At 39.5% G+C, this 60,948-nt stretch overlaps 3 protein-coding genes across 3 annotated transcripts; 1 reads left to right on the forward strand and 2 right to left on the reverse strand.

Annotated features, from left to right (window-relative positions):
• The first annotated feature begins 18,922 nt into the window (after nucleotides 1–18,922).
• On the forward strand, nucleotides 18,923–37,992 carry Ppn (proteoglycan-like sulfated glycoprotein papilin). The gene is made up of 34 exons (XM_076377436.1): nucleotides 18,923–19,042; nucleotides 19,179–19,302; nucleotides 19,649–19,902; nucleotides 20,028–20,163; nucleotides 21,005–21,348; nucleotides 22,023–22,202; nucleotides 22,404–22,577; nucleotides 23,164–23,346; nucleotides 23,604–23,745; nucleotides 24,034–24,149; nucleotides 24,448–24,808; nucleotides 25,104–25,304; nucleotides 25,496–26,089; nucleotides 26,176–26,521; nucleotides 26,630–26,754; nucleotides 26,958–27,167; nucleotides 27,380–27,778; nucleotides 28,314–28,670; nucleotides 28,833–29,009; nucleotides 29,090–29,269; nucleotides 29,967–30,146; nucleotides 31,574–31,744; nucleotides 32,270–32,485; nucleotides 32,562–32,732; nucleotides 32,946–33,362; nucleotides 33,666–33,878; nucleotides 34,031–34,195; nucleotides 34,629–34,877; nucleotides 34,962–35,284; nucleotides 35,438–35,588; nucleotides 36,057–36,572; nucleotides 36,983–37,138; nucleotides 37,211–37,324; nucleotides 37,463–37,992. Exons 1-34 carry the CDS (start codon nucleotides 18,938–18,940, stop codon nucleotides 37,663–37,665), a joined length of 7,953 nt encoding a protein of 2,650 aa, XP_076233551.1. The 5' UTR covers nucleotides 18,923–18,937; the 3' UTR covers nucleotides 37,666–37,992.
• A 4,029-nt stretch (nucleotides 37,993–42,021) lies between these two features.
• LOC143179643 (potassium/sodium hyperpolarization-activated cyclic nucleotide-gated channel 1) lies at nucleotides 42,022–47,214 on the reverse strand. The gene is made up of 9 exons (XM_076378957.1): nucleotides 46,972–47,214; nucleotides 44,431–44,681; nucleotides 44,138–44,359; nucleotides 43,816–44,002; nucleotides 43,592–43,726; nucleotides 43,328–43,520; nucleotides 42,735–42,926; nucleotides 42,395–42,618; nucleotides 42,022–42,336 (listed from the first exon to the last, which is right to left on the reverse strand). The coding sequence occupies exons 1-9, from the start codon at nucleotides 47,212–47,214 to the stop codon at nucleotides 42,022–42,024; spliced, it is 1,962 nt and encodes a 653-aa protein (XP_076235072.1).
• On the reverse strand, nucleotides 47,085–50,138 carry Task7 (TWIK-related acid-sensitive K[+] channel 7). Its single transcript, XM_076378028.1, has 5 exons — nucleotides 49,823–50,138; nucleotides 49,354–49,509; nucleotides 48,449–48,792; nucleotides 48,220–48,338; nucleotides 47,085–47,478 (listed from the first exon to the last, which is right to left on the reverse strand). The coding sequence occupies exons 1-5, from the start codon at nucleotides 49,947–49,949 to the stop codon at nucleotides 47,214–47,216; spliced, it is 1,011 nt and encodes a 336-aa protein (XP_076234143.1). The 5' UTR covers nucleotides 49,950–50,138; the 3' UTR covers nucleotides 47,085–47,213.
• Nucleotides 50,139–60,948: the final 10,810 nt, after the last annotated feature.

Genomic DNA, 60,948 nt, shown 5'->3' on the forward strand with positions numbered 1-60,948 from the left:
GCCTTAGTTTCATACTCTAGATCAATTATATAAGCTAGCATTAATTAACATTGAACATTGGATGCCTCATACTTATTCAATTAGAAACATAGTATGATAAATTGAGGCATCAAAGAGAAGTACCGCTTAATACAAACAGATACTTAATAACAGCCAATCGTGGATTTGCAAGAAGCTCAGGCCCTCAGTTTTCAATATTCCTGTCACTTAACTTACCTAAGGCTTCAAATATGCTCATTTTATCATTTGATAAACGTTACCACTACTTCTAGTCTAACTATATCTACTCTTCCAAAATTTCTGAAATTTCATAAAACCCCTTCAAGCTACTTGAATCTCACTAAACTGCGAAATCCAGTGCTACCGTGTCAATTCTCTGGCTTCCAGGTTCATATGCCTTGATTTTACTTTCAAATTTTTTGGAAAACAGACTTCGAATCACGCCAGTGAGCGACAAGAATGACTGGCGGGTACTTTCTCTGGCGACCATAATATTGTGCGTCGTAACAACGTGTCGAACCGCAAAGTTGCGGACGTTGCACTTCCCCGTAACCACCTCATATTAGCATAAATTAGCCAGCGGCCCGTGAGGCGTCGTAAACCTTCACAATTGTAAGGACTTCGCTTTGGTGTCAGGAACAGCTGAACGATCGCCCCGTTTAATGGAGCCAGCGCGCATACTGTGGAACGTTGCCGAGGTTAAACGCATTCTTTGACATAATTCGCGTAATTGTGGCACGGAATTCGGCCGCGGTTAAATGGTCACTCTGAATGGGCATGGTTAGAAAATGAACCATAAAACCATTCTCTCTTTGCGAACATTGCCAAAATTCTTCTGCTCCCTGACTTTCGATGCTGGGACTGCTGAAACAGTTTTCATGTACTCTTTTTTTGCTATACTCTATTCAGCATCGGTAGTTCTATAACTCCTTGAAGTGTTTAGTCTGGTACAACTCGTTCAAAATTAGAGTATACGTCATCTATGATGGTCATGAGGACTGTTCGTTTGACATAATGTTAATTAGGGTCATTGGGGGAGACAGAATGTTGCTAATGTAAAGTTAAGAGTCTGTTGAGAAATGGAGCAGTATTGTGATGAATGGTTTAGGTCTGAGTTTGAATGGAAAATGGTAAGAATTGAGACTAGTGTTTGATTGTGTTTGATTGTGTTGTACATCAAAACTTAAAAGCGACGAGAGGTGTATCTCAAGTAGATATCTAACGTTTTTATCTGTGACGAGATTTTAGTAGTTTGAAGAACTCAGTACTCATAAAATAGAATACGAAAATTCCTACTTTTGAAGATACATGAGTAATATAATTAATGAAATAAGTATTAACAAAACTTGCCCTGTACATTTCACTTTTCTAAAAAAATTGAGTATTTAAAGATTCACAAAAATTTGAGTGCTTAAAACTTAGAAAATTTGAATATTTGATTATTTACTTCTCAACATCTCCTAAACCATTGTCCAGTTCCCTCCAAAACGAAGTGTCTCTAACTACCCCACTCAAAAGTTCACACATTTCACGATGTCACTTGAGGCTCATCGACAGTTCTCTAAATAAAGTACACACACCGAACAGGGTCTGTTATTAATAAGACGCGCGAGAACTGGGTTAAAGCAGGTCTGCTCTCCAGCAATTAACTGAAAAAGGCGGCGAGGGAGTCTGGTAACCGGTGCAATTACACCAGCCAAGTGATCCCCTCGCGGAAACAGCGACGCCTTGCAATTAGCCGAGGCCGCGTCTGCCAGTCTGGCGCAGAGATGTCGATCGTTTCACGCGCGCGTGTCGTCCGATGATGTAAACCGTGTTGCACAGCTGCCTTGGTTTACGCTGAACGCCGACTTGCACACGCGACGGTTAGTCACCGCTTAAGAAGCCGGTTTAATTAGCTGATTTATCGCGGGCTGGTCGCGATCGTGGCTCTATTGCTGTGAGAATCGCTGGAGACCCAATTTTTCCCTCGGATGATCCCCTTATAGCTGCAAAGTGAAGCAGAGGAAAGCGTGCTCCGTTCGCGTGACTCATGGTATTCCCCATCCGATCTTCGTGTCACCATATGGGGTCGACTTCGTGAAATCTCCACTGTTAAAGAATTCTCTTCCTAGTAGAAGACTCCAGAGCATTGCTCCTTGGAATTGTCTACTGCATACGGTTTATGCAACGTTTTTCTGCGGATGAGTCACGTGTGGGGATGGGGATTGAGGAGTTAAGAAATTCTTTTAGGATTCAAGGATTTTATGGACAGTGTGATAATAGCGACATGTGAGCACGAAGGAATCAGATGAAGGAATTAATAGAATTTCAAATGTTTGATTTCAAGAATTCTTATGATGTGTCTGAACTTGCAAGGATTATCACTTTAGTATCATCTTTCGATTTTAATGAAACTTTGTGTACAAGTAGAGCATCAAAAAGTGTTGCATATGTATTTTGTTAGTTGCTGATATTCATGTTTAGGGGTGAAAAATACATTCTGGTAAATATCTTGAAAACTGATGTAGGTAGAAGAAGATAATAACTATACAAAATTCGTTATTTCTTATAAGCGATAAAAAGACGCGAACCTAACTTTGGGGATGGTTTTCACCACCTAAACATGAATATTATCAGCTAAAAAAAATACGTATCTAATATTTTTCGATGCTCTATTCGTATACCAAGTTTCTTCAAAATAGAAAGGTGACACTAAACTGCTGTCCCTTGTGAGAATAGGACTTGGAGCTCTTTCTCACATATCAATTTAGATCACAGAACTACTGTCCCAACCTCCTCTGAATTAGACCAAGTCAAAGCCAGCCTTTGAACCCCACAGGTTTTCCAGATCAACGACCTCCAACCATCCCTCTAATCTAGAAAAACAGGGAAACAAGATTCTCCCACCGTCTGGTCGCATAAATTACAATGGCCAGGAGTTGACAGCAGGTCCAAGAAGCTTCGCTAGGAACGTTTTAATCTGGCGTTAGACAGACCTCATAGAGAGGTGTTTTGCAACGACGTATCGCGTCCAGAGGTTTTATAGTCACCCACGTCGCAGACGTCTCGTTATTATCGTCGTATATTCTCACGTTACGGTCCACGCGACACGTCGTGCCCGTGCAGATGCTCGGGGGGAGCAGAAAAGCCTCGCCGTTCTGTGGAGGAAGCGTGCTGCTTCGCACGGAAACGCTCGCTCGCGCCTAGCGAGCTCCCCACATGCGTGAGCGCGCCTCTCCCACGCTCGAGAAAAATCCATGGTACAGCTGGTAACGAGCGGAGCCGAAACTTATTTACAGCCTCCGAGCTCCGTTTATTTTTTAGCCGACTCTCTCCTCGAAGGAGATGTCGGGGAGAAAAAAAATGCAAGGAGGAACCCTCTCCTCGCTTTGAAGCCCGATTCTGTGGCGGAACAGAAGAGTCCGCGAGTTGCGTTTCTATGCCATTGCGTCTGTGATGGAGGATACCGATGCAAGATGCGACAGACTGCGGTTACGCGAAATTAAATTTCTTTTTCTGGGGAGCAGATTTGAGATTTCGTTTTTAGGAATAGCGGGAGTGTTTTTATGCACACTGGAGCGGTTGTCGAGTGATGTAGCAATTATATGGGATTCCAGGAGCTTTTAGAGTAGACGTCTGATTTAGAAGGCTGAAGATTTTAATATCTGAAACTTTGAATATTTGAAATTTTCCACAACGTAAGGAGTTCTGCAACTAAAGATAAAAATTCTAGTCTTTATTTATCATATTAAATCCTCTCTCATCTCACATCGAAACACTTCCTTCCGTCAGTCATTTGAGATATCGAGGAACGATTGCTGAGAATGAGTCTCAATCCAGGCTCCATAAAATGCATTACTCGCGACGCGAGGCTGAACAAGAAATTTAATAAAGCTGATGAAAAATGAGGAAAATCAAGAAGTTCATTTATCACGGCTATTTTTTGACCAGGAAGATACACTTCGATGAAGGAAACTCTCCAAATTGTCCTGCGAGACTGGTCTAGACTACAGGACAAGTTTCAAACCAAACTACCAACAGTTTCAACTAGCTTCAAAGACCAATAATCTGAAGCAAGTGGATACAAGACAGTTGTAAGTTTCGCAACAATGTTGAGGCTCCTTTTCCTTTAATCAGAATGTTTTCCAAAACATTTTCGGTCTTTGAGTCTGGAAGCAATTGACTCTGAATTCTCGAACTTGCTAAAATTGAAAAGAAAGAAAGAGCAATCGATAAGTTTATTTGAAAAGCGTCCATGCACTTTACAACCAGATGGACGAAAACTGCTTTGGAGCAGAGCCAGAAGGAGCAGCCCATTGAAATGTTATATGGATTCTCCTTTAAGGGTGAGAAGAGAGACGAGCAGGAAAAGACAGGGTGACAAAACCTTCTAGGATCCCTAGATCGTCGCTCCATTTGCTTGGATATTAATCTCGACCTTTTTCTTCCTGGGTCAAAGGGGTGTTGCTCCCTTAGATATTTCTCTGAGAAAGTTTTTTGGCAAAGTGACCAACGAAAATAGTAAAAATGGAACCGAGTCTGTACTAGTTAGACCAGTTACGAATATCTCACTATAGGAGTGAGTGAGACTGGGGATATAGTTACTATTTGCATCCTGGATATTTTGTCTCTTTCTGTAGTTAAACTATAGAGTGACTTTCAAATGTTTAAATATTCAAACACTAGATTTCTCTAATCTTCAAGTCTCAAAATTTTCAAATATTTCATTACAGAGACATTGAAAAACTGTCCCGAATTTTACACTGCAATTTCCAAATTCCAATTCTCAAAGACAGGTTCACCCACATCATCGCGAACAGTTTCACCTATGACCACAAAGCACGTAACAGCATCTAGCCATCTCTCTGTACCAAAAACTATATTCCAAGCGTACTTATCAAGTCACCACCAAAAACTCTCGCAACCACAGAAAAAAAATATTAAGCAGAAGTTGTTGAAGTCTTTTAGAGAACTCGCAGAAGTACTCTAAGGGACCTGAGTTTAACAGAATCAGAATCGACTGTGTACATTTATCAAAGTTGCTATTACTGCAGTCGAGCTACTTTTGTTAACTTTGCAAAGGTCCATAACATGTCCTACAAATTCCTAATCTCCTTAAATCTACTTAAAAGTCTTGTGCCAGATCTCTATGACAAGTTTTTTCCATGCACGTGAGAATCCCAGCGCGCAGGTATTCCCAGAAATGCCTCCTGGAAAAGCACGCTTCCGCGAGCGAAGTACACGCGGCGCGTTCACCCCGCGATAGTCCCATAAACCCATCGAAAATATATCCGCGGCTGAGCGATAACGTAATTCACGTTTTCGCCCCTGTCGCGGCGCGCCATTCATCACCGCTAAAAGCCTATACCTTATCGAGGCGAGCCGATAAGGGGATCACGCCTACGCCGCTTCTCTACGAAGGTCACCCATGCTCTCATTGCATCGAGGTCTGCAGGTAGGCTGCAGGTGAATAAGGGACCACTTACCATGAAACGTTCCTCCGCCATTCCCACGGCGGAGGGCATCTTTTCCGCGGCTCCAGCCACGACCCCCGAGATACCACTGACTCGACTCTAACCGCGAGAGTGCTGTTGTAAATTCACGTTTCTGGTCCTGTTGCAGCATCATATAAAATTGAGGCACGAGAGACACCGTCGACAACATGGGGAGAGCTATTTGCCTAGCAGCTTCGTGCTCGACACGGATGAGCCGGAACGAGGGACCTGGGGGCCATGGTCGACGCCCAGCTCCTGCTCCAGATCCTGCGGAGGTGGAGTCGCGCATCAGCTTAGACAGTGTCTTGATATAGAGTAAGTTGCATTACTTCTTGGAGGATTTTTCTTGATAGTAAAGAAAATTTGTATATTCTTTCTAATGTTCGTACATGTTTGTTATGATATGGTGGAAATGTTGGTAAAGAAAATTTGTTTCTTTTGGACATCTTGAATACGTCTATTTTGTGACTGAACATGTAGACGTAATTTGGACGTTCTTAAGATGCCCTATGAATGTGTTTTAAGACGTCCTAAAGACAGATTGATGCTAATTTGTAACATCGGACGTCTGAGAGATGTCTTCTGGATACTTTTAAAACTTTACTGAGTGTCTTTAAGACGTTCGTAAGACGTCTCTGTGCTATGAGGGATGATACATAGAAATTTTGAGAGTTTGTGAATTTTGATTTGGTGGTTTAGGTATCTTCCACATGGTGAGACTTACTTCGCGACATGTCTCGAGGCAAGTGATGGGTTTGAGAGCACTTGGAATTATTTCAAATCTCTGCTTCTTCGAAGATCAAATAAGAGTCAAAATAATTCGAAGTGGTCTGGTTCTAGCAGTAGTCAGGAGACATGCCTCGAGGCAGGTGTCATCGTGTAGGGGATATTTTAGGAAGTGTTGTAGTTTATTGTTAATACTATGTGTGGATAATTTCCTGAAATTTAACTGTACAAGTAGGAATGCTTAGAGGATTGCTTCTGCGGGCTATTTGTGTGTTTCAGACATATCAGAGTTTACATTCTCGTTGTCTACAGATCTTATTAGCTTCTGTAAGAGGAACGTCGGATGCAGGATATGTGATTCGATCTTAGGATGTTACTCTGTTCTAGGAATTTGAACTCGAGGATCTATACTACGAATTTCACATGCTTGTACCTATCTCGTGACAGAATTAGTTGGTTGTAGTTATATTTTCTTAATGTGTTCGTGAGAATACTATCATTCCCCGGTAGTCTTCAGAGCATTTGAAAATTTAAATATTACAGTATTTAAAAATTTGAAAATTAGAATATCACAGTATTTGAAAATTTTTACTTTCCTGTTCAGAAAGAAACAAAAAAGTAGTAATGATGATACTCAAAATGCAAATTGCACCCATAATCACGAACTGTGCCCCAGGGGTTAATTAAATACTGAAATATTACAACCTCTAAAAAAGTCCAGAGAAAAAATATTCAGCAGCCGCTGCATCCTCAACGTTATTGCAAAAATAATAATCTCATAACTATAAATACTCATCAACATTTTCTCCTAGAATCACAGATTTATGAAATAAACACGAAGAGAGCAAAACCGAGGGTTTTGAAAACCCAACGAAGCGCAAAACGCTCCCAGACCGAGCTCCTAATGGAAAATTAATTTTTTATCCCGTCATTTCGCGCGAAGATGAGTTTTCTTAAATTCAATCCAGTCTCCGACGAGGTTTCCACGCTTCGAGGACTTCCTCGCGGTGTTTTTTGACAAGGACCGACGTAACTTTCCATGCAATCGTGGTAAATCCTTATCTGGATGCTGGGCCAGGATTAATCGCGACTACTTGCGCACTTTTCGTCGCTGGAACGCTATCTCTCCGCCTCGGTTAAAAGGTCGCCTTTCACGAGGTCGTTACGTAAAAACACGCGAAAGAGGGAAAACCGCGGATCTAGCGTGAAAATCGAGAGTGAACTCTGGTAATATCATGTTACACGGATTGAGAAAGCTAGCTAATCGTATCGTGAAAGCATTTAATGCTAGGGAATAATTTTGATTACAGGCTGTATGCACGATAAACTCAAACGATTCTGACTGCATCGACATTTTCTATCTCTCTCTGTCTTCCTTATTTCATGGCTCTCGTGCGAGGAAGAAATAGGGAGTATCGACGCAGCCAGATTCGTCTGAGCTGGCTGTGCATGGCTGCACAGATACTTCTCTCAATGTTTATGTAGACGTAATGTTTCCTCTTATGATATTAATCTTCTCAAACTCTGTAGCGATATCATAATTAGCCAATTGGTAGCTATTTCCATCGATACTGAAAGAAATTTAATTTTCACTTCATCGAGCAGAAAATATTAGGTCCTTGAAGCTTCTCAGCTTCTGAATTTTTGTATTATTCCTAGTAATCACGTTTCACAAGAAATGTAATTTACTTTTTACTAGAAAGTCATTTTCTTCTCCATTCTTGATTTTTTACTGTTCCTTTCTTTCGAAGTTAGTAGGTTAGTCAAACTCAACATAAAATAAAGAATTTATTCACCCATATTTTCATGAATGTTGCAAGATCATGTTGCCTTCTCTTCGATGGGGGTCCTCATGAAAATTTGATAAAAATGTTGCATGGGACGAGCTTTCTCCAAAAGCTGTGCGAATTATTGAGGAACCGACCAAGCGGATCGCATTTTCTCCCAGGTCCTCGTGCTGTTGGGGGATGCTGGTAGTTTACGGGGCGAAAAAATTCGTCGTTCCGCTTCTCTATCGTGCTTTCTCGAAAGAAGCTCGTTAACCGGGAAGCACGACCGATGCGCGATTTAACGGAGTGTGAATTCCCGATTAGAGATACGAGCCTGGTCGCGTTTTCAGCGCGATGCGGGATCTCTGGCTTGGATCAACCGTACAATCGAGATCAGCATCCATCGGGGAATAATGCATTCTGACGAAAGATAGAAGGAATATGCTTCGATTGTTCGGTTTAAATTTTGGATTCACTTGCTAGGAAACAGCAAATAGATATTAAATAATTGTGACAATTAAGAGATAATATTAATCAGAGTTATTGAAAAGTAATGTTAACCCGCAGCTGGTATAATAATCACAGTATTTATAGTAATTCAACTTTGATATGAAAGGTATTCACGAATAACTTGCGGAATTTAATTAATTCAAAAATTCTACATTTTTTGTGTAAGTATTATTATAAATTACGTCACAAGGGAATCTTAATGACTTCATCGTACTATGCTGTAACGTTGATGTTACATCAGTTGAGGGTTAATTTAAAAAGGTGATTAATTCGCCATTTAGAAAATAAATCAGGATAAATTCTTCTGTTTCTATTAGAGTACCAAATTATTGCATTAGTATTGCAATAAACTGTTTGCATTGTTGTACCGTTATCCTTGACAATTTACCCTGCAAAGGTCCAGGTCCTCGTGTTTTCCCTTCTTTGACCTTACAACTCTTCCACGAGACCCAGCTCAATTGCTGTAAAAACGTTTCATTGTTACAGCGACAATGGCTACAGCAGGTGCACTGGTGCATCGAAGCGATTCTTCTCCTGCAACATCCAGGTGAGTACTGTTTTTCGAACATGACACAGGCAAAGTACAATAGCAATTATGTAACGACAATCAGTTACGATAATTAAATACTATTTATTCCATAAAAAGTTACTCTACCGATTGTACACGCGTGTAGCAGATGCAGCAGATGCATTGTTCAATTAATGGAGTTTAATTACGAGGTACATCTACATCCCTTCTATCATTTTCACGTAGAAATTTGCCGAAAATTCTACCCTGAGAATGACTGGGCGGATCGAATGCATATTAGAACTTGATTAATTGTCGTGTAGCGGTGGATGATTTATGCGATTTGCTTTAATAGATCGAACAGCTTGACAGTCTATCAAGAGGCGCCGAGGCTTCGACGCGTGACAGGGGCTCCAATTATTCGCGTCTACACCCATGAATCAATGAATCGAATCTGGTAGTCGTATTGCCTGGAACAATCAAGCAGTTTCGTTTTTATAGTGTCTTGTCAATATCTGTCTCATCGCTGTACAATAATTGTTTCTTTATCCAAACATTTATTATTGGAAACCCTTTCGTTTTTACTTACTTTATTTCTCAGTAGTGAACATATTTACTAGTAATAGTGTCACACTATGTCATAGATCGAAAGCATGAAATTCTTGAGAAGAGTGAACAGAAAATTTCTGTGAAGAAAATTAGCTAATTATAGTATTGAGAAACACAGTTTGTGAAACAAAATTTGCTTAAAAATTTATTTCTTAAAATAGAAAATGATACTGTATACGTGTTTCTATTATGAGATAATTCATGAAATTAAATAGAAATTGCATATTTTTAAATTCTGAGTCTTCTCTTCGAATACGATATGTCTTCTCAACAATAATAGAAAATTACTTATAATTCAGGAAGAAGGATCAAGTTTGAGTGATCAAACTACAACCATATATTATATAAAAATTCTTGACTCCACGTACTCGTCCCTAACCTTTGAATAAATCGGTCAATTTCTCGCAGACCGTCGATCTGGTTCGATGGTCTTTAATAAAATGATTTATATCATTATTTAATTCAGTTCGTTAAATGTCAGCAGCACGCTCGGTGAACTACGAACCCGCGAGACTTTCGAACGATGCCTATCGTTTACGTGTGGCCCACTCTGAAAGAGCATTTGCTCCTTTATCGAGCATCCTCTTCCCTTCTTTTCTTTGGTTCCAATCGATTCGACATTATTCTCGACCCGTACCTAGCACGCGTGCTGAGCCCCGTCAAAGTTTCATTTGAAACTACTTAATCAACATGATGCCAGTAAATCTCGCTTTTTACTCGCGAGGCTCAGGTGAATCTGACAAATTGATCGGGTGATCGATTGATCTGGTAATCCTTGAAATTGCGATATAAGGTTATCGATAGGAATGCTCATTGGGCTTTCTTTTCAGAGAAAGGTGAGATGTTGAGGAAAAGAAGAAATTAATAGACAATTTTTGTATAATGATAAATTCTAGAATTTTGCTTTTCAATATTTATGATATTCATACGTAGTACCTAATGATAGTTTAAAATAGTGATATTACATGAGGCTGGGGATTTTTATGCAAATTTATATTTTTCTGAATAGAGACTTTAAAGAAAAATTTGATTTACCCTTCACATGCTATAATTTGTTCATTAGTTTTCATGTTTTATTTAAAATTAACTTACTTTTTGCATAAAAATATGCACAAACTTCTAGACTACAATTCTTAAATTCGTATAAATGAAGCAAATCTGAGCTTCCAAATACGGTCAAATTCAAACTGAACCTTTCACTAACATAAAGTCAACTAAAGCTTCACTCTCCACCAATAAAGAATAAGTATGCCACCAGTCTTCTATAAAATACTAGAATAAACCCAGTTTCATTTCTCAGAAACAGTAGAATAAATCCAAGCTCATCTAAAATGCCAGCCACCTGACAGTGCATCGCCACACAGACTCTATTCTTCCTCCATCAAGCCTCGTCAAATTAATACCAAAATTTCCCTTGCAAGAGAACAAATCGAACGCAACACGCTCAGAACAAAGGCCGAACGAGCAGAAACCCATACAGTATGCATCCACCATCTCGATACACTGACGCTGTACGAATGAAATAGAATTGTCAATTAATAATAGCGCGAGACAAAGGGTTAAACGGCCGCTGACAAGCAACCGGTTCCTGGAACCGTGCCCGCCGCTGTGTTCGAGGGAATGAAGTTTACGAGGTCACCGGGACCTCGTAAAATCGCGTCTAGGTGGATATAGGCGGTCACGATGATATTCGTGAGCCCTTAGCCGATCGACGCGATGACCCTGTTTGAAATACAACGCGGGGGATTAAAAGTTTACAGCCGCAGTAAAGATCGTCTCCCAGGGGCCTCCCTTGAATCCTCCTCGCGAGAACGATCGGGGACAGGGCTCTCGAGAAGGTCGTCGAAGTTAAAACCGCAGGATCTCCAGGCAGTTGTGAACACACGCGTCTCATCTACGCGTTCGTTGCCGAGGTTGAGAGGTCTTTAACTTCAGGAATTCGGGGACCTCGCATTTTTATACTTCCGATTTCCTTGCACTCCAATTTCTGCTTCCAAGAGGATTTTTCTTTGAAATGAGTCGTTTTTAATCCTTCAACAGTTTCATAAAATTGCAAATTTTGGAAAAAAAGAATCTGTTTTTTTTTCTTATTCTTTAAAACACTTCTGTAAATACTTAAAAAACAAATATGTTTTTACATTTTTTCACTTGTATTTTCTTCACACTCCAATTTTTGCTTTCAAGAGGATTTTTCTTTGAAAAGAATTGTTTGTAATCCTTCAACAGTTTCATAAAATTGCAAATTGTGGTAAAAAAAGAATCTGTTTTTTTCCTATTCTTTAAAATACTTCTGTAAATACTTAAAAAACAAATATGTTTTTACATTTTTTCACTTGTATTTTCTTCACTCTCCAATTTTTGCTTTCAAGAGGATTTTTCTATGAAAAGAATCGTTTTCAATCCTTCAACAGTTTCATAAAATTGCAAATTTTGGTAAAAAAGGAAATCTGTTTTTATTCTTTAAAATACTTTTACGCATCGTAACAAATATACAAATAAACATGTTCTACTTTTTATTTTATTTTTATCGATGTTTTGTCATGCCTGGAATAAACAGATCGGTACTTGACGCTATGCTCGTGTCTCAATCGAGATAAACTGTTAAAGGCCTAAAATTGATGAGAGTGTGTACTTGGCTACTGTCCTATTGAAACCTATGTTCAGTTTTTTTTATAAAATATCGAATATTTTCGAAAATCCAATCAATTGTACCTGCACGATTTTTCTGCAGCCTTGTAAGTGAAACCACATCGCATCAATTTTCACGAACACCAGACCCCATCAATCGAGCCTCCGCTCCCTAGGCTTTAATTTCATTTTCCCAAGTCACGAACGGCCGATCTAGTAGAGACGGTTTCCAGGGTAGGACTGCTTCCTTCCCCTCTATTTCTTCTTAGAAATGAGTATCACATTGAAATGTATTCCTGGAAGTCACGTAGCCATCGTAAACTTAATTCCCCTAACATTATGAAATTTGTGACGATTTTAGTCGCTCCGCTAATGAATTGCTCTCGCAGGATCGAATAAATCCTCCCTCAATTGTTTTTCTTCGATCGCGAGGACGAAGAATCCGTACAAAGGGAACTCGTTTGTCGTAGTGAATGTAATATAAAATTTTTAGAGAGTCATTCGCGAGCAGGTGGATAGCATAGTGATACAAAGGCTCGTTATGATGCAGAAAGGCGGACGAAAATCCTCCATGGCTTAGGGGTGCTTTAATGGTCCTCGAACGCAACAATATGGACTGAACGCGCGATACTGCAGCGGTGCACTGTCGGAGATGCTAAAATTTATGAACGGCCGGCCATTATGCGGCATCGACTGGCAAAGTATTAACTCGGTTAAAGCGACGTGCTAAATGAAACGAGCCGCAGGCCGCGTCGCTGTTAGCCTTCGAGCCGTGGACCCACACGATATCGATTGCTATCATGTGGTCGCTAAAGATAGTTTACTTTAACAAAAATATATCGATTTTTTAAAATTGAGTTCGATAAAGGTCCCTTCAAATTTAATAGAAAATTAAGCGGGTTACTAGTTGCTATGTTTATCGCAGTACTTTCTAGGTATAGATTTATGGTACATTAGCGAGTTTATAGTGAGTCAAGTCAACTTAGATATGCACATAGTATCTGTATACTCTTGGTTTTATCAAAGATGCAAATGACAATGCTTAAAAATGTAGCTCACTTGTTAAAAGTCATTTTCAGCCGCAGAGAATGTTGTAACGAGCCTGTAATGGTGCAGCTACATTATTATTTGTCTGCTCACGAGTATAGACGAGTAGTTCAAGAAGATTGAGAGGATCATGTTTATTTATTTGGCGATACGAAAAATGATACTATGTCTCAAAAATCTACCCTGCAGTACCTATTGCTTTTAGAGATGACACAACAATCCAGCTTCAATCAATTAAATTCTTTCCAGAATTAGATACAGCTGTAAAATAGTATCTCTTCATATTAAGAACTTAATGTGTTCATACATGCAAACTTTTTAAGCTGGGTCTGCAACAGCGAACAATTCGCGAACAATTCGCGAACAATGTATCGAAACAGTTCGCAATCTTTTTATCACCCTTCTTCAATTTTTCCACGAGCACTAAAAACAGTATGCAAACAGATACGAAGCCAGACGATTTTTAAGAAAATTGATACTAGAACTACCGAGACTAACGCTACATCTATTTAGTTTTATTAAAGTGTCAAAATAGCAGGTCTCTGACAAAGTACATAATTTCCAGGAACATACTCGTTATGCTTATCAGTTAAATACTTCTTTGGTTTTAGTCAATATTGAAAGAGAAAAAGTATAATATTTTTATACAATAAAACGTTTATAAAAAATAATACAGATCATTTTGACCGCTGTGTTAATTTCCATACTGTTTGCGAGCTCCAGTGTATTCGCACTTTTACGCGAATACACTGCCCATAGTCTATTATTATAATCAAATTGCAAAGGTTGAACGACATTGCGTCGAGCCACGTAAAGCTCAAACAGACCTAAACGATTTCCCTGGAAAAATCCCCTCGCCGCGGCTTATTGTTCTCGCCTCCTTTGTTCAGAAGATCTTGTAATTAGTAACAATGCCCGTTGGCTAAACAAAGATTATCGAAGGAAAAGAGTCTCTGCGGGGGTGGGCCTCGGTTTAACGACGGATGAAACTGCCGACGAGTAGCCAGAAGCCGAATGCCTTTGCAGAAATAAATGGGGGGCTGAGCGCAAGACGGATTTCTTTAACGAGGCCAACCGTTAATTACGACCGTCGCCGTAATTGCGGGAAAGCTCGGCGTGCGTATTTATGAGGCTGCTCGTTGATTCCCACTTTTCAGTAACTTTTTCGCCCCCTATCGCTGGCGCGCTCGCCACGAGCCTCGGGGGTGGATGCTCTGTCAAACGCGGTTTCGCTGGAGGTGCTGCTGGCCATTGACTTCGTGAGAAAATTTCTTCCATTTAATCGAAGAAATGTGAGCGTATGTATTTGGATGGCGTGACAAGTGAAATGAATTTTTTTTATTCGTTGCTTCTGATAAGAAATAGAAATCAATTTTCTACTAGTTTTCATGTTTCTACTACACCACATATGTTTCTACTACACCTACACCTCGACTCTCGTTGTCGAAATCTGAGTTGACTCAAGGTATTTTTCGAGGAGCTACTAGTTACTTGAAAATTATTTTTATTATAGAAACTAGTGCAAAGAGCGATTTAAATACTTTCGGAAATAGTTATGGGAAATAGGAGTTACTGTAGCGGTAATTCAATATAAATTTTTTATGTTATGGGTATACTGTGAGGAGAACAGATTGAATTTTTTTATATGTCAGATTTTATACCTTTTTTATGAGAGCCTGTAATATTTGTGGATGAATGTCACGTGCTAAATGTCACAATGGATGTAAGAAGCATTCAAAGGGATGAAATACATATATCTTACCTTACTATATACTAGTGCCCTTTTGAGTTAAAATATTACAGATCTTTTGGAAATCATGTTCTTGGTATGTCAGGAGAACGATGAGGCTAAAATACGTGATCCATTGTTTCTGCGTCTATTAATCATATAAAAGCGACAGTGGGGGATCAAGTACCTACCCTTGAGGGGTGAAAATGCTTGGCCTATATGTTTATCTTAACCTTCTTTCCATTTCTCTACCATTATACTAGTAGTAAATAAATGTAAATAAAAAATTCAGAGAACTCAGAACTCAGAAAACAAAAAAAAAATGAAAGTCATTTCAGTGGTTTGATAAAAGTAGGTCATAAACTTCAACAATTTTCTTCATATATAAACAGAGCTCAGATGTGGTTTCCCCTAAACTCCTTTCCCCCATAATATCCACCTCTACTACCAATATACATCACCCATTAATAATTCCAACAATCTTGTAATTTCCACCCTCTCACTTTACGTCCCCTTGTATCATCCCAACTTCCCTCATTCAACCCCTTGTCCACGTTTAAATCACCCACGCCAAGCGAGAATTCACATCACGAACAATACCTGCCTGAAAGTTCGCCAAGCCAAACTTCCTTCGACCCCGAAAACCACAGACCGTGAGCCATCGATTTGAATAACCGTCAAGGTCAATCGCGAGCAGAAAAGCGATCCCTCATAAATCATTATCTCACGAAGCAGCATCTTTTATACCCTGCATCCACCGAGATCGCGGGCTTTCGCTCGATTTTTTCTCTCGTTTTGCGGTCACCAAACAGCCCCCTTTTCGGCTCCAAACCCACCCAAACCCTCCTTCGTTGTGTCTCCAGCAAGAAATCTTCCGTCATAAATCCCGACCATGTATCCCAGCGCTCGCGTGCGGAGCGCCAGTCTCGTTGGGGATATCCCTTCTTCTTCCTTTTGCCTTCCCTCGATTTATCGACATTACCTGCACACCCTGAACCCTCCCCTTGATCTGGCCGCGATGTGGGCCATCTAATTTCTGCGGTCGGTCCACTGGTTACGGAACAACGTGGAGACTCTAGCAATTGTTGGATGAGTTCTTTTTTTACTTCTGTTAGCCCTGTTTTCACTTTTTATATCAAAGTATAAATTCGTCAGGCTTGTTTAGAGTTATGTAAGGACTTTGGTCATTCTCTTCCCACCACACTCAGTAGTCTATATAGAAGGGTATCTTTAGGCATTTTTAAACATACTAGACTGTATTACACTTTATTCTAACTCTCAGATCAAACTCAGACTTGTCTATACTCTGTACTTTATACTCTGTACTTTATACTCTATACTTTATACTCTGTACTCAGACTCGTATAATTTGCACTTACTACGTGTCGTCACATCGATTAGCTTAATATTTAGTTGTAATCAGTGTTGTAAACAGAAACTTTACCGAATTATATTATATTAAAAAGTTTAATCGGTCTATGACGTTTCTCACAGGAGAATCCAACACGATATTTGTGACAACATTGCATATTGTTGTGTAGTGGAACATATATCGAGGAAGGATTTTACGAGATTTCCTATTATTAACAGACTTGGAGGAAAAAGCGATTTGCTAATTTGTAGAAATCATTACTCTGAAAATACTATGTGTGTCTCTCATGCCTACTCGCCAGAAACTAATTGCTGTCGAATTTTGGAGTCCCTTTTGTAATTATTGCTATCTTAAATGACTACTAAGAGTTAATGCACTAAGGGTGCGAATACACCATTATCGCGTCATGTGAACTTATGTTACATACTATAGATAATCCATAGTATAAGTTGAGGTTTTTCCCTTGTTTTATACCTAAGAGATTTCTTACTATTAGTGGACTTAGAAGAAAAAGAATACCGATTTGCTAATTTGTAGCAGCTCTCGAATTTTAGTGTCCCTTTTCTAATTTTTGCTATATTGAATGACTAATACAAGTTCGGTTGCGAGCATTATTACCACATCACGCGAACTCACGTTACATACTATAGATAATCCAATAATCCATAGTGTGAGCTGAAGTTTTTCTCTTGTTCTAGAGCTAGTTTGCTATAATACGAAACAAATTTGCTATACTATACAATGTGACTTCACGTGACGTGATAATAGTGTGTTCGCACCCTTAGTCACTTAGGGTTGATCTTTCAGGTGGTCAAAACCTTTGAGTTGCTTTTCAGTTTAATGGACGATTCCTTCGAGTGAATCAGTTTCTAATCTCTACGTAACAACGTTCAGTTTGGTCACCAGCGTTTGGCTCTCACGATATCATTGGAGCTATTGAGAATGGTGTTTGCTTGTTTGACTCGTGGATCGATGAGAGGTAGATTGTGTTCCGGTCCGCGTGTTCTGTGCAGGACAATGGCGGGGATGGGTTTGATTAATTGGGCTTGGAGGATCCTTTTATTATTCGGCCCTTGTCACCTGCGGGTTTGTTAACCCTTTTTCACCAGCTGATGAGAGTTCCCTGACTCCTTGGGGTGAAGTCGTTTACTGGTAGCGTGAAATGCTTCTTGCATCCCGAGAAGTTCGCCAATTTAGGATCCTTAGATCATTCGACGAGTCTCGCTGGCTCGTTTAAGGCTAGTAAAGTGAATTGGCTGAATGAAGGGGTCTGAGAAGTCTGCGGAGATGATTCGTTGAATTTCTTGCTTCTTGAGATTGAATTGTCTTCTGCTCCGCGTTTCGTGTCATGGTGAGAGGCATCTTCTAATTCGAGCACGATTTCCTTCTTTTTGCGTATATTTCTTCGCGAAGAAAGGGATCGTCCCATGCTTGCGTTTATTCTCAGCACGCTCGAAGGAACAGGCAGGGCGGAATGCACTCGTGCAGATAAGAGGGGTTGAAGAAAGAAAAACATGGGAATGTACGACATAGGGCCACTCGTAACCCGCAACCGCTAGCTTTTCGAGAGCTTTCACATCGTGGCTTTTTTCTGGGCTCATTCTGAAGTTCCCTCGCGACCCAGTAATTATCGTCAACCTCCCATGTTCCAGATCCTGCTTCGTTCCCCTTGCTTGGAGTTAGCGAATTTTGTGTGTCGATAACACTATTCCTTAATAGTTATATGTATCTCTCATACATACTTATGTATAAGTACGTATAACTTTACATATTCCTTATTAATAATTGTATATATTAAGAGATCTTAATGTAAGGGATTGACTGATTTTATTTTCTTACTAAGGTTTTCATGTGGCACAGGAAGGACTTGAAATTGTCACAATTTGTCACTGCATATTTACTAGATTTTATTACGTAAAAATTCTCTGTTCAGGAATGTCCAGAGGGTGCAAAGGATTTTCGAGCAGAGCAGTGCGCTGAGTTCAATAGGATTCCGTTTGAGGGTGTCTCCTACGAGTGAGTATCGAATACTATACAAAATATCATTTCAAAATCTTGCTGAAAATAGACAGAAAATTTGTCGCCGATGTTGAATTTATTTTGGAACGTTCAACCTCATGTCTCGTCTTTGGATTGGTTCTAATGGCCTTCTGGAGCTGAAACCTGCGATCATTTGAATCCTCTCCTCTGACAGCTTGCAACTTACGACGACAGATTCTCAAATGTAATACATGTCTTTTAACGAGTCTTTGACAGTTTACAGAACTCGTCACCTTAAATATTTTAATATTCACTTTCCAATATTCTTGGAAGCGTGATCAATAATGAACTAGCTTTAAGTGCGTCATCATTACCAAATATTCAAGGATTGAAACATTTGAAAATTTGAAAAAAATTCGAAAGCTCGAAAGTTTAAAGATTCGACAAACCTTTAAAATTAATAATTTTTCTAAAGTGAAACCTTGCTTACGAGTGAAACCTTCTAATTCCACAAAATGGTTCTCTCTTCCTTCCAGCTGGATCCCTTACACAGGCGGGCCGAACAAGTGCGAATTAAATTGCATGCCTCGTGGCGAGCGTTTCTTCTATCGACACAAGCTCGCGGTAACCGATGGGACCTTGTGTGAACCAGAGAAGAACGACGTTTGCGTCGAAGGGAAATGCATGGTGAGTCAACGATCCATGATTCGCGCGTTGTTATTGTCTGCAGGCGCGATAATTATGGAGACAGCCGACGTAAGACGGCGTAATACAAATTGCGATATCGATCGGCGAGTAAGCGGTAATTTGTTTTGATTGCCAGCATGTTGGATGCGACATGATGCTGGGAAGCGACTTGAAGGAGGACGCTTGTAGGGAATGCGGCGGCGACGGTTCTGACTGCAACACTGTTTCCGGTTTGTTCGACAATGATGACCTGCAAGTCGGTAGGTTGCTTTTTTAGTTAATTAATCAACGCTTTAAAGTAGGAAATTGGGGTTTAGAAAGCTGGGAGAATCGTTGAGGCAAGAATAAATATTCTGCGAGCATTTGAACTCAATTTGAAATTAATTCCTTTAGAGATGGAGCTTTTTTATCTGCAAATGCACTATGGAGGCGGAAATCAAAATTATGTCATTAGAAAGCCTCTCTTCTTTAAGCTAGATGGCATACACACGTTTCACAATTATTGAGAAATTAGAAAATTCTTCTAAAAGAAATTAAAGCTTCGTGTCCCTGTGAAGGGTTAACTGAAGTTGGACTCTTGATTTTCTTTAACGAAATTTTACTCAGGGTACATCGACATCCTGCTGATTCCTAAGGGAGCCACAAACATTGTCGTGAAGGAGATTCAACCATCGAATAATTACTTGGCTGTTAGAAATACTACTGGGCATTATTATCTGAATGGAAACTGGAGGATAGACTTCCCACGAAGCTTGAGATTTGCTGGGACTATATTTCACTATTCGAGAGATCCACAAGGTTTTTCGGCGCCTGATATGATCACTGCTTTGGGACCTACGGCTGAACAAATTTACGTGGTGGTAACTATCTGAACCATTTTCATGACTTTTCATCTTACTAAAGTTTTCTTTCATCGAAAGGTAGACACATGTCCATCAATTTATCTTCTATGTTTTATCACTTTTATTGATTTCTATCTTTATAGTTACTCTACCAAGACCACAATGTTGGGGTGCACTATGAATACAGCATACCGAAGAGATTCTCTCAGCAAACCGACGCAGACAGCTACACCTGGATCACCGATGAATTTTCAAGCTGCAGCGTGACCTGTGGCGGAGGTATCACTTTCAACATCAATCTCGTTATCTAAACGTGTAATGATTGCAATTCATGGTCGAGTAATCCATGCTCTGTATACGAAACTATCAGTTCCAAATTTGATCGCATAATTTGCATGAGGTCGATACTTCGCGAGCGTTTATTAATTAATGCGCTTTCGACGTACCATTCGTATTACAGACAGGTATGCACGTATAGTATGATCAATTGTCTGTTCGATAATTCGAGTACTAAACTTGATTATGTTCAAAAGCAAATTTCTGAGAGAGCTCAGACGTCACTGTTCTAGTTAAAAATAATCCATCCCATATACTAAATTATTCATAAAAATTACAGTAAATTGTTTAACTGTTCTTAACCCTAGTACAATTAGTTTGAAATCAGAAATTGAAAATATAGAAATGCACAATAGAACCTTGATTTATTGGGTATCAATTATTTACGATTACGTCAATTCGTTATAATGGTACTACAAATATAGCAGAAAATTAGCTGAGGCTGAGGTATTATGATTAAATAATAGTGTACTAAAAGATACTAGCCATCAGAAAAGATACTTTAGCTTCGATGCTCCAGGGCCTCAATGGCAAATCTGAAGCATCCTCTTGATGATTGATTTTATAATATCCAGTAGCTTATTACTAAATCACAATTTACTTCATTCTCAATCAATGTTCCACTGTAACTTAATTGTCTTTATCCCTTCTAACATTAATCCTGAATAAAGGATACCTAGACCTAACACCGATCCAAGTAATTAAGACCCAATTAATCAAGGCTCTCTTGAACATTTTCCAATCATGTTGGTCCAGTTCCTGACGCGACTCTTTCCTCCAAAAGGTTATCAGTCTAGGAGAGTGGCCTGCGTACGAAGAAGGGACAGCCAACCAGTGGATGAGAGCCTCTGCGATCCACAGATGGAACCAGCTGACACAGAGGCGTGTAACGTGGAGGCCTGTCCACCTGTGTGGGTGGAGGGCGAATGGGGTCCTTGTAGCAAGCACTGCGGGGAAGGGGGCGAACAGAGCAGAGAGATCAAATGCGAGCAGGTCATCTCCGGCGGAATACCGACGGTGGTGGACGATAGCCAGTGTCTGGAGAAGGTGGGACCGAAAGGGCCAACTAGCCAGGAGTGTAACAAAGACGTACAGTGCCCCCAGTTCCATATTGGACCTTGGAAACCGGTATGACTCATCCCACTCGACTCTGTTTTCTTTAATATCGTGCGTGGCCACTTGGACCTGGTAACAGGTGATGCTTTCACTAGACAGTGAATGAGGGATTGGGGGAGTTGGCTGGTGCATTGATTAGATAAGAGGTAGAGTTTGATAGGGAGAACATAGAGATTCTGGGATCTAGGAAAGATGTACTCCTAGTTTTATGTGTCTTGTGATACTGGATCGCTTTTATCTTAAGTAGCTGGTATTTCAACTCTCAGCTGATATGGTCTTAAAATTAAAGCACAGTGATGCAGTTACTGTGATTTTAGTATCAAAAATGGTTTATAGTAGTTCTCAGGAAATCTGTAATTTTTTAGTCAATTAATTCCTCCAAATTTCCAATAAATACCTTCTATATTAAATATCATATTAAATACCTTTTATATTAGTTTAGTCTAGAGACTAGTCTAGACATCTTTAAGGAGACTAACTAGGGGTAAGATCATGTGCCTTACAAGTAGTTTCGAACTCTGACTAACTGTATTGAAAAATCAATATAAAGAAAGTAAAAACTAGAGCCTAACTTTGATCACATAATATCATATAAGGATCAAAGTCTCCTTTAATTTGAATTACAAGTGTCTTGAACTAAACCTCTAAGATGACTTAATGAAAACACTTACCACCTCCATTGACAGTGTGATCATCTATGCGGTTCCGGCAAGCAAACGAGGAAGGTGACTTGTTACAAGAAAGTTGATGGCAAGATCCAAGTGTTAGAAGACGCAGCTTGCGAGGGCGAGGTTCCAGAGCGTGAAAAACCTTGCGAATTGAGACCCTGCGCTGGGCTCGACTGGGTCACCTCGGATTGGAGTGGAGTAAGTCCACAATTTCTTACGCAACGTCAACCAAATACTTCCCCCACTTTTCTAAAATATAAAGTAGAACGTCTTACAGCACCTCTTCATTTAGTAGACACGCTTTTTCGCAAAGGGATATTAAAAATATAACCTGTCTCAATAAAAAGTGACCTATTTACGTTTCTCGTAATCGAGGCTGGAATTTTGGACTCCTTTTAGTGCGATGATAAGTGTGGACTAACTCAAGAGACAAGGACGGCCCACTGCGCGACACAAGACGGTACTGTTTATCCTGATGACAAGTGTGACCCCGAGAAGAAACCGGAACTGACGCGAGATTGCGAGGGCAAAACGGATTGCGAGTTCCTGTGGTTCGGCTCTCAATGGAGCAAGGTAGCTGAATAAAAAATCAAAACATTTAAAACCAAAATTTCTATTTTATTACTGCAAATGAACTTTCAAAAAATGGTTGATCACATATTCCTCAAAGAAGTAATTGAAGTAATTCTTATACTGCTCTTCTCTTCTAGAAAAAATCTAGGTCTATCAGATCTATATAATTAATAACGAGATTCTCTGCCTAATTTCTCAATTTTACTAATCCCTGTAACCAAACTTCACCATCAGCGTATCAAGCTGCGAATACGCAAGAGTTCGCGAACTGTTCGTGAACAGTAAGGACATTCAGCTTTCTAAAAATTATCTGTTCGCGTATCTGTTATACTGTTCTTAGTGTTTGTGAAAAAATCGAGTAAAAATAATAAAAAGTTTGTGAACTATTTGCAGACATTGTTTGCGAACAGTGTTCGCGAACTGCTCGCTGGTGTATACTCAGCTTGACTATTCAGAAAACCTCATCCATCTAAAATCGAAAAGGCACACAATGAACCATCCTTAAAGGCTCGCTTAAAGAGCAAAAATGCACGCTGGTTGGTATGCAAATGACAGTCAACACGCGATCGCTTTTACTCCCACACAGTGCTCGGCGAAATGTGGGTCCGGCGTGCAGACGCGCAAGGTGTTCTGCGGCACGTTCGACGAGGAGACGGTGAAGAAGGTGCCCGACGAAAAATGCGACGCGAGCCAGAGATTCAACGACACGAAGAACTGCACCGCGGAGGAGGAGTGCAAAGGTGAATGGTTCGCTGGCCCGTGGAGCAAGGTAACGTAAACTCGGCGATCAGCGCTCGAAAGCTGCTGCTGGCAGCTCCCGCTGGAAAACGGGGCTTTCACGCGTTTACCAGACATCAATTTTCCCAGCGAATCACGATCCCACAGGGAGACACATTTGCATCCGCGAGAAACGCGTGGTTCCCTCGACCGTTCAAGAAATTTAATATCATCGACGGCTTTCGCGCCGAGCCTAGCATGAACCGTCCGCCTCAAATTTCTTCCATTAATCACCTTACCTCGTTCCAGTGTTCGAAACCATGCGGCGGCGGCAGCATGAACCGCAAAGTGATTTGCATGAAGGACAATGTGACGGCGCCGAGCAGCGAGTGCGACCCCAGCGCGATCATGTTCTCGTCGGAGGATTGCAACAAGCAGCCCTGCGAGGAAGGTGTGTATGATCGTACCTTTGTGCCAGTTGGCGCATTCGATGGTAATTTGTTTGTGACTGACGGATTTTGGGGCTAAGTGGAATCGATATAAGTTCAGTGGTACTTTTATGAGTTTTTGGGGTCTTCGTGGTCTTCGTCTTTGAGAAGGCAAATTTGATTGTTTTAATTGAATTGCTGGTTCCTGAAGAGTGTGAAGGAATCTTGGAAATATGTGTACAGTCATTACTAGAAGAGAGGAAGAAAGTTTAGGTGTATGACCGTTTCTCGAGTAATGACTGGATTTTCAGATGAAATGATCCCAGTTCAAGCAGAGAAGGTCAAAGATCTGGCTGAAGAGGATGAGGAGTGCGAGGTCTACGAAGACGAAGACTTCGTAACTGTTGCTTCCAGTCTGGCGCCTGAAGTAAGTGGAACCTGAACGTAGCTAACCAGACATCTAATTAAGAAAGCTATGTACATACTATTCGTGTCTCGTGAGAAGTCCTCTAGGAAACATTGCTGCTAATGCTTTCCCAGAGACTTCTGGAACACATATAGTATTTATTTCTCAGTTTCTAACACTATCATTTTACTTCACGAACTTTTCCTGTAAATCAGATCCTTTTACCTAAGAATAATTAACTCATAAATTAAGCTCTCGATAAAATTGGTGGTCTCGAAGTTACTCAATGAATTTTATACTAATTTCTGTCCAGGAAGAGGAATCCAGCAAAATGCTCGACCTTACCGAGGCCACGCCTCTCAGTTCGCCAGACGGTTCATCCACTGCAAAGGACATGCACGATGTTATGCTCGGCGATGCTGGTTACACTAGGGGCGACATATCGTCTTGGGAAACAGGGAGTGGGGAAGGAAGTGGCACAGATTATACTGATCTCTTCACTGATCCCTTCACTCGAGAATTTGATACGACGGTGGAGGGCAGTGGAACGACAGAGACGGAAGAAGAATTTTCGACAGTGTCTGGAGTCACTGAGATCAGCGAATCCACGGATGAAACTGTTGAAGGATCTGCCGATGGAACGACTGTTGAAATGACAGATGAAACCACTGTGTCTGGTGGTAAATTATTGAAGCATTTTGCATATGTAATCTAATTGGGACTTTTCAAAAGACTCCACAATTTTTAAGCTTAATTAGCAAAATTTTGAATAGAAGTGTTTTTATTAAACTTTTTTCAATTGTTACTAAAAAATTATTATATGTATTTTTTTTTCTGAATTGTGTCACTTTTAAAATAAGCATGTGATTTATTCTTGCAAAATAATTTACGCTAAAAGTCTCAAAATTGCCATTTGATTAGAATAGAGATCCTATGCAAGGTACTTTAAATTTATTATCTAAATAATTTGTCCAGAAACAAAAGTGACTGAATCTGGAGCAACAGAAGGTTCAGGCGCCACAGATGAGACGTCTGAGGCTCCAGCATCAACAGAGTCTATGGAAACTGAGACAACTGGCCCCACAGAGTCCACGGAATCGGGACCAACAACCTCCTCCTCTGAATCTGAGAGTACATCTACAGAAGAAACCGCTTCAACAGTCACTGAAGAAACAGGTAACTTACAATTACATTCAAATATATCGAATAGCTTTCTCTTAGAACAACAATTCATGTCTTTCACCTCTTACACTTTCTACCAATTTGATTTGAATATTTAAATTCGCACGAAGAATCAACCGTGGCCATGTCCACCGTCGAGACATCCACGGAACTGGAAGTGAAAGGCGAGTACGAGTCCAGGGAAGTGACAGAGGAATCCCCGGTGTCAACAGAAAGTACAGAATCAGGTGCCACAGAAGGTACCACCGAATCGGGACCAACAGAGACTACGATGTCGACCGAAGTCTCGGCCACCGAAGAATCCACCGAATCTGGCGCCACCACAGAATCTGGAGCCACTACAGTGTCTGGAGCAACAGAAGCCACTGAAACAACTGAGTCTGGTATGACCACTGAATCTGGAATGACTACCGAGTCTGGAATGTCTACTGAATCTGAAATGTCTACTGAATCTGGTATGACTACTGAATCTGGTATGACTACTGAATCTGGAATGTCTACTGAGTCTGAGATGACTACTGAGTCTGGAATGACTACTGAGTCTGGTATGACTACTGAGTCTGGTATGACCACTGAATCTGGAGAAACAACGACAGAAGAGTCGACAGTGTCTGGAGAGACGACAGAATCAGGGGCTAGTACAGAATCCACGGAGACCACAGAGTCTGGGCCAACGGAGTCTACTGAAAGCACTGTGACTGAGATGACAGAGAGCACTGTCTCTGGATTGACACCATCCACGGAGGAAGAGGAGACGGAAATGACAGAAAGGACGCTTGGTGAGCTTCATTATTCGATTACTAAACTAATATTTAATCATTTTTACAATTCGAATCGTATTTCGAATGATGTATCTTTGTTTCAGTTTCCGAATTCTGGACCACCATCAGTCCAGACATGACGCCCAAACATCGCGTCTGCAAGGTTCCTAAGAAGAAGAAGACATGCAAAACTTCGCCCTTCGGTTGCTGTTATGATGGAGTCACCCCAGCTGAAGGTCCATTTGATCAAGGTTGCCCCACACCGCAGACCTGTAACGAAACCAAGTTTGGATGCTGTCCTGATGGCGTGTCGCCAGCTTCTGGTCCAGAGAACAAAGGTTGCCCTGAGACTCATTGTGACGAGTCACTGTTTGGTTGCTGTCCTGATGGTGTTACTGCAGCTGAGGGTAATGACCTCGAAGGATGCAAGAAGCCTTGCAACGAGACAGAGTGAGTTATTAATAAATCAATACATATAATATTTAATACTTTAAGATGAAATTTTAATACAGTAATCTCGTATTCAATACACATTATGTATTTTGTTGGTTATTTTAGGTTTGGTTGCTGCCCAGATAATGAAACCCCAGCCAGCGGGAAGGATAATTTGGGATGCTGCAATGTTACCGAGTTCGGTTGCTGTCCTGATGGAATCAAGGCAGCTTCTGGTCCAGACGAAGCAGGTACGTTGAGTTGTAGAATTTTTAGGTCTTCTTATAGGCAATCTAATATTTGACTAACGTTTAGACTAAATTTCTATTTCTTCGAGTCCATATAAAAAACTTAGAACAGTAATATTCACTTACGGAAAGACCCAATACTTGGGGATTCTAAAAATTAACCTAGTTCCTAATATCAGCAAATATAATTGTTGTGACGATAACAGGTTGCGAGGAAGAGATTACTTCCGTCAGTCCCATCACAGAAGAATATGAAACCACCACAATACAAGAAGATTGCGCGAACACGACTTATGGGTGCTGCCCAGATGGAGTCTCCACTGCCACTGGTACCAACTTCGAAGGCTGTGGTGTTATTAACGCTGAAAACTGCACTGCGTCATACTTTGGATGCTGCCCCAATTCCACCTCACCAGGTTGGTTGCAAAAAACCATTTATTCCAGTCATTTCTCATAAACATATTTTTATTTTAAAATATCTGCTTAATCTATACAGCATCCACAGTTATTCCACAATTTCTTTTCATAAAACTATAGTGTCTTTTCATTTCGCTTATCTCTTAAACCTTCTTGTACTCGCCGCTCTAATAGCAATTAAATTGCAATAATATTTACTAACTGCAACTAGCTCTGGGACCGAATAACTATGGCTGCCGTATGCCATGCGACAATACCACTTATGGTTGCTGCGAGGATGGTGTCACTCCTGCACACGGGCCGAATAGAGAGGGTTGCTGCTTGTCGACTCCATACAAGTGCTGTCCAGACAATATACTGCCTGCTCGAGGACCAGACTTCTATGGCTGCGGCTGCCAATACACGAGATTCGGCTGTTGCCCAGATAACAGCACCGCGGCACGTGGACCGAATAACGAGGGATGCGGCTGCCAGTACACGCCTAATGGATGCTGTCCAAATCGCTTCACGCCAGCCACTGGACCGAATTATGAGGGTTGTCCATGCTACACTTATCAGTTTGGATGCTGTCCTGATGGTGTTACTATTGCTAAAGGACCTCATGGACAAGGTAACTATTAACCAAGAGCAGTGAAGCTTTAGTCTTGTTTTATTTGAATGCCAAATTGGGGAGAAAATATCTATTGCCTGAGCTGTTATTTATTATCATGAATAGGAATAATTGAAGTCTGATAGAATTAGGTGCTCAGAAATTTTTCTCATCTCGTAGAACACTTTAGTTTAAAACTCCTGTAGTTCCAACTATAGAATTTTAGATTTCTAGCACAAAGTGTATTATGCTTTATAATTTTTTATTTAGTTTAGAATTCACTTCTGGGAGTAATTTCTCCTTTAAATACTTGCTTCAAAATTTACTACTCATTTTTAGATTCTGATAAAATAGAATCTACAACACCTCGTAAATTTTTCTTCGATTCAACGCTAACTTCTGTATATAGATAATGTCTTCTTTAGATTAATCTGTGAGACACCACCTACTCTATGTCCCAAAGACAGCTTCCTTCACGAGTGTAACACTTTGTTATAAATCGAAAGGTAAAGGCCAGTGGGAGGTCAAATAACGCCACGATTTACTCAATTCACAGGCTGTGGTTGCGAGAATACGGAATTCAAGTGCTGCTCCGATGGCAGAACTCCAGCCAAGGGTCCGAACTTCGCTGGGTGTACTTGCGACGCCTCGAAGTACGGCTGCTGTCCAGACGGGGTGGAAGAAGCGCAGGGAGAGAATTTCGAGGGCTGTCTCACGGTTCCATCAACCCCGGGAGCGGCCTGTGCACTCGAGAGGGACAGAGGTTCTTGCAGGGACTTCACTGTCAAGTGGTACTTCGATACGGAATACGGTGGCTGCTCGCGATTCTGGTATGGTGGCTGCGAGGGTAACGATAATCGATTCAAGACTCAAGAAGAGTGTAAGGAAGTGTGCGTTTCGCCGAAAGGAAAAGGTGAGGAAGAAACATATCAATAAAAAGAATATTTTTATTTCAGAGGGGGATACTTCTTTTTTTGGCCATGTCCATCTACAAAAAATGAATTTTTAATACTCTTCTTTAAAATGTTAGAAAATAGAGACCGTTTTTACTAGGAGCTCGTTGTTATATTTATAGACGCCTGTTATCTACCCAAAATCTCTGGACCCTGCGAGGGCTATTTCCCAACATGGTACTACGATACTGGCAGAAAGCAGTGTGGCCAGTTTGTATACGGTGGTTGTCTTGGAAACGCGAATAAGTTCAAGACTAGAGAGGAATGCGAAGAGCTTTGCGTTACTCGTGACGATCTTGGTAAACACATCTCCACATATATCTCTAGACTCTAGGCATTGACTTTACTGTTTAGTTTTAACTGAACAAATTTACCCAAGATCCATGTGAGCAGCCTAAGGAACCAGGCCCCTGCCAGGGTAACTTCACCAAGTGGTTCTATAACGCAGAGACGCAAGCCTGCGAGAAATTCACATATGGTGGCTGCAAAGCAAACAATAACAACTTCGCCACAGAGATCGCTTGCCATCAGCAATGTCTGCAGCCAGGAAGAAGACGAGGTACGTATCTGAAGCAAGTGGCTCTAAAGGCAGCACGTATCATGCTCGATTTTCTTGCCTGAACTCGTTTTCCCTGTTAAGAATACAATCCAGATTTTTACTTTTTGGGATTGAAAACGATGGTCCCTTGATCCCTCGGTTTTCTAAATTAAATTTTGAGTGGGAATGAAAATACTAATTCATAGTATTAATTCCCGAATATCCAGAAGTCTATGAAAGACTTTTATTTGTAAAAAAGGAGATACTAAGAAAGAGGGACTAAAAAATTGTAGAAAATGTCCCCTCATCAAAATAAGTACCTTAATTGTATATCTTCTGGTTGAGAAAAAGCTAAGGCGCTGGAAACTTTGATCAAACTGGACCTAAGAGCCAGCCTATATTAAGTCCACTTATTCTCTGTTCCACTCAACACACTTTACTTCTAGGGTCCAAATATGTAAGTATCACCACGTAAATTTTTAGAAGCTTTCAAGCAATCTGAAGTAAATCTTCTCAAGTTGCCAGCGACTTAGTACCCCTTTGATTATTAAACCATCCATTGTCGACTCGGTACCAATTCGAATCATCTCTCAAAAATCTCTACCTTAAAGTGAGCCAATCTCGCGCCCATCACCCGCCGAAATTAATCGGCACCACTCATCCTCATTCGCGCCGAGCATAATCGGGCCAGTAATTGAAGCATAAAAAATATTTGCAGTAAAACTGAGAGAAGTGTGCGCCCTGGAGAAAGATCCCGGGCCCTGTCCGGGCTCGGTGTTGCGCTGGTATTATGACGCCGCGCGTCAGACGTGTAGCCAATTTGTTTACGGCGGTTGCAAAGGCAACGCGAATAGATTCCGTACGCGTGCTGCCTGCGAGCAGCGCTGCCCCGTAAAAGGTACCAGACTCAAGAGCAAAGAACGTCACCGAAACGAGAAACGAAAATTTCGAGAGGCGACGCGCGATAGCCAATGCTCTGCGAAGAGAGGCTAGCTTCTATGCTTCGCTGTGAACAGTAAACAGCGTCACTGGCAATCCGTAGAAAGCGAAAGTCGTTTCTGTCGCGAGCGTGGGTGTTGGTGGACCGATAGACGTTCTTGACTTTGTCGTTGGTGTTGGTTCGTTTGTTCTTTGCCAGCTGAGCGCACTTATATCGCCTCTGCAGTATCGTTGTCGCCTGTTTTCCTCGCAACTGCACACCGTTGCCTTTCGCGAGCACCGCCCTGCACTTCTGTTCGTTATGCTGGCGCATTACAGTACTGGTTATTTCAAATGGTACTTGTATTATATTTCCTTAACGACTCGTTGGAACTGGGGGTTGTTCGAGAGCGGACACGATTGTTCTGTTGTGTCGTTCGTTGGAAGGGATGCTGGGTGGACGGAGGAACGCGAGGCCCTTCGTTGGTGGCGGGGAATATTTGCGTTGAATGTCCTATTTAATGGTCTAGTGATGAGAGTGAGTCGTGAGAGTAAATGATAGTAGTGTCTTAACCCTTTCATGTTATTATTGGAAGCTTTATGTGCCTTTAAACTTAAGTACCTAAAAATTAGTGTTTTCTAGAGTGAATGTAAGTGGAAAGTTTTTAGTGTTATCCTGAGGAATTATGAATGTAGATAACTGATAGTTTTCTTGAAATTTATTCTTAAACGTCTGATTCTTTTTTGGGAATTGTAAAATATTCTGATATTGCCATTTTTGGTGACAGAAAGGCATGGAATAATAATCAGACAATTATGGAGTAGAGTAGTTATACTGTAACTGTTTTAATGGTGATAAATTCTACCATATTTGCATTATTTACGTGATGATCTAAAATGAATTTAGAATTTATTAGCAGATAGTAATACGTAGTATGTATTAAAGGCTTAGAAAAATTGTAGAAAATATAAAGACAACATCTGGGACAAGTAAAACCAAGTAAATTGCCAGGGTTAAGTAGTACGAATTTTCGGTCTGCCTAATGATTGACTTATACTACTTGCGCTCTCAAACCTAATCAGACATGAATGAATAGGATGTTGTCAATTCGACGCAAATATTCACCAAAAATTAAATCACACTTTTTTCCACGACAGAATACTCAAATGGACCCAGAATTACAATAACTAACGCTTACAATAATTTACACTTTCAGGTGTTCAAATGAGATATTCACTTATGATTAATTTACACAAAATCTATTAACCCTTTGCGATTCCCATGTTCTTCCTACTTATTGCTTGCTGATAAGATATTTCTGTTACCCTATTATTGCCATGGAATTGCAAATGGTTGATACGAGAGAATACCTAACTCTGCATGACATTAATCAATGGGATTAACAGACAGTTGCTTGCTGCCGCGAGCGGAGGGTAACTGCGGGGAGAAGCAATCCCGATGGTACTTTGATCAGTCGGAGAATCGGTGCATGCCATTCTATTATACCGGTTGTGATGGAAATAAAAATAATTTCGAATCTAGAGAAGCATGCGAGTCTGATTGCCCACCTAAGATTGGTAAGAACTCACCTAATCACTGAATCCTTCTATTAAAACACGAATATTCATTTCATAACGAATTCTGCGACACAATTAACAGTTCTCACGGCACGAATTTTCATTAATCGCGAATGTTCCTTCGCATAACTTGTTCAGAGTTTGCGCCAAATGCACGCGACTGTTTGTGCTGTGTTTTTAATGTGCATCAACGCTACTCTCTTAAGAAAAAATATGTATTTCACGCGATCTTTGGCAGAAATTTCACGAAACTCTCTGTGTCCTACGTCGCTTTATTTCGTAGATAATGTGACGTGGAAACGAATGATATTTGTCAGTGTCGAAAAATATGTAGAAGGAATATAGAAGTTAACATTCAAAATAGCTAAAATTACACTATTAACTGAAAACTGAAATCTCCCAAGTAGAAAAGTGAATTTATGGGAAAAGAATGATACACAAGTTTTTCGATCTACAGAATATTTTTCGTTTCCCCACGTCAACTACAGCTCAATTAATTCTAATACCCCTGTAACTCGAATACAGAGCAAGACACCTGTCTCTTGCCCGCGCTGTTGGGAGAATGCCACAACTACACTCAACGATGGTACTACGATTCTTACGAACAACAGTGTAGACAATTCTACTACGGTGGCTGCGGTGGAAACGAAAATAATTTCCAAACTGAGCAGGATTGTCTCGGCAGGTGCCAAACTGCGCTCACTACACCTGCTCCTCCAAGAGAGCCAGAATTCAGACTGGGTAATGCACCAAAAAGTTGACAGAAAGCTTGAAGCATACAGAAGGTTACACGAAATTTGTGTGTTAATTTTTCTAGACTTCTGCTTCCTTCCCGATGCCCATGGACCATGTTCTATTGAACAAATCAAGTGGTTCTATGACAGCAGAGATGGTGTCTGCAAACAGTTTAGATATGGTGGTTGCCAGAGCAATGGGAACAACTTTAACTCGAGAGAGGAGTGCGAATATCGATGTGGAGATGTTCAAGGTACCCCACTTTACTTAATATTATTATTCAGAAATATTAAAAAAAGATAATAAATTGATATTCACTATTTCACTCTGTAGGAATAGTTACAGAGGAGGATAAAAAAGGATCAAAATTTTCGATAATTATATTTGAAGCCAAAAATAAATTTTTATTTAGACTCCAATTCTCTATATAAAAAATAATTAACACGTATCAATTTCATATTTCCAGATCCTTGCACCATGCCCAAAGTCGTTGGTCCCTGCAATGGCGTCGACAGACAGTACTACTACGACTACCATACGGATTCCTGTTACGAATTCGAGTACAGCGGCTGTCAAGGCAACAAGAACCGCTTCCAGGACCGAGACACCTGTGAAAGGAAGTGCAAGAAGAAGCCCTCGCCAACAGAAGCTGCTCCCAATGTCACCATTACGCCAGCACCTCCAGTTGAGGGTGTCTCGAAGAGTCCTATTTGTTATACACCAGTTGATCCTGGCACTTGCGATGGTGATATCACTGCCTATTACTACGATGCACAAAATCAGCAGTGTCAGGCGTTCATCTACGGTGGTTGCGAAGGAAACGCGAATCGTTTCCAGACGGAGGAGCAATGCGAACGTCTGTGCGGGAAATTCCAGGGACAAGGTAAGAATTTTAGGAATTTTTGGTGCAGTGAAAAAATACAATAACTTAAAACTTGAACCACAGTAAATGGAATAATAAAATTGAATACAATTTTTGACGCTATGCGTCTAGGTTCCTTTTTTCTATAGAGAACTCTCTATTAGTACTATTTAGTTTAGTGCACTGCATTCCTGATTTTTTGAATTCCTTGTGGGTGACTTATTGGACAACATAAATCTGTGAATATCTAGCTTAGTTTCAGGCATAAATAAGAGAATAAAATTGAAACAAAAATATAAATAAAACTGAAATGTGCTTTTGCAGATACATGCAACCAGCCAGCAGACTCTGGCGAGTGCAGAGGCTCTTTCCAGAAATATTACTACGACTCGATCAGCCGTACCTGTCGAGAATTTCTATATGGCGGCTGTGAGGGCAACGCGAACAGGTTCAGCACAGCATCCGAGTGCGAGTCGATTTGCATTCATCACGAGGAGCCTGTACCACCTGGAAATGATACTAGTCTTTCGAATTTGTGTAAGTATTTTGCTTTTTTATTCGTGTGGTATTAAAAAGCTATATTTGCTCAATGGAGCTTGAGAAGTTTTCGAGATAACTCGAAGATCAGTTACTTGGGAAAAGTGAACCTGGTTCGTAATAACACTGACGAATTTTGAACGCTGATTCAGCGGTCTGTAAAGAACCTGTCGACATCGGCTCCTGCACTTCCGGTTACAAGAGATTCTACTTCGACGATGATCTGCAAACCTGTCGTGGGTTCATTTACACTGGCTGCGGCGGCAATCGTAACAGATTCAAGACCTTCGAGTCTTGCATTAACACTTGCCTTAGGAGTAAGTCGAGGAAATGGTCGTCAATGTTTAAATAGTTTTTTTTTTAGACATTTCAGCTGACTGCTTTGAACGTGGTGCATATAGTTGCACACGTGAATTCACCTGCGAGCCGCACTGTATTTTATTTTATATAGTTTTTATATTATTATACATACTTTGTAACCTTTACGCTTTTCCACACTTTCCAAGCAACATCCTCTCTCACAATTTTATCAAATATATCCTCTGAAGGCAAATAGGAAAATTCTATTTTCCTATGTACCCTTGAAGATTCAGCTAGCTGCAAAAATGTACAATAATGCTCACTCTGCGATATATATTTTTCACTATTTCCTTTTTCATTTTATTTCAATATTTTTCGTATTTTTCCATTTTTATTTTTTGTAGGAAATCGTTCCATGTCAATAACTTTAATCGTCAAATTTTATCGCAGCAACGAAGTTTAACGAGATCGACGTAGACTCTGGAAGAGACACGAAGGACCCTTGCGTGGAAGCTCGCGAGGAATGCAACACCATTCGCTGTCCTTATGGCAAGGAGGCCTTCGTGGATTCTCAAGACTGCGAGCGATGTCGCTGTGTGGACCCTTGCAGGACACAGATCTGCCCTGATGGAACCAGATGCGCCATCACTCTAGTCGCCACCAAGGATGGCACTGAGTACAAGGGAGTCTGCAGATCAAGTAACTATCAGATTTAATTTATTCAGCGTTATAGTAATCCTTGACACTGACCAATGAGACTGTAACAATATTTTCTGCGTAAAGCTACGAAACCAGGCAACTGTCCGAAGGTATCGAACAGTACCAGATGCGAACACGAGTGTCTGACCGATGCAGACTGCGGAGGAGACACTAAATGCTGCAACAATGGTTGTGGCACCTCTTGCCTTGAACCTGCTGCTGAAGAAGTAGAAGTGACTACCTTAAGAACCTGGGTCACCTCTCCGCCAGTTGGAGCGGAACCAGCTTCGATTCAGCAACCAGAAGAGCCTCGAGTCAGTGCACAGGAAGGTGGTTACGTCACGCTGAGGTGCGTGGCGCATGGCAACCCGAAACCTGCTATCACTTGGAGAAAGGACACGACATTGGTGAGGATTTTTTAGTTTAAAAAAATGACTAGAAATAGTGAGACATCGAACTATATAATTCTAAAGTCTAGAATTCTGAAATATCCTCTTACGTCATGATGGAACAATTTAATTACTCTCTATCGATGGTGATTCAATTTTTATTTTCTGTAGATCGGACCTGCAGAGAACAGGCGTCGTATACTCCTCGATGGCTCCCTCCAGATCATCAATCTGTACAGATATGATGGAGGAACTTACGTCTGCACAGCTGACAATGGCCTAGGACCTCCGGTAAGACTGGAGTATCAATTAGTGGTCACAGGTACGTACCAAGTTATATTGTTAGCCTGAAGGACCATGGGATGGGCATGGATTTATTGTTTGGTGAATGTTAGTTACTGTAACAGTAAAAATACTATCTTGATTGTGGTAGCTAGTCTAACTGGGTTGACCAACGTGATCGTCTTATTTTCTAATAGCTGATAGTTATTGCACTCAGAAAAACACTGACATTAATAATATTTGTGGTGCTTGAATGTGGATCCCCTAGAAATGATAAGAACATGAAACTTGAGAAATATCATGTACGGAATTTCTAGTAAAATTTAAACTAATGGATCTGACAAGGTCTTCCTAATTTCAAACTGAAGTACTTGTTCCGCTTAAGTAGCTCATTTCTAAGAGATCCACGCGTCGATCGTTTGTATACTGTACTTCACGATCTTCCTCTTCTCTAACAATTCGGTGACGGTGTCCAACTACCTTCTGTGCATGCTTGCATCTTGTGTAGACCCGCAGCAACTACCAGCGACCATAATAGGGGAGCCAAACACGCACCTGACGGTTTCCATGAACTCCCCCATATCTCTCCATTGCTATGCAATGGGTTGGCCAAGACCATTTGTCACCTGGTGGCGAGGCGATCGCATGTTGCCATTGTCCTCTGAGATGTACGAACAGGACACCGATTACACTCTTCTGATTCGATCAGTAACACTGCAGACTCTTGGTGTCTACACTTGCCAAGCCTTCAACGCCATTGGTAAAGCAGCATCTTGGTCGGTGACCCTGCAAGCTGTTGGTCCTGTTTATAATGTCAGACCTGAATACGAGCAGTACACTAAATACCTAGTCCAGCCTCCTAAGAAACCAGAGAAGCCACAGTACCCTTACAGACCCAGTAGAAACCAGACTGCTGAGAATCAGACATATGCACCCTACTATACTTCTAGAATGACGCATATACCTACTGTAAGTCCTCTTGGAGGAACCACTAGCATGGAACCTGGTGGCTCTAGGTACAGAGGTGAGGGCATGAATACTTGATTGATTCTTTAGTGTTCCAACTGCAATGTCAAATTTTTAGTAATGGATTTTGAGTTATTAAAACTTCAAGTTCTATCAAATCTGGCAAAAAGTTCTACAGGATTTTAAGTAAAGATAAAATCTAGAAATCACCTGATAAATTTTATAAGTAGTTTATAAACCGACGATGCAATTGGACTTGGTTTTCTTTCACTATGCCTGCATGACTAACACTGTGCTTCTCTAATTTGCTTGAAAGTCTATTAACTGCATTGCAAAAATACTAACTAATTACAGGAAGACAAACTGGGTCTATGTACCTTTTCTTACTGCAAAATTGCTTTTTTACTTATTCAGTTTGCTAATTATGAGACTGTGATTATCTTTAATGAACTATTGATCTCATCGCAGTTCCTCTCAACGTCAGCATATCGGTAGGACAAAATCAGTTCCCCGAGGGAAGCGACGTCAGCATCGCTTGCAACATCGATGGCTATCCCATTCCACGAGTGTCGTGGTACAAAGACGATATTCAAATTCAACCCAATAATAGAATTCAAATCTCTGGTGGGTATTTCATCGCAAGAACCACTATATCTCAGAAAACACCTTAACGAATCACTCGAATTCTGTTTCCAGAGGTGAACAGACTTGTGATCAGTGATGCCAACAGAGAGGACTCTGGTCGATATCGTTGCGAGGCTGCCAACGATTACTCAACAGCCTCTGACAGCGTAGACATCCAAGTTGCTGGTAAGATATCAAATTCTTCTCACTTTAAGATGCACTTGCTTCTTACTTCGCCACATTCAATTATAATAACACAGAATCAAGATTCTTTCCCTATACTTTCTCCTAAATCTCACAAAAAACCATTCACTTTCTCTTCAGGTATCTTCATCCACCCGAACTGCCAAGACAACTCATTCTTCGCGAAGTGCGATCTAATCGTGAAGGCCAGATACTGCACACACAAATACTACGCGAAGTTCTGTTGCCGTTCGTGCACAGAGGCAGGCCAGCTGCCTTCCAGAGGGCCACATCTAAGCAATTCCAGAAGAAGGCGAAGGTACATCCTGAAGACGCTCGTCTAAGACGTCGAAGACGACGTCAGTGCTTCGGGTGCGCCTGATGGAGTCTAGACGAGCAACGAAACACGATCAGGCGAGACATCGACTTAATTCAAGGGAAGGGACAACAGAGAGGGGCTGAAAATCCAGGGAACACCTGCATCTCGAAGGATGCTGCGTAATCGACGTTAACTCACTGCCAAAGCCTTAGAGCGTCTATACATAGGTATCTTAATATATTAAGTAACAGCGAGAGACGAAAACGGAATTAGAATACGACGCAGAGGTGTTTGTACCTCGTCGTAGCTTTTTTCAGATGTCGTTATCCATGTATATACGATCTGACGCTGGGTCCTAGTCGGTCGAAGCCATATTAGGCGGGTTAACTACTGTAGAGGGGTACCTGAAGGTACACGAGATTTCCCCCTTTTCATTTTCTCTTTTTCTAAGTAACACAACGCGCTCGGCGTCCAATCGCGACCGTGTTTGAAGCTCCACTGCTAAGTATATTGGGATCTATACTACAAACTCCATTTAAATCAGTGAGTTGAGGAACAGTGCGAATCCTGAAACTACATTTTCAGATATATTTCAACTGAACGTGTAGTTCTATGCTTTCTAAATATCTGGACCCTAGAGCCAGAGTATATTGTGTTCACTGTTTTTTCATGTGGCTTAATACACTGTGGCTCTGGGGTCCAGATATAGTTTTCAGATTATTCGAATGTGGCTAATTTTGGTTCTTACACTGTTCTTCAACTCACAGACTCATTTATAATACCGTGAATTTTTATCTACAATATTTGATACTTTTGGAATAAGGGAAGATGGTCGTTTCGCGATGTAGACACGTCAGGGGATCAAAACTCATCGTAAATTTCACGAGCCCGCTTGTCATCTCGCGCTCAGCGCAGTTTCAGTCCGAGGCCATCTTTTTCTTAGCGAACGTCGTCGAAACCGGACAGATAGATGAGAACTTGTACCTATTTGTAATGAAGCATATACGCACGTTACGTTGTACAATGTGAATAGTTTATTACGCTGTACGCCATTTATATACTCTATGATACTGTTATCACTTATTCATTATCGATATTCGGATGTATTTGCCATAGTGTATCGCCGCCAAATAGTCCCCGATCGCGATCGAACGATAATTGTAATCTTAGGGACGATCGTGGGTCGCAACGGTGCAATGTCGAAGGACAACGAGGCTTTTGATTCTTGAATTTCGGCTGATCGAACTTCGCTGAGATTTCGTTGCATCTTTGCACGATTCAGTCGCGGTATCAGTCGCTAGCGCCGTGATCGCGTTATATGGGCATATATTAACGTGTTGCATTTATATATTTGTTCCTGAACATTTTAATCGTAATGTTAACTACGTATTGTTACTATGTATGCTGTATCATCTATCGTCAGTCTTCGGTGTTCGAGAGTGGTGGCCCTGGTCCCATGAAACCATTTATTTTTCAAAGTAATAGGAACTGTGGAGCAGGTGCCTAGAATCATTCTTTTCGTAGAAAAACATATTACTTTTTAAACTATTTTCTGCAATAGTGATATAATTCAAAAATTATGATTTTTTAAGAAATGAGGTAATATAGTCAGAGTATAAGAATCATTCTTTCTATATTAATAATTAAACTGTGATTTTTTATGCAAATTTCTATATTCTTAAACAGAATTAGCGAAATGCAAGCTAATTAGAAATTTGTTTTGCCTTCGACATGCCATAAACTGAATTCAATTTTGATATGTTGCAAAATTGTATACTTTGTATAGATCTTGTACCTTTTTGCATATCATAATTTACCTTCCATAAATGCATAAAAATTCACAGTCTATTAATACTTAAAAAGTAGCAAATTTTCAAGTTATATTGTAATTGCAGCAGATGAGCTATATCTTAAAATGTAGGTTTCAAGAAATGTGGAAGAATTCTTTTATTCTCTGTTGCCTGTAATTGAGAAGCAGTGGTTAACTAGTGCTGTCACTCCCAAATACCGCAGAAATATCAGTAGCTCGTAGCATATCAGAATTCCGAAGGAAAATGTACCAAAAGCATTTATATGTGTATACCGTAAGCGTAAGTTTTACTTAATCGACCCAAGTCGAAAGGATCCACGGAACCGTAGGGAACGGACCCTCTTTTTTCATCTTATCGTTTTCAGTCACAGTAAATGACAGTGCCTTATTAGACGCCCTTCGAAAGTGTCGGGGAAAGAGTGCTGAATATGCATATCTCCATACGGACACCGATAGTGTAAATATTCGACATAGTGTACGCAAAGAATGGAGCAGTTGTGGACTGCGAGAAAAGTGTAGAAACGTTTCGAGTTTAGATGACAGTACTGAACGAATTCCTCCGAATTATCCTTTTTTTAATGAATTTCACTTCCATTTATATTCTCTTCAAATCTCTATAGATATAAATTTTCTTATAAAGAAAGTTTCTTATAAATAAAGATTCTATTCCAAATTGTTATAAATATAGAAGAAACATGACCATACGAAGTTTGTATTAATTTCAAGACCGAGATCAGAACCAAAATTTTTATTCTGGAATGGATATTTGCAACATTGAAGTAGAGTTAGATCCAAAAATACATATCAATGACTCAGACCAAATTTGAAAAGTTACGACAATCGGGTTCAAAAACGAATGCATATCATAGGGTTCTAATGCCACGTTTCGAGGCACGATTGATTTTTCGATTGACTCGGAGGAATCGGGCCAGAAGAACGAAAACTAAATAAATATTAAGTACTCTTCTCCTCCGTACTCCTCTAGATCTGACCAAACTAGGTATTACACGATCGTAAAGGATATGTTGTAACGTAGTGACACAGTGACTATCTAGTAAATGTATAAATTAGTTTGCGTATAGTTTCGCGAGTCATAGATATCCTACTGATCACATATCGAAGGTAGCAAAAGGGATCGTGTAAGGAGAGTGGACAGAATCGGGTTTAACGAAGAAAAGGTGCGCGCGGTGAACGTCATTTTCAAGTAGATTCTCCCTTATCCGTAATAGTAAATAATTTATATTTCTACCGTGTGATTTAACGATTGTACAATGCCCTACCGTTCACTTACTATTAACACTAGAGATGTATATAATTCTCGCTATTACGTACTATTCGTTAACGACATATCTTGTATGGGGCACAGAAAATCCTCGTAGAAAATCCAGCGTCCATAGAAATGATCGTGATTGTCTGATAATTTTCTGGCTCCATCTTATCTTAACTGTAACAGAAAACTACTTGTGCTGAATTGATGGTGATTGTGATAACAGAAGCTTCTCACATGCTCGAATTTCGACATTTGTAGATATATAAGAATTTGAATTTTGTTATTCTACTAGAACAACTCTGCGTTAGTTAAAAAATTCCATATTATAGCATTTATACTAGCTCACGACTGTAGAGGACCATAGAGTAAGAATTATTTTTAAAATACTCCAAAAGAAATTATTTAAAGAGTCTAAGCTCGAATCCATCTGAGAAATATTTTTATCTTCCACTCACTCCTACTTATTTTTGCAAAACTTGAAATATTTAGATTGCATTTTAGATCGAGCATGAGGCTACAAACTCTGCAGATTTATTAATATTCACGAGTTGAAGAAAAGTATGTCTTAAGTTTTGAGTTGTCATTGATTCCAGTAGAATAGGACCTCAAGAGAACATGGAACACACCTCGCGTAGAATCAAAAATTTTCTGAGATCCTCTTATTCGAGGATCACTTTCGCTGTTCCAATCCCCTATCAAATCGTATGTAATCTTCTAGAGATCCTCTAGAATTGTATAACTGTCACGATCATCGCTAAGGACACTGACAAATTAATAAGCGTTCCACGAGAACGAGAATTGCCAAGAAAAGAAGAAAATGAAAAATTAATCACACTTATTCGTGTTTGCAGTATATAATTCTATACGTGCATAGCTCATCGCAACAGTGCTAAAGATTTTAGTGAGTGTATTTGTAACTGTAAGTATCTTAGGTAATGATTAATATAATATATATATAATTATAAAATAAAGGTAGACATAAAGTAATGCCACTATACGAACAATGTATGGACAATAATAATATATAAGATCCTTAAATATACGATTAAACGATCAGTATTATTATTATTTGTCAAGGAAGACTTCGCTGGCGAAAATCATTGCAGGTAGACAGAATTGATTACACAAATTCTTCTCATCAGTGCACAAAATTTATAAAAAGGAACACTTCACTTTCTTCAAGAGTCAAAACAGGTAAGAAGTACCCATATTTCTTTGCCACTTATTATAACATTTTTATTTCGGCTTACATACATCAATTATTGAGAATAGTTGAGTTTGATCCCATACAATGTGGATTTTTAATATCTCTTATTGATAGTTGCAAAGTCACTGTCTGAGATTATCCTCCTGGAATCATTCGCTTGCACAGAACTGCGCATTAAATAACGCTTGTGCTGTTCCTCGATGACCATAGCTCTCTCTATCCTGTCAGTCGCGATTTTCTCGATCTTGGCAAACAGCTCTGTGTGTAGAGCAATGCACTTGCGGAAATCTCTACGATCAAGGCGATACACTTCACAAACTTCAATGGCAATGACACTCGCCACCCTCCTCTGATCAGGAACCAGAAGTGCCACTTCACCGAAATGAGCGCCATCGTCCAAATGGCAAATCTACAGCACGTTAAATATTTACAGTCGCCAAACTTTGTCTAAAAATATTCAGAATTACCTCTTTTCCTGTGGGTGTCAGTACAGCGACAGTTCCTGCAGATAGGAAGAACATACAGTCACCCTGGGCACCAGCTTTGACTATTACATCATTTGGCAAATACAGCTCGAACCTCAGATTCTTCACGATGTTTCGAAGAACATTTTTGGGCAGAGTCTTGAAGATCGCCACGTTCTGGACCAAACGATGACTAGACTGAAGGGCTATGTCATGACGCAGTTGCTCTGAAACGTGAAGATTGAAGAAAATTCTTATCTGAAGTTTGAGGAGATTATAAATAGAAAACAAAGACTGAGAAAAATTGTAAGGAGGAAACAGAGAATTGGAAGGAAGAGGATACCTGATATGTTAGATAAAATTAATTTTTCGCGGAAGTAGCTGTTCCTGAAGCGGTAGTAGTAGTAATCCAAGAGCCGCTTCTTCATGTGTTTCGGAAGCTGCTTCTGCCTCGTGTATGCAGTCACTTGGTTGATGATTTCCTGAAACTTTGTTTTGGACTCCTCTCTTCCTTCTTTTACTTGGATAAGCATCACTGAAATGAATATATTTACAGGGATTTTTACTGCGAAATTATAGAGTGGATTTAAATATAGAGATTTTTTTGTTTTTTTTAATGACTTATAATAATGAATAGAATTAATTTTTTGTAATGATACTTCAGTTGCCAAAATCTGAATTTGAACAACATTTTTTTCTAAATCAATGAGTGAGTCACTCAGAAATTATTTTAATCGACTTGCTGAACTTTTTTCTATTTTTTACTTTCATAAAGTTTGGTCAATTTTCTTCCAAGGTCTCTCCACAGACTTACGATATTTTCTTGCTATTTCTTTAATATAAAAATAATAATCTTTTGTGGCCAAGTAAACGACTGTAGATACTGCTCTTAAGAAAAATTGTGTATTGGTGACTAAGATTCGTAAAAAAATTCACCTAAAATATAACACTCTAGCAATCTGCCAATTATTTTGAGAAGCGAACTCAGGGCTATGTGGTCGATTGTTTTTGGCACAAACATTCCATAACCACTTGCAACAAGCTGCTCAACGACGATGTAGAGCGCCTGCTGGAACCTAATCTCTATGCTATCAGTGTCTAGAGCTGTTATCCAGCAGTCTCTGCAATTCTGTGAATAAAAGATACTAATCAACGAACGCTGAATCAGCGAATCATTTTCGACAAAATTCGAAATCTTACTTGTGGTGTCTGGTTATTGAAGTGTAGTACTAACACTGGTAGCAGGTAACAAAAACAAGAGAACCAGAACATGATATAGAATCCTAGCATGAGAGTAATGAGCATCTCGTAATAAAAATGCATTATATCGAGGTGCTATAATTTCAGTCAAAAGAGTATTGGTGAAGGGTACTATTGAAGACTATTAAATAAAATTGTTAAACAGGCTTAGCATGCAACTGTACCGTGAATAATTCGAACACATATAATTTGACTTGTTGAAAACGCGTCAGCTTCAAAAGTGGCAGAAGATTGATTAAAACAATTAAGTGATTCGATCCTTGTCCTGGTAATCGTCGCGACGATAGCGTTAAATAATCCCATGGCAAGGAAGAAAGGACATCCGGAATTAGGAACGTCATAAGATAGTGTCTAAGCAAACAGATTGCATAATAAAATATGCAAATATTTGCAACTTTCCTAAATCAATAATTTATTATAATACGAGAAAGCAGCGATTCATTGTATTTCTTCACGATTTTCTTCGTCTTCGAAATCACGATTTACCGAATTATCTTCAATGGCTCCAAATGGAAGCGTCGGTGATACTTGCTATAGTACCCAGTAAGCAAATTAAAAATAATGTTCAGCCAACAGAACACATATATGAGGGGGTTAAATTGATCCAAGTAGACACCATCGTGGCACATTATAACGAAGGCGACTGAAAAGGGGATGGTTGTGAAACCTATGAGTAGCACTATTATCATTATCACGTCCCAGATGAACCTGAAAATTTTCTTAAACAGAATGGCAGGTTGTTTAATTAGTAGTACGCAATATTTTCATAAGACAACTACCTCGGATAGCTAAAAGGGTGTATGATCCACCAATATTTGCTAGCAGCGTGTCTTCTTCTTTCTGCGAACACAGCTGCCATGCTGTCTAAGTACATCTTTGTCCTCGGAGTGTTTCTACTAATTTTGAACATATTTATCCATAGTTGTTTGAAAGAGAGGTTCTCCACTCCAGTGAACATCAAATACACGCTGTCTGCAGCTTTTGGCAATGCACACACGTGTTGCTTCATGTCTTCCCTTATTTCTTTAACCTAATTATGTCAACCAAGAATTTACTATTGAATTGACTGGTACTATAATTTTAATAATTATGGATAATTTGAAGTTTGTATTAACTTCAATAGAAATGTATATTATATTCTTTTTAATTAAAGTCTCTTTTTTTAGTAGAGATTATCAAGTCTTTGATCCAAGCCAAACTTTTTCGGCGAAGGTCTGAAGTTGCTGAGTTAGAAATTGGTTTGAACTTATTGTTAGATAAAATATAGTGGGAGAAAAATGTAGAGCACAGAATAGTGAACTGTAGTTTATTAAAAAATTCTCGACAATAAAAAATATACCCAACTGCGTCTCGTAATACAATGAACGATAATTCTATGAACTAAGGTACATGTATACAAACAGGTGCGCCCTATTTATTTATAGTACATACATACAATGGGTCGAGGGCAATGCAAATTTCACTGCAATTTCGGAAACGAACGGGGCAGTTTGTGCGTGTATCGTCCGATTTCGTAATTGACAAATTAGAACAGTGGTGGAGTAAGGAAGCATGGAAGTACTGTGAGCTGGAATTAAAAGAGAAGAACAGAAATTCTTGTCTTAACCCTCCGACTAGCTTCACTGTTATTCGATGTACTTTAGTGTTTCTGAGCTGTGCAAAATTGCAATAATAGAGATTTTGAAATATTTTGACACATGTGTATGATATGCAAATCGAATTCTAAGGTTTTATAATATCTTAGAGTATCTAGGAACTTCTAAGTTTGGAAATTCAATTTAATATTTAAAATTGAGAAATATTTCTAAGTAGGAATCAATCTTGAATTAATCTGCAAAATTTGTGTTACTAAAGTTGACTTACAAATGATCTGTCGGAGGGTTAAGAGGTGTCTCTAGAAAATCGTCTTCCTTAAAAAAATAACTACCTGGTTAATTTCAACTATCAGTCTTCCCGGATATTCCTGCTCATCGTTTAATATATTTCCTACTCGATTAAAAAAATACGACACGCAAATGTGCTCTTCGCGTCGTGGTTACATTGAGATTCATATCGTCTGAGTTGCAACCTTGAAGAATATCGATGCACCTTGGGATCAAGGAGAACGATGACGTGTAAAAGTTGCAAGCAAGTTGCATCGATTTTCCTGTGATCGCGATTTAAGTGGCTACAAAATCGCTCGGTTCCCTAACATCGAATTCTTCCATCAATCGATGATTGCACAAATCTCTCGTGGCATTACGGTGACTTTCATATTACGTCTACTCGTATAAACATCGAATTGTATATATAATATTTTACAATCGAGGCCAGGGTAAATGGAGCTCTTCTCGAGTTCGAACAAAACTAGGTGACGATGAGTGCCTCTTTGATTTCGGCGAAAGGAGATTTATTTGTCCTTTAAATGGGTTACTCTCTTCGACGAAGTGCATATAAAATTATTTTGGACCAACTAGTGCATTGCACAATATTTTCTGGTATAGTTAAATATTCAAATGTTCAAATGTTCAAATGTTTAAGTGTTTAGATGTTCAAATATTCAAATATTCAAATATTCAAATATTCAAATATTCAAATATTCAAATACTCAAATATTCAAATATTCAAATATTCAAATATTCAAATATTCAAATATTCAAATATTCAAATATTCAAATATTCAAATATTCAAATATTCAAATATTCAAATATTCAAATATTCAAATATTCAAATGTTCAAATGTTCAAATGTTCAAGTATTCAAATATTCAAATATTCAAATATTCAAATATTCAAATATTCAAATGTTTAAGTATTCAAGTATTCAAATATTCAAATGTTCAAGTATTCAAGTATTCAAGTATTCAAGTATTCAAGCATTCAAGTATTCAAGTATTCAATTTAAAAAATTTTCTCATATTCAAATTTTTCAAGCTAATCCTGAAAGTAACCATACATTGTTAACAAAAACAATATAATAATAGCATTGCAAACACCATCTCCTCTCATCCCTTCCGAAAAAAGTAACCCCCTCAAGCGACAGCTGCAATTCTAAATCATAAAGGGATACGGATACGACGCGGTGCAACGATTACCCTAAAACTCCGATAACAGGATTATACTCGATTCGATGAACAGTGATTCGGCAGCGGTCCAAACTCGTCCTTAACTCACCGAACGTCCTCCACGTACGCTCAGCGCCGTGAACGATACGAAACGTACGAAATCGTTACAAAATCGCCTAGAAATCGTCCTCTCTACGCCCTACTCGGTATATTACAAGGATTGAGTAATTCGTGACATGCGAGCCTCTGAATCTCCCCGAGTTCTCATCAAAATACATCTCCAAAAATCAACGAGAACGCGTCCTCGAACGTGTCCATGAACGCCTTATAGGTAGATCCTAAGAACACAGTTGCGGATGTCTGTTCCTCGAACCATGGAACTCTATCTGAGCCTCTCCAGATGGAGATCAGACTCGTGCTCTCGTTTCGAGTCGATTTTACACGTCGATACCGAGCAGCTCCCTGCTGTCGGCCCTCGATAGTCGACGACGTAAACTGCGACGACGGAACTCCTTCCATCAGACTGATGCACGCTTCTTGCGGATGCTGGGGGTGGCCGATGGAGGCCTGTAGCTCTGGTAACCCTGGTCCAGGTGCTCCGAATTCGCTGGACGCAGGCACGTGCAGAAGCACACGCGCACGCAGTCGTCCATGTCGTGGATGATGGGCACGTGGCCGCCCAGCAGCCGACCATTCACTGTCACCACCTCGCCGTCCAGGACTGGAACGTGCTGGGGCACGGGTACAAGCTCGTTTTCCTCGCGTCGAGCGTCGCCTGTGTTCCTGGTTTTAGGAGAAAAGTAATATATTAACGATGATAATGAAATTTGGTAAATATATAAATTATTATTAAATAATTTTGGTAAGTATGTAAGTATTTGGACAGTCTGGAACAAGTCTGGGATAGTCAATTGGAAATTCGTGAAATATCTACTGTTTTTATTTGTACTAGTTACTATCAAAGGCTATTCTCATCAGTATTTGTAGATCTTATGTAATCGTCTGAGATGAGATTTGTAGTCGAAACTATATCATAGAATTTTACTTGGTGTATTTTATATATTACAATAATGTAGAAATGTTTAATTATAAATACTTGTGCACGGTTGTGTATATTAAAATAGTAGAGAGATAAATTGTTCATACTAAAATTGTATATCCAGTGGGACTTCATTCTTTTGTTGTCTTTTTTTACAAATAGTGTGTTTAGCTACAAGTGAGATAAAATTCGAGGAATTCTGAATATACTAATGAAACGATAGTTAAGAATAAAGTCTGCTGCTTATTAAAAATTACAAGCGTATGTATTAAATATACAGGGTGTTGCAATATGTGTTTAGGGGTGCTATCTCTGAGCAAGGATTAATTTCCTAAGAAAGAAGAAACCAAAGGAGAAAAATAAAACTACTTCAGAGAATGTTTATTTCTTGATAAAGTAAAAATTAAAGATATTAAATATATAAGCCGATCGAAGTTGCATTACTCAGTTTAAACTACTGCAAAGATGAAAAGACTGGTACTTACATAGTCATGAAACGCAGGACGAGTAAGTTTATACTGGCAGCGACGACAGCCAGGCCAAATAGGATGAAAACTAGACTTAAGGCCACGTATCCTGGTTTATTGGAAAGTGCATGGTCGTTCTATAACATTTTTCATTAAAATCGATTATAATACACATTTCTGAAATCATAGAACTATCACACTCTATCAAACATTAGTAAACCAAATAAACAAATCGATAGGTCATTACCTGAAGAGCGACATAATCGCCAAACCCAATGGTAGTCAATGTGACGAAGCAGTAGTAGAAGCTGTCAAAGTAGCTCCATCCCTCGTAACGCGAAAATACTGCTGCCCCCGTGGTAATAATTATACTCGAGAGCAAACCAGTTGCAAACATCAGATTCAGCTCCGTAGCCTCTGTTTTCTGGCATCGTAGATACGTTTTAGCTCGTTTGATTACCACGGAGGCGAATTTGTTCAAACGTTCACCGATGCTTTGGAACATTACGAGACCTAGAGGGATGCCCACCATGGCGTACACCATACAGAAGGCTTTCCCACCTATGGTGACTGGCGTGGAATGCCCGTAACCTGGGAATGTAACAAAAATAATGAAGAGAGATGAAACAATTTTTTTTAGATTGCATGTGGGAGTCAGGTATGGACAGGTTAAAGGTTGAAAGTTTAGCCATTTATAGATCATTGAAATGTTATGATATTATAAGGGTGAAAATGTTAAACAATGTTAGGTTTCGTTAAGTTTCCAGAAGAATTGGAATAATTAATTTCTGGAGTACATACAGTGACTCAGATTTCTTTTAGTTAATTGTAAAAACTACTGTGGTATATATTTTTTTATTTTATGTGCTATGTTTCTAGCTTTCAAACCAGTTTTTTTATTTTAATTCGAAATATGAAATATTCTGAGAATTTTAAGGTATAAGTTCAGTGCCAAATTCTTTGTGAACAAATTCTTGAGTCACTGTACTTGAGTCCACCTACTAGGGAGGAGTGGTTAACAAAGGTTTGGCCTATAAAATCTCAAACACTTTCTATAAGTACAAATTTCACTGCGTGGCACTGAAATTTGAAAAGAAGAAGTTCAAAAACACGTTAAAATAATATAATAAAATAATTCAAAATTCTACTCACCTATCATAGCGAGCACAAGTGTGGAAAAGTAAAAGGCACCCGCGAATTTCCACTGAGGACCCGCCTTGTGCGGTTTGTTCTCTATTATAACAATCTCCAGCATCCTATAGTCCTCCTGCGTGATGTTATACTTCTTCATCATATTTCGGCGAACCTCTGCAACCACAAGGAAACACAATATCTTCGCTATAAATCCATGACTTATTAACCACCTCATAACAAGGTACACATTCCTGAACTCAACTCATGACAGTCCACTTGAGAATATAAAATCCACTACAGAAACAAACCTATTCCTGCCACGAATAAATCTCAAGCTACAACGAATACAGCAACAAGTTTCTATCAGAGAAATGCTACACAAAAAGAAAGAGCGCAATTATAAGTGAATTCTAGTGCACGCAATATTTTCAAGTCAGAAGCACCGAATAAAAAAATCCAACTGAAAAATAGAAGAGAAAAAAATCACCAGAGAGAAATTCCCAACGTTTCCTCTCAGTGTCCGACTCGAACGCGTCGAACACGGCCGCCCCGACCAGCAGATACGTGAACGTGCACACCACCAACGCCAGAGTCCTCACATTCGGCCTCTTCATCTTCCCAAAGGCCCCAGTGTCAGCCCAAGGAACTGGAGGAGCGCTCCCAGCAATCTGTCCCGCTTCTACGCACTTCTCGAGACGAGCACACGCCACCGTTCCTCACTCATGCCTCTCACTGTTCGAACGGGGTAACAGGCTCGACGACATTTTCGGTTTCGACGCGACGCTATCGATTCCCACGCGACATGTTCCTGGGAATGGTCGTGCAAAACGTCGAGACGCGTGGACGACACACCGAAGGCCAGCAGCCGCGGCACCCGCGTCGCTTCACGCTCCTTTCGGCGTGACGAGATGAAGTATTGATCAGACACGCGCGCAATCTCGGTGGAGATGGTCGCTGGCTGTCTGTGTAGGCACGAGATCGACTACTGGTAAATGGAATCTAGCGCTGCGACGCGTTGGTCGAGAAAAGTCAGTGGGAAGTTTAATCAGGGCTCGTTGAAGTGCCTCCGCTGATAAGAATTCTTCTTTCAGTAGTATAGGTCGATCATTTATTGAACATTAGGAGATGGGACAATGTTTTCGCAAGGAACATCGCTTTAGTGTCATCTTCGAATTTTAATGAAAATTGGTGAACGAGTAGAGCATCGAAGAATGTTAGACATGTTTTTTTTTAGCTGTTGATTTTTATGTTTAAGGGGTGAAAACCAATCCCAAAGTTGGAATGAAAAATGTTTTTGTAAATATCTCAAAAGCTAATGCAGGTAGAAAAAAATGGTGAACGTACAAAATGCGTGAATTTTTATAAACAGTAAGCTGACGTTAAGAAAATTTGAGATATTTAGGAAAATTTTCCACTTCAACTTTGGGGATGGTTTTCACCTCTTAAATATAAATATCAATAGCTAGAAACAATACATGTCTAATATTTCTCTGTGCACTACTCGTATATCAAGTTTTATCAAAATGGAAAGATGAGACTAAATGATATACCTTACCAGTTTAAGAAATTGAGGGGTTGCAAAGTGAAAAAGCTTGATATCACTATTTTTTCTAATTTATTTTTCCTCTACTTGATTACAATTTTTATGTCTAGAAATAAGTTTTTTTAAAAAGTAATTCTGATTTCTATCTTACTTACCCTGTTTCTAACTTTGTTATACCACGAATGTATTAAACTGTAACTGCAAAATTGTTGAGTAGTAGAAATGCTGAGAGTAACCACCAGAGATAATTCAGGGATTCGTTTCTCGATTGGGAAGCTGGATCAACCTACCCTCTGAATTACTGTGTGGGGGATGATTCTACTTTATTATTCAATAGAAATTAGACTTTACTTCCCCAAATACTGACATCTCCTGAAGTGCCACCTCACAATCAGAACACCAATCACAGTAAAGAAATTATTAATTATTGTCAGTAGTACAGATCAATAATTGATCATACATAGACTTCTACGTCGATACAGAAGGGATGGATAGGAATATACGTTGAGAGTAACTACCAGGGATAATTCAGGGTTCCTTTATCGATCGAGAAGCTAAGGGAAGCTACCCCTGGACTCATAGGATGGAGGGTGTTGTTTGACAAACTTGATACTCAATAAAGTTTCGAGTTAACTTTCCCCATCGCCGCGCCTAATTGAGTTCTTGTTTTGTGGTTGAGTTAGATGGCAGGATTGCTGCTCATGCAATTATTTGTTGCTTGTGCCGAGCTACAGTTCAGACTGAGGGTCGTTTAATTATGGGTTGGGTGATAGTTTCTTTGGAGATGTAAGTTCTTAGCTGTTCTGCATGTTCGAGTTGTGTGTAAAGTCGAAGTTTTTGATTGAATGAAGAAGCACGATAATGGGTAGATAAAATTAACAGTATAATATAAATAGGATCTTATCAAAATTATATGTTTTCAATGTATATATTATACAGATTTATCGTTGTGCAATATTTCGAGGGCAATCTCGTCGCAAGGGATCATCTATTTGTCAAATTAATTGCTGCATCTATCGATTTCGGTCTCAGTGACATACAATTTCAGATAGCTTCCTGGATTGATTGATCACCGCCACAGCATTATCAAAATATTAATGAGAAGATCCTATATAGATGATTGCAATAATTAATCTCGAGCTTCCTATCGTTATTTAAGGGAATTGTACAGAGGACTTAAAAAGGAAGCCATGAAAAGGATTTTAGTGAAATAAAAAGGAATTAATGGCCTAAGATCATTGGTCATAATTTTTCCTAATAGATTCTTCTTTTCATGGCTCAAACTACAATTTTTCTTGAGTTTCTTGAAAGACTATTCGTTTTCCGCGAATGTGGAACATGGCATTACTGAAAGCAAGCTCTTCAGTACATTCCCAAGAAATCCTTCCCGCGACTAAAGAACAGATGCAAAAAAAGTAATGAAAAATTTACGAAATACCAAGCTAGACTCTCGATTTAAATTGAATACAACGTAATATGCTCAGGTACATTTTTCTTGACATCTCAAGAAACAAAGCAGTTTTAATTAGACATCACTGTTGCTCAATTAATCAGTACTTCAACATTAGCAGCAATCATAAATCGTTCTACTGTACACATACAAATTGATAAAACCTGTTGAAAATTTTATTTCGAGTTATGTAATTGGGAGAGAATTTGATGCATCAACAATTTCGCTTTCGTGTAATGCGTCTTTGTTGAAAGCTCAGATCTCAAAACGCGACGTTTACGAGGAACTTTACGCCTCGACACAGACTAAAAGCACATCACTCGTCCTCCACGATAACCATTCCTTTGTTCCATACGCCATTTAGGAAATTTATATCGCCGAAAAATACGAAGCAAAGTTACGACACTTCAAACCCAGCAGCCCCTGGAAACGCCATTTCCGTCGAGGAGCCCACGGATATTTCCAAAATTTATACTTTCCTTTATAGGAACAGTAAAATTGTCGCGCCTCTGCTGTAAGAAACGTCCGAGAATTTGGTTGGACCGATAGGAACATAAAAGAAACGAGAAATGAGAGTCCCGTGTGTTCTCGATCGAGGAAATCACGTTGTTCCCTAAAAATAGGAAAAACCTACCACTCCTATCGATTTTCCTCTTTGTGAACGTCGACTCCTCGCCGTGTCGTTAGGTAGACTTCGTTATAGCGCGCTACACAAAGAGTGATCTTAATTTCTCATCAGGACCAGAAGATGAATTCGATTCGTCGATCGAGTGTGTCTCGTTGCGTGAAATTGCCACGTTTTGTTCCATGGCGATCCTCCACTGCCTCAAACACGCGAAATAGTACGATTCAGGCACAGAAATGGTATTCGCGTACCATTTGCATACAGAGACGATCCTGCTTCGACATCCTGTGACGATAAGGAACGCCAATCTATACAGGATGAATCTAGTAACTGGGATGAGTTATAGCTACAACTTTGTTCCAGGTGAAGCTAGAAAAAAATTGGAGAGGAAGTATTTTTACACTATTTAATAAACCTATCGAGGACGCAATTTTCTTTCACAAGTGTATCGGTTTTTCTACACAAATTGATTTTCTGTATCATTCTGCGTCGAAAAAGAGTAAGATTTAATTTACAATTTTCAATTTCTCCAAAACAGTCGAGAGTTCTGTAAGTAAAAAATAAATGCAGTTTTACTGTACAGCTGCATTAATTTATGCGTAAAAACACTCGTGGAATGGGGTAAAATTTTTCTCTGCAATTTTTTGTAATTTCAATTGAAGTAATTACTGTACTACCTAACTATCTACTATGTTAACTAACTATCGTTATATCTACTAAAAATACTTTACTAAAAATACTTTACTGCCTACGCACATTAACCAGATACGACGCAGGAGGTCAGTAGAATAAGTCAGTAAAATAAGACAAGTCAGTCACGTGTTTATGTCACATTGTAGCTACTCCCCCACCTTGGTAAAAAAAGTCTGAATCGCAATTTTTTTTCCATTGTCCTCTTATTTTGCCACGTAGAATCCTCCTTTAACATTTCTGACACCTGTTGTCGAGTACTCTATACGTACAGGCACATATCTACAATAAATTAGATAGAGTAAATTGCGAATTAAAACATTCAGGAAATTGGCAAAGTTTCGTCGACGAAGCTGGGTATTTTGACTTTTATTATCTCCGCCAGATTATTGTTACATAATTCCTCAAATTCTTTTTATTTATTGAAGAAACTTTACACTTTATTAGTCCATAGGTAAGTGTATTCTTTCTATGCTAAATATTAGTAACATTAACTTTAACTAAGAAAGTAAAACAAGCGTGAATAATCGAGCATCGGTTAATCAAGATTTCACTGCACTGCACTGCTTATTCTGTATATCTAAGAAAACTGTAATTCTGCTATCTTTTTTGTAATTTCTGGGAATTAGAAATCACCGTTTGCTCCACTCTAATTTCTTAGTAGACATAAATCGTCTTTGCTTTTTCAAAAGAAAGAATAAACACGATAATTATACAAATAGAACAATCTACCTTATATAGATTTAATTTCTGCATGTATAAATTGAAAGAGAAACGCCACATTTCTGACACCTGTTGTCGAACACTCTATACGTACAGGTACATATCTACAATAAGGTAGACAGAGTAAATTGCGAATTAAAACATCCAGAAAATTAGCAAAGTTTCGTCCACGGGGCTAGGCATTTTTTAGTTTCCAGTTAAAAAAGCCGCCCTATTTGTCGAGAACTTCATACACGGTTCGGTTCGTGCGTCAGCAGTTCGCCTTGAATACGATACACACCGATTACGCTGCATCTACGTTGCTCGCGTCCTTTGTACGCTTCTATTATCTCTGCCTCGTTGATTTTTTCGCTGTTAATTAAGTATCAAGGAGCTGCAGCGGGAGGAATGAATGACGATTTGCCTCGGCTCTATTGATAATCGACTCGAACGCGTTGACTGTAATTAAAGTTTGATGCCGACGAGGCGACTTCGCGAACACCATCTCCAAAGGAATCGATATTCCGTTAATCGATGTGTACATGGAGAGACTTCTGCTCGATTGTATTTTTAGTGCGGATATGTACTGGATGTAAAATTATGCGTGTCGGGGAGAATATTTTTAATGTCTAGGAATGTGGAGAAGTTTTGCTTTGAAGAGTTGTGTCGTGTTTGGAAGACTTTTTAAGTGAAAGGATTAACAGCGTGAACTGTTAACCCTTGGAAGGCGAATGATAGAGTTTCTATTGTATATTATTCTTTGGAGGAAGAATTATGTGTAAAAATATAGTTTGAATTTCACTTTTTTATAGTTCTCTATAAACCTGATATATGAAATAAGTGTATGAAATAAGTGTGAAATAAGTTATCAGTAAATTTGTTACAGCTTTAACATCTTGTGTTATATTCAGGGTCAAAGTGACCCTGCATTCGTCGTACGAGGGTAAAGTGAGAAGATTCTGAACATTTGATCAAGATTTGAGGATTTGAAGAATAAGAGAACTTTAATATTCAAGTTTATCAGATAATTTAGCATTCCCAAAATCTATAATATAAGTAGTGTAAACTGTTTAAGGAAAGACAAACGATATTTGTCACTCTTCAGCCACTTTCTCATTTACTTACGTCCATTATTGCGATTCATCGTCTATTTCCTTCCTCCACCGATTCCGTGCAATTTCAGAGGATAGTAAAGCAGTGACGAACACGATACTAAAGACGTGCCGTTGTATGATTCCCTTTTAAGGATTCCTTTCCTTTGAGCAGACATCCCCTTCGCGATCGTTTATTTACAATCTTTTCCTCCGCGACTCTGCTGCAAACAGCACGTTCCTTTTTTCTTCAGTGTCCCATCGACGCTTGCTACCTTATTAAATTTTTCATTTATCCAACTATTGAAAAACGACAATCCGCCAAACCTTGACATCCTTTGGAATTATCCGGCAGCTATCGAATGTCTCTTTTTTCACAATCCAAACGATCTATAATCTTCCTATGGCTTTTTCTCGTCGATACGTCTTTCAAATGAGCGTGAAAGCTTGTCACGAAGTCTCCCTTGGCAGTTCAAAGTTGAGAATTCAAAAGCTAGTTCCTCGAATCTCGACAATAGAAAAATCCCCATCTTTGTTCATTACATTTTTAAAATTACCTAAATTATATTTTCAAATGTTCAATTCGAAGAATTGATTAAAAATTCTTTCTTTTGATCCTTAAATTTGTTCATTTCGTAATTCCAAATTCACAGAACCACATAGAAGCACCTTCCATTTTAAAAACAGTAGAAGGTACACAACCAATCTCCAAAAGACACCTTGAATTACCAGCTGCAGGTGTCTTCCGCTTTCCTCTACGAGCGAATCAAGGCGTCAAGCTTTTATATATGCCACAAAAAGGGCGTGGCAGGGGTTGAAATATACGATCCCCGCTCCTGCCCCTCATCGTCGCAGAAGAAAGATCAGGAAGCGTAACAGAGAATTTATCCATGGAAGAGAAAAGGGGTGTGCAATGTGGCCACGTCACTGACATGCAAATGAAGTTTTTCTTAAAGGCGGCTCGCAATTTTCAGCTGACGTGCGTCGATGCAGGAACCAGGAACTCCTCGGGCGAACTTTTAACGAGATACATCTGATTCTGGGCTCAATTTCTGAAATGAAACTGGGATCCATTTTCCTGCGGGAGCGTAACGACATGTTTGGCATGCAACGACCCCGAGAATCGCGAAATTCATACGGGGAGAACGTGAGCAACGAGAGCATATTTTTGTTATCGAAAATTCGACGATTCACGGTACGCTGCACGATGCAGATTTTATTTTATGTTCGACTGGGTGAACCTGCTGCGCTATGCTTATCGTAGAATATTCAGGCGGGTATTATTTTAGATTTAACGCGTTTTTCGTGTGAAATGCTCGATTTTCTATATCAGAGATTTATGCTGATCAATTCATGGATAAATCATGCGGATAAATTGGCCGAAAAATGATTGGAATTCGTTTTACTTTGGTTTGCTCAGAGGGAAGTCTTTTTCTACGAAAAGTCGTTCCAAGAATGCGTACATGGTCGACTTTATAAATCAGTTGCGGACGACAAAAGGCGGTTCGAGGAAACAGACGACTCTAAAATGTTCTATTTACCGAAATTCTTTAATAGTGAGAGAAAGAGAAGTGTATGTGTACGCGAAAGAGCGCAAGTGGAGAAGATTCGTTTGTGGTCAGACATGCGCTGGGACCACTGTTCTTCTATTCTAACTTTTACTGCGTGGAATACAGACATATTCTTGACTAAGAAATTCATAATGAAAGCACTATTAATGCTTTCAATGCCACGTTCATTAAAATTCTTGTCATATGCACAGTTGAACCCAACTTTGAGTAAAATTATTCTTGATTCAATTTTATATCCACTTTACAGGTCTACTGTTCTTTTAATAACTTTCACTACATATAATTTCTGCTCAGTACCATTCATGATAATTGTGTGCAATAATGTTACTCATAATTATACAAATCTTTCGCTCACATGTGACTGATGAGACACGTAAGGTTACTCATAATAGTTACTCATAAATGAAAATGGAAATGCTAAAATTCTAAATTTAGAATAATACCAGAAATGCTTCATGTATTAACATATTATAAAAATCGAACATTCTAAATAGAAAGAAGTGATTGCCATGGAGATGACGTTTCATTAACATTAGAAAACTATTCACGTTGCTTGTCCACCCAAGTCAACGACCTCATTGTCAGACACGCTGGTTCATGATTACACGCACGTGCGATCAATGATTTGCTGAGACAACGAGCTCGACTTAGATAATTAAGAAATACCCCACTTGCACCGAACGACGCAGTCGTCACGCCGTAATTTAGGCGTCGGCTTACAATATCCCATTCTGGCGCGCACGTAACGAGGTAAAACGCCGCGAGCCCGCGACACTTACAAACACCCTTCGTGTAATTAAATGGGAGGCAGTAATTGCGATCACTGGTTAACGACGTTCCTGCGTCGACGCTCCTGTCATTACACGCTCACTTTTCCGCTGGCTAACGGCCTGTTTGCTCGAACCTCGCCGAGCTTCACTACTCAAACAGACAAATTCAACATTGAGGTACTATTCCATGCACTTTTTTCAAATCTTTGTTACTTCACTTGTGGTCGAAATTATTGACTTTCTTCGATTTATTAATGTCAGATATCGATGTCTGAGGGTTCTGTAAGTTTCTTTTTTTGGTCTGTCTCAAGTATCTTGTGATTCTGCATGCTAAAATAAAGGTAAAATAAAGAATATTGAAGGTGGGTTTGAGGTTTTCTTTTGGAGTTATTAATTGTTTTAAAAAAGTCTAGAATGTGTATGAAATGTGTTTTAGTTGATTTATTCTACTGAAATGGCTGTATCTGGATTATTTTTCCTACTGAAATCGCTATATTTAGTTTGACTTATATTACTGGGATCATTGTGGGTCTCATTTATTCTACTGACATCGTCGTGTTTGATCTGACTTATACTACTAGCACCGCCGTGTCTGATCTGATTCATTCTACTGAAGTGACTGTGTTTTAACTCACTTATTCTACTGACATCACCCTGTCTAGTCTGACTTATACTACTAGCATCATCGTGTCTGACCTGACTTATTCTACTAGAATGGCTGTGCCTGCCTTGACTTATTCTACTGAAATGGTTGTGTCTGACCTGAGTTATTCTACTGAATTGGCTGTGTCTGTCTTGATTTATTCTACTGAAATGGTTGTGCCTGGCCTGACTTATTCTACTGAAATGGCTGTGTCTGGCCTGACTTATTCTACTGAAATGGCTGTGTCTGGCCTGACTTATTCTACTGAAATGACTGTACCTAGCCTGACTTATTTTACTGCAATGGTTATTTCTGACCTGACTCATTCAATTAAATTGGCTGTTCTTGCCCTGACTTATTCTACTGGTATCGCCCTCTCTGATCTGTCGTATATTATTGGTATGGTCGTGTCTGACCTGACTAATTCTACTGACATCGTCGTATCTAACTATGTCTGGCGAGACTTATTCTACAGACATCGCTGTCTCTCACCTGGCTAATGACACCAAGGCCACTTGGTCTAGCCCTTGGTCTAGACTTTGAACTAACCCTTCGCTTAATCCAGGACTTCATTGACCCCTAGGTACTTTGTCTAGTTATTCTTGACTACTGTTTATACACGAGGGGCATAAAAGACGAATTATGTTCAGTGAAGTCAAAATTAATAATGTGCACCTTGGTCACTGATTTAATGTGAACAAATTCTCCACGTAAATTCGATTTAATTCTAATTGATTGACAAGGTAAGCTCGTTATTCTGCACTCTAAGGCAAGAAATGCACAATAATCCTAACTCACCTAGCCTCTTGAAAAGGTTAATGATTCTGAAAGAAAGTCTTAAACACTATTTCGTTATTCCTCAATTTTCGTCTTATTTCGGTAAGTGGAATCACTTTTTGAAATTTCTGACACGTCTTATCGGACACCCTATATAAGATACTGAATTATTCGCGACAAATCTCACCCTACCCCCTTCTCCCAAAGCAATAAAGCTACAAGTCTCAGCCAGCTCCCAACGAGCGTTCAGGTAGATCGAAGAGTAATTGAACTTGACTCCACGCGCCCGTGCATCGAGGCTGTCCTTGATTCTTGAAGCAAGTTCGTGCCACAAGTGTGCAATAAATCAGCACGGCTTGATGGGGTGTGCACTGGTCGTGAATTAACTCGTACGAGCTACGGGCTTCCCTTGCATTTTGCAGCAGCCGTGAGGGATCTTTGTGATTCAAATACGAGCAGTTCGATGTCGACCTGTGTCGCTATATGAAAACTCGATGTCAGCCGTATTGGTATTCCGCTGCTGCTTTCAGATGTTTGGAAAATCCTCTGCCAAAGATGATTGCCTTGGTACGTGCTCAGAATTAACAGGATTCAATTTTAGTGCTGAAAACCGTAGTTATAATAGTCTTGTGATGCAATAGGATCTCGAGTATCTGAAGGACCCATTTAACAATTACTTTTATTACCTTCGCCAGATTATTGTTACACAATTCCTCAAGTTTCAGTCGATGTTCTACTCAACTCTTTGTATTCTTTTTATTTATTGAAGAAACCTTAGACTGTATCAGCCCATAGGTAATTGTATTCTTTCTATGCTAAATATTCGTAACATTAACTTTAACTAAGAAAGAAAAACAAGTGTGAATAATCGAGCTTCGGTTAATCAAGATTTCACTACACTGCCTATTTTGTATATCTAAGAAAACTGTTATTCTGCTATCTTTATTTTAATTTCTAGGAATTAGAAATCACCATTTGCTCCACTCTCGCGATTTCTTAGTAGACATTAATCGTCTTTGTTTTTCCAAAGGAAAGAATAAAAACGATAATTATAGAAATAGTACAATTTAGCTTATGTAGATTCAATTTCTGCATGTATAAATTGAAAGAGAAACGCTACATCTTAAGTGCTTTCCAGCACAGAAGTGGAAAACCTCCCTCGAGGATCCCCTTCATTCGGGCCACTCTTTAGTTCCCCGTTTTTCACGTGCAGTCCCAAGTTTACTGTTTCATCCAACGACCGAAGAAGACATTACCACGGGACATTGCTTTCACGGGGAACTTTCATGAGTATTGCTACCTGTCCTTCAAGATTCGTATTACGTCTGCGAAGACACACGTTCTCCGAATTGTTCGGCTTTCAGAACAGAGGATATAAAAGAAGGTAGATTCAAGGTTGGCAGAATTCGCTATGCGACATGGATAACGTTCACTTCGGTACATTTCAGATGGATATGACTGTCCTCTCCTTTTGCTCTGCTGAAGATGATGGTCGGTTTGGCGTCCTTCGAAAAGATTTTTTCCAGCCTTCTGCCATAACAGTTGAGCCTCCATATTCTGAAGTGGCGATACAGAAGGAAGGAGGTTTGTGCATTTATGGAAAATTTCAGTGCTCAAAGAAGGACAGAATTCATATAATATCAACAAAACATTGAAATTATTGAAAGATTAATACATTTTATTATATTTGAAAGGTGAAATAAGCCTTTAATTAGGTTCTATTTATATAATTTTGTTTGTGAAAATAGAAA

Source organism: Calliopsis andreniformis, chromosome 5 (assembly GCF_051401765.1).
Source record: "Calliopsis andreniformis isolate RMS-2024a chromosome 5, iyCalAndr_principal, whole genome shotgun sequence".
Lineage (NCBI taxonomy): Eukaryota > Metazoa > Arthropoda > Insecta > Hymenoptera > Andrenidae > Calliopsis > Calliopsis andreniformis.

What these genes read in the sequence shown, in the direction of transcription:
- LOC143179643 (XM_076378957.1), bottom strand. Translation starts at nt 47,214, where the DNA reads ATGGAAGGAGTTCCGTCGTCGCAGTTTACGTCGTCGACTATCGAGGGC. An exon ending in TCTCGTTGATTTTTGGAGAT is followed by an intron (nt 44,682 to 46,971) that starts GTATTTTGATGA and finishes TGACATAATTAG; the next exon opens with GTTAAAGAAATAAGGGAAGA. An exon ending in GCTAGAGTGTTATATTTTAG is followed by an intron (nt 42,927 to 43,327) that starts GTGAATTTTTTT and finishes TATTCATTTCAG; the next exon opens with TGATGCTTATCCAAGTAAAA.
- Task7 (XM_076378028.1), bottom strand. Translation starts at nt 49,949, where the DNA reads ATGAAGAGGCCGAATGTGAGGACTCTGGCGTTGGTGGTGTGCACGTTC. An exon ending in ACTTGTGCTCGCTATGATAG is followed by an intron (nt 48,793 to 49,353) that starts GTGAGTAGAATT and finishes TTACATTCCCAG; the next exon opens with GTTACGGGCATTCCACGCCA. An exon ending in GCGATTATGTCGCTCTTCAG is followed by an intron (nt 48,339 to 48,448) that starts GTAATGACCTAT and finishes AAAATGTTATAG; the next exon opens with AACGACCATGCACTTTCCAA.
- Ppn (XM_076377436.1), top strand. Translation starts at nt 18,938, where the DNA reads ATGCCTCGTGGCGAGCGTTTCTTCTATCGACACAAGCTCGCGGTAACC. An exon ending in TGATTGCCCACCTAAGATTG is followed by an intron (nt 31,745 to 32,269) that starts GTAAGAACTCAC and finishes ACTCGAATACAG; the next exon opens with AGCAAGACACCTGTCTCTTG. An exon ending in GTATCAATTAGTGGTCACAG is followed by an intron (nt 35,589 to 36,056) that starts GTACGTACCAAG and finishes CATCTTGTGTAG; the next exon opens with ACCCGCAGCAACTACCAGCG.